Here is a 72,089-nt window from a genome sequence, read left to right on the forward strand (position 1 = left end):
TGCTAGATCCCAGCCACTGGAACTCCCCATGTAGGTCTCTTCATCTGCATGCTCTGGAAGGGCATCAGTCACTGCCATCTAGACATAACTTCAGCCCACAGGATTTGCCATTCCATCCTACCTGGTACTGGCGAACAGAGGCTCTGAGGGCCATTTCAACCAGCTTTGTTTCCAGGGCATTTCTGCTGGCAGTTTGATGAACAACATAATTAGGAGGAAGAGCTTAATAATCTTCAGCCTTGCTCTCTCTAAGGAGCATGTGGTCCAAGAAGCGATGGAAAGAAGGCATGCTGGTATAGGTAGTGAATATCCAGCCTAGTCCACAATTTTGACCACTCAGTGGAGAAAAAGTCTTCCATTTTTCATTAAGTTTTTGGTGCCCTGCTATTTGCTTATTGCTTCATGTAAACACCACACACACACACACACACACACACACACATTTGTTTCTGCCCTTTTTCTTCCTGTCACCTTTTATTTTTTATTACCCTTTTGATATTTTGTTTTACTTTGTTTTTAGGTAAGAATAGAGTTACTTTAGATTAGGTAGAGAGGAGTGAAGGGAAGGGGAGAAAAGTGGGGTAGGACTGATAGTAGAATGAAACAGATAATTACCTTATGTACATATATCATAACATGACTGACAGATGTGATTCTTTAACATGTACAATCAGAAAAATGAGAAATTATACTCCATTTGTGATGATTTATCAAAATGCATAAAATGCATTCTACTGTCATATGTATAACTAATTTGAACAAATTTAAAAAAATTTTTTAAGAGTGTAGTGGTAGTTTTTGTTTGTTTTTGGATTTGGGGGATGGTCTTGTTTATGACCTTCATGTAATATAGCTCTTTTCTGCTTTTTTTCTTCACACATTTTGAATATTTTGACCTTTCTTTTGTTTTCCTACACCATTATATTTTCTTGTAATGAACTATATACTTTAACATGTTTAAAATTTATTTAGTTTAGCCCTTTGGAGAATGGAGGAGAGCAGGTTAGGGGAACCCACGATATTGTAGCAGCTCCTGGAGAATAAATAAAAATAGCAGTTCAGCAGCAACATACTGAGCCTACAGAGTTGAGAAGAACAATTTTATTTGACATTGGTGATTGGAACTCAGGGATAAAAAGCCTGGCTTATGCAAGGGATGAGAACTAGGACCAATTAGGGTCAGATAGAATATTGTGATCCCTGAACCACCTCTCCCAAGCCAAGAAGGGGCTGAGAGATAAATTTATGAGTCAGCACACCTCCCCCAAGCACATAGACTGAAAATTTTGGAAGGAAAGGTGCTTTGACAGAGCTGGTAAGGCAAGGGTAAGGCTGGAAGCAAAAGGATAAGAAAAGATGTTCCATAAAAATTGAGACCAAATGCAAGCAGGAGGTGATCATTTCATGTTCAGCAAATCATATTTCAAGCCAAAATTAATCAGATGATTCAAAGAAGGTCACTTCATACGGTTAAAAAGTACACTCTAATAGGAAGATAATAATGATAATGAATATTTAAGCCCCAGACACAATTATTGTACCAATTTTTAGAAATCAAATGAGTGGAGCTTTCTCTGTTTCCCGTGCCATGACCTGAGCTACTTTCTTCCACCACACAGTTTAACACACCTCAGGCCCAGAGTAATGGAACTGGCTCTCTATGGACTGAGACCTCTGAAACTATAAGACACCCAAATAACCTTTATTATCCTCTAAAATTGTTCTTTTCAGGTCTTTGGTCACAGCAACTAAAAAGCTAACTAAAATACTCAGATCCCAGTTCAATGATACTGGGATACTTTAGCATGCCTCTCTCACCAATATATAGGTCATCCAGGCAAAAATCAGTAGAGAATCTTCAGATCTAAAAAATACTATAAATCAAATGGATGTACCAGATATCTATGCAATATCTCACCCAAGAGCTGAATTCTCTTTCTTTTCAGCTGCTCATGTAATCTTCTCCAAAATAGACCATACTTTAGGACACAAAGAAAGTCTTAGTAAATACAAAAAAATTGACATAATTTCTAGCATCCTTTTAGATCATGATGGAATGAAGCTAGAAATCAACTGCAAGGAAAACTATAAATTGCATAAACACAGAGAATGAACAATACACTTTTGAAAAATGAATGACTATTAGCAGAAATTAAAGGTTACCTTTTTAAAAATCTTAGAATCAAATGAGAGTAGAGATACAGCATACCAAAATCTCTGGGACAAAATGAAGGCAGTTCTAATAGATAAGTTTATAGCTATGAGTACTTATATTAAAAATCAGAAAGATCCCAAATAGCAACTTAATGATGCATACCAAGGTTCTAGAATAACAAACACAAAACATTTCCAAAACCAGTACAAGAAAGGAAATAGTTAAGATAATAACTGAAATTAGAGAATTAAAATAGTATAAAAGATCAGTGAAAAAAAAAGTTGGTCATTGAAAAGATAGATGAGATTGATAAACCTTTAACCAAAATAAAGATAGGAAAGACCCAAATTAATGGAATCAGAGATAAAAAAGAAGATACCAACACAGACATCTCTGAAATCCAGAAGATTATAAAGGATACTTTGAAAATTGCCAAAAGAAATAGAAAATTTAGGAAAAAATGGAAAGATTTCTAGACACATGTTCAACCAAAATTAAACCAAGAAGACCAGAAAAGCCTAAATAGATCAACAATAAGCAATGAGATTGAATTAGAAATAAAAAGTATTTCAACAAAGAAAATCCCCCCCAGAGGGATTCACAGTTGAATTATAATAGACCTTTAAAAAAGACAGGCCAATACCCCTCAAATTATTTTTTGATGGACTTCATCCCAGGGATGCAAGGTTGCTTAAACATCAGGAAATCAATAAATGTAATTCACCATAACAATAGACTTAAAGTCAAGAATCACATGATTATTTCAATAGATGCAGAAAAAACGTTTGATAAAATACAGCACCCCTTCATGCTCAAAACACTAGAAAAAATAGGGATAGTGGGAACGTTCTTTAACATTGTAAAGGCCATCTATGCTAAGTCCATGGTCAATATCATTCTAAATGGTGAAAAACTGAAAGCATTCCCCCTAAAAACTGGAACAAGGCAGGGATGCCCTCTTTCACCACTTCTATTAAATATCGTCCTTGAAACTCTAGCCAGAGCAATTAGACAGACCAAAGAAATTAAAGGGATACAAATAGGAAAAGAAGAACTCAAACTATCCCTATTTGCTGATGATATGATTACATACTTAGAGGAACCAGGAAATTCCACCAGAAAACTTTTAGAACTCATAAGTGAATTCAGTAAAGTAGCGGGATATAAGATCAATGCACATAAATCTAATGCATTTTTATACATAAGTGATGAATCTTTGGAAAGAATAATTAGGAAAACTATCCCATTCACAATAGCATCGAAAAAAATAAAATACTTGGGAATCAATCTCACAAAAGAGGTGAAAGACCTCTACAATGAGAACTATAGAACACTAAAGAAAGAAATTAAAGAAAACCTTAGAAGATGGAAAGATCTCCCATGTTCTTGGATAGGAAGAATTAATATTGTCAAAATGGCCATACTACCAAAAGTGCTATACAGATTCAATGAAATTCCAATTAAAATCCAAGTGACGTACCTTACAGAAATAGAGCAAGCAATTATGAAATTCATCTGGAAGAATAAGAAACCCAGAATAGCTAAAGCAATCCTTAGCAGAAAGAGTGAAGTAGGGAGTATTGCAATACCATGTCTTCAACTCTACTACAAAGCAACAGTAACAAAAACGGCATGGTATTGGTACCAAAATAGAAAGGTAGATCAATGGTACAGAATAGAGGACACGGACACAAACCCAAATAAATACAATTTTCTCATACTAGACAAAGGTGCCAAAAATATGCAATGGAGAAAAGATAGCCTCTTCAACAAATGGTGCTGGGAGAATTGGAAATCCATATGCAACAGAATGAAACTAAACCCATATCACTCACCATGCATGAAACTAAACTCAAAATGGATTAAGGACCTTGGAATCAGACCAGAGACCCTGCAGATTATAGAAGAAAAAGTAGGTCCAGATCTTCAGCATGTCGGCTTAGGACCAGAGTTTTTCAACAGGACTCCCATAGCACAAGAAATAAAAATAAGAATCAATAACTGGGATAGATTCAAACTAAAAAGCTTTCTCTCAGCAAAGGAAACTATCAGTAATGTGAAGAAAGAGCCTACAGAGTGGGAGAAAATCTTTGCCAATCATACTTCAGATAGAGCACTAATCTCCAGAATCTATAAAGAACTCAAAAAACTCTACACCAAGAATGCAAATAATCCAATCGACAAATGGGCTAAGGAATGAATAGACACTTCACAGAAGAAGATCTACAAGCAATCAACAAACATATGGAAAAATGTTCAACATCTCTAGTAATAAGAGAAATGCAAATCAAAATCACCCTAAGATTCCATCTCACTCCAATTAGAATGGCGATTATCAAGAATACAAGCAACAACAGGTGTTGGCGAGGATGTGGGGAGAAAAGTACACTCATACATTGCTGGTGGGGCTGCAAATTAGTGCAGCCACTCTGGAAAGCAGTGTGGAGATTCCTTAGAAAACTTGGAATGGAACCAATATTTGGCCCAGCTATCCTACTCCTTGGCCTATATCCAAAGGACTTAAAATCAGCATACTACAGAGATACAACCCATCAATGTTCATCGCTGCTCAATTCACAATAGCTAGATTGTGGAACCAACCTAGATGTCCTTCAGTTGATGAATGGATAAAGAAACTGTGGTATATATATACAATGGAATATTACTCAGCCATAAAGAATGATAAAATTATGGCATTTGCAGGCAAATGGATGAAATTGGAGAATATCATGTTAAGTGAGATAAGCCAATCTCAGAAAACCAAAGGACGAATGATATCGCTAATAAGTGGATGATAACACATAATGGGGGGTGGGAGGGGTTAGTGTTAGGGTTAGAGTTAGGGTTAGGAGGGGGACAAGAATGGAGGAAGGAAGGACTGTATAGAGGGAAAAGAGGGGTGGGAGGGGTGGGGGAAGGGGGTAAACAATAGAATGAATCAAACAACATTACCCTATGTAAGTTTATGATTACTCAAATGGTATGCCTTTACGCCATGTACAAACAGAGAAACAACATGTATCCCATTTGTTTACAATAAAAAAATTATTTTATGAATTAGAAAAAGGGGAACACTCCAAAATTCATTCTATGGATCCAGTATCACCCCAATACCAATGCCAGATAAGGGCATTTTAAGGAAAGAAAACTACATACCAATATCCATGATAAACACAGATGCCAAAATCCACAACAAAAGATTAAGAATTTGTAAGACAGTAAATCTGATCAAACTGGTCTCATTCCAGGGATATAAGAATGGTTGAACCTACACAAAACAATATCTATAATTTTTCACTTAAATAGAAGTAAGGATAAAAATTATATGACCATCTCATTAGATGCAGAAAAATCTAACACTAATTCATGTTAAAATCCCTGAAGAAATTAGGGGTAGAAGGAACTTACCTGTTGCACTGACTGCAACAATGGAGGTAGGCCAGTTACTCTATCCAAGTGTAACTTTGGTGAACAATGCGAAAAGGATTAGTCTCTGTGCACTGAGATCCGAGGAGAAAAGCTTTATTTGGAAGAAATGGAGTACTTGTCACATAGGAAGCTGCTTCTGTTTTTATTGTGTAAAGCACTGTCTTTTATATGCTTGCAGTTAAGCTAGTCATGTATCTTCAAGGTCAAGCCTTGTGTAAGTAGTTACTAGCCTACTTGGCAGACTAAACAGAAAGTAAAAAACAACCATGTGAACACAGAAGGTGACAGTTTGACAGACACTGAAGAACTGTCTTACAGACCACAGAAGAACATCCTGTCCACAGAACACAGGAAAGAAGGATGAAGCCGTAGTCCCTGAATGATCTGAAAGGCACGTTGGCCTCCTTCCAGGGGACGAGGCCCATGTCTCCCCGTTCCTTATGCTCTATTTCTTGGTTGATCTCTGTTAACATTACAACCTTATGATTTGAGCTTTGTAACTTAGCAAAATTTACAAATTAAACTTTCCAAAGAATCCAAACACCTAACAGAAAGAGTAAAACATGATCAAATTTAACAGTATGTTAACAGGTAACAAATTTTGACCCTTATTAATTAGCAATCCACTTAAAAGATAAATTAAGAACATAAGGGGTTATACATAATTGATTGATAAGAAATTGAGCATTAATGCTCTCAATCAATAAGCCCAGGAAGTCCTCTTTAGGATGATAATTTTCTTAGTCATTAAGTCCAATAAGTCCTTTTGTCGATGTTGGAGCAAAATAGCAATTTGAGTTCATTGTAAATCTCCTTTGTTTGTTGAAAAACTTGTGTTGAGGTGATTCCTCAGAGGGTAAGTGTAGCATAACAGGTAGAAGGGAACTATGGCCCATATTATTGGGACTCAATAAGACATTAATCATCATTAAAAACAACAAATTTCCCCTAAGGTCTATCACATTTAAATAGCAATCTTTTGTACCCTATTCCAGTCGTTTGGGACCATTGTAGCCAGACCTACAGAGAATATAAGGCAATTAATATTAGTAGTTCTATCATTATAGATGACATCATGACCTATTGAGCTCCTTGGTTCCCCACTGAGTGTAACAGGCAGGTTCAGTCTGAATGGGCCTTTGGCTTCAGACCTCCAGGTGGTGAATTTCTCACCATCTGCTGCTCTCTTTTCTTATCCCTGTAACAACAGCAATGAGAGATCCTAATTTTTAATTTAAATAAAATTTTTTGAAATAATAATATTTTTGTGTTTTATTCCTTTTTGTGTTTAATTCCCCTTCCTCCCCCTTCCTTAAGCAAACCTTCTCTTTACTCTCTCAATGATGGCTTGCCTATTGGGGTTATAAAGAATATCAGTAACAAGAATTAGCAACAGTAAAAACATAGGTCTGAAATCATAACACACAAGAAACAAAAATAAAAGCATTATTTTATCAAGGGAAAACTATGAAGTAGAGCTGAATTTAAGTGCTACAGTCCTTAACATTTATAGATAGATAATAACATTACTATGTGTGGGAATGGTTTACAATGTAGCTGAGATTAATAGAACAACCTTAAGAGCAAAGTTTAGGCAACATTTTTACCACATAAAAGACACATATAAAAGTAAAGAACACTAATTTAGCTTAAAACACATTAAAAGTAAAATTTCTGAAATGCAAAGTTGTTTAAAATTGCAACCAAGTCTATAGGATTTAAAACAAATCTTTTGTGCCATGGCAATTTTTATTAAACACCATTTTTTTATATTTAATCATACATTTGTACATTGAGCTTTCTCCTAATTTAAAGCTAATGTATAGTTGGACCAAAAATTTCTGATTCTGGCAGTGTTTCTTGATAGCCATTAGGCACTCATATTTAATTATTGTTTCTGCTTTTACGTACCCAGGAATGGCTATGGGTTCGTTTTAATTGTTTAGCTAGGTGTTTAAGATCAAACTGGTCAAACTGACCCATTCCTGTCTGTTAAGAGTCAGCTGAGTTCCCACAGGGGTCACTCTGGGGAACTTGAGAGCAGCTTCTTAGCTTCTTTAGTGCCATCCACTAGGTAGGGTCTCCTTAATGGGGTGGCTTCCTTTGGAAGCATCCAGGGGTGTCTCCCTTTTATGGTGACCCTCCTCTAGAGCAGGTGCACTGATTGACTTTTCATCCTATAGCAATCTCATCAGTCTCCCTGATCAGGAGGTCATGTGGTCAAGAGTTGTAAAGTGACACCGAGTTCGGATGCTGGCAATGAGCCCGCCCCCCACACAGAGGTCAGAGGTTGGTAACTGAGCCTGTCTGCCTGCCCCCCTACTGCTGAGGGACACTGTGCCTTTTCCGTACTGACTCAGTGCACCCTTGCTCTGGGGCTCCCCAGCTCCTTTGGAGGCTGGTGCAGGCATTTTGAAATATTCCTGAGGGCATGGACATCATCATTGGAAGGGTGGCTCCCTTCCTGAGACACCTACAGGAGACTGGAGGCCCTTTGACAGGTACCTCTATTTACTCACTTATATCCTACACCCTTTCCCCATCCTCTTGTTCACAAATAGAAATATTGTAAATAGTAATTGAACTGATCCTGTTCATTACAATAATGTTAAAGTCTTTATAGGGGCTATCTGGTTCAGGGCTACATTTTCTTTGTATTGGGTGGTATTGGTATTGATCTCCCCTTCAAAGAAGAGGTAGTGGAAAACTGCAGGATCATAATAAACCTACAGGGGGCAAACTTCAGTATCTCTGATCTACACTGCTAGAGGGGAAAATACAGAAACAATATGAAAAAGCAGGGGAAGAAAGTATCCCTAACAAACCAAGATGCTATTGTGATAGACTCCAATGACAGCATGGCAGTAGAAATGACAGAAAAAGAGTTTAGAATCTGCATGATTAAAATATCCATGAAGCAAAAGACAAGATAAGAGAGCAAATGCAGGTAATGCGTGACCATTCCAGTAGACAGTTAAAAGAGAAAATGCAAGAAGCAAAAAAACACTTCAATAAGAGATAGAGATTCTGGAAAAAAAAAATACTTGAAATGAAAGAAATGATAAACCAAATTAAAAACTCAATAAAAGCATCACCAACAGAATAGACCTCATGGAAGACAGAATCTCAGACAATGAAGACAAAATATTCAATCTTGAAAATAAAATTGAACAAACTGAGAAGATGTTAAGAAGTCATGAACGGAAACTCCAATAATTATGGGATATGAAAAGACCAAATTTAAGAATTATTGGGATTGAGGAGGGCACAGAGATACAAACCAAAGGCATGAACAACCTGTTCAATGAATAATATCAGAATATTTCCCAAACCTGAAGAATGAAATGGAAAATTAAATACAAGAGGCTTACAGAACACCAGGTGCACAAAACTACAACAATCCACAACAAGATACGTTACAATGAAAATACCTCACATTCAAAATAAAGATAGGATATTAAAGGCTGCTGGAGAAAAGCATCAGATTACATATGAGGGGAAACAAATACAGATATCAGCAGATTTCTCAGCCCAGACTCTAAAAGCTAGAAGGGCCTGGAACAATGTATTTCAAGCTCTGAAAGAACACAGATGCCAACCGAGAATCCTATACTCAGCAAAACTAACCTTCAGATTTGACAATGAAATAAAATCTTTCCATGATAAACAAAAGTTGAAAGAACTGACAAATAGAAAGCCTGTTCTACAAAACATTCTCAGCAAAATATTTTGTGAGGAGGAAGTGATAAAGAACAATACAAGTCAGCAAAGAGAAGAACTACCCTAAAGGAAAAGCCAATCAAAGGACAAGTAAAAAACCAAAAATAAGCCAAAATGAGCAGGAATACAAATCATATCTCAATAATAACCTTGAATGTCAATGGCCTAAATTTAATAATCAAAAGACATAGACTAGCAGATTGGATTAAAAAGAAAGACTCAACAATATGCTGCCTTCAAGAGACTCATCCCATAGAAAAGACATCCACAGACTAAAGGGGAAAGGATGGGGAAAAACATACCAAGCACATGTTCCCAGTAAAAAAGCAGGGGTCTCCATACTCATATCAGATAAAGTGGAGTTCAAACCTAAGTTAGTCAGAAGGGATAAAGAAGGACATTTCATACTCCTCAAGGGAAGCATAGAACAGCAAGATATAATAATTTAAAATATTAATGCCCCAAACAATGGAGGATCTACCTATATCAAACAAACCCTTCTCAGTTTTAAGAATCAAATAGACCAAAACACATTAATAGTGAAGGAATTTAACGCACCACTCTCACCACTGGATAGATCCTAAAAACAAAAACTGAACAAAGAAATTATAGAAGTAAATAATACAATCAGTAATATACACTTAATGGATATTTACATAGTATTTCATCTGTCATTGAGCAAATATTCTTTCTTCTCAGCAGCTCATGGATCCTTCAGCAAAATAGACTGCAAAAAAGTCATTAGTAAATACAAAAAAATAGAGATCCTATCCTGTATCCTATCAGACGATAGTGGAATGCAATTAGAAATCAATGATAAAATAACAAAAACTACTCATATACCTGGAGACTAAACAATATGCTACTGAATGATGCAATGATAACAGAAGACATCAGGGAAGAAATTAAAAAGTTCTTAGAAGTAAATGAGAACAATGATACAACATATCAAAATCTCTGGGACAGTATGAAAGCAGTCCTAAGAGGAAAATTCATTGCATTGAGCTCATACATTAAAAAACTAAGAAGTCAACAACTAAATGACCTAACATTACACCTCAAAGCCCTAGAAAAAGAAGATCAGATCAACACACATAGTAGAATACAGGAAATAATTAAAATCAGAGCTGAAATCAATGAAATTGAAACAAGAGAATTCAATTCAAAAAATTCACAAAAAAAAGTTGGTTCTTTGAAAAAGCAAACAAAATTGATAAACCCCTAGCAACACTAATGAAGAGAAGGAGAGAAAAAACTCAAATTACTAGAATTTGTGATGAAAATGGAAAGATCGTGACAGACACCATTAAAATACATAGCATATTAGAAGCTACTTTGAAAATCATAACTCCAACAAATAGAAAATATTGAAGACATCAACAAATTTTTAGAGACATATGATCCTCCCAAACTGAATCAGGAAGATGTACACAATTTAAAAGGATGAATTTCAAGCACTGAAATAGAAGAAGCCATCAAAAGCCTGCCAACAAAGAAAAGTCCATGACCAGATGGATTCTCAGCTGAATTCTACAAGACCTTTAAAGAAGTACTGATACCACTACTCCTCAAAGTATTTCAGGAAATAGAAAAAGAGGGAACCCTTCCAAACTCATTCTATGAGGCTAGTATCACTCTGATACCAAAACCAGACAAAGACACATCAAAGAAAGAAAACTTTAGACCAACATCGCTGATGAACATAGATGCAAAATTCCTTAACAAAATACTGGCAAATCGCATACAAAAATATATTAAAAAGGTAGTACACCATGATCAAGTGTGGTTTATCAAAGGGATGCAAGGTTGGTTCAGCATCTGGAAATCAATAAATGTAATGCACCACATCAATAGACTTAAAGTTAAGAATCACATGATTATTTCAATATATGCTGAGAAAGCATTTGATAAAATACAGCACCACTTCAAGCTTAAAAAACTAGAAAAAGTAGGAATAGTAGGAACATATCTCAACATTGTAAAGGCTATCTATGCTAAGCCCACAGCCAACATCATTCTTAATGGAGAAAAACTGAAAGCATTTCCTCTAAAAACTGGAACAAGACAGGGATGCCCTCTTTCACCAATTCTATTCAACACCATCCTTGAAATACTTGCCAGAGCAATTAGACAGACCAAAGAAATTAAAGGGATACGAATAGGAAAAGTAGAAATAAAGCTGTCACTATTTGCTGATGACATCATCCTATATTTAGAAGATTCAAAAAACTCCACTAGAAAACTTCTAGAACTAATAAATGAATTCAGCAAAGTAGCAGGATATAAAATCAATATGCATAAGTCTAATGCATTTCTATTCATAAGTGATGAATCCTCTGAAAAAGAAATTAGGAAAACCCCTCCATTCACAGTAACCTCAAAAAATAAAATAAAATACTTGGGAATTAATCTAACAAAAGAAGTGAAAGACCTCTACAATGAAAACTACAGAACGTTAAATAAAGAAATTGAAGAAAACTTTAGAAGATGAAAAGATTGCCCATGTTCTTGGATAGGCAGAATTAACATTATCAAAATGGCCATTCAACCAAAGGCACTATACAGGTTCAATGCAATTCCAATTAAAATCCCAATGACATTCCTCATAGAAATAGAGAAAGCAATCATGAACTTCATCTGGAAGAACAAGAGACCTTGAATAGCCAGAACAATCCTGAATAGAAAAAGTGAAACAGGAGGTGTCACAATACCAGACATTAAACTATATTACAGAGCAATAGTAACAAAAACAGCATGGTATTGGCACCAAAATAGACAGGCAGACCAATGGTACAGAATAGAAGACACAGAGACAAAAATCACATAAGTACAGTCACCTCATCGTAGACAAAGGAACCAAAAACATGTAATGGAGAAAAGATAGCCTGTTCAACAAATGGTGCTGGCAAAACTGGAAATCCACATGCAGTAAAATGAAATTAAACCTCTACCTCTCACCCTGAGCAAAACTCAACTCAAAATGATCAAAGACATAGGAATTAGACCAGACACCCTGCACCTAATAGAAGACAAAGTAGGCCCGAATATTCATCATGTTGGCTTAGGATTAGACTTCCTCAATAAGACTCCCAAAGCACAAGAAATCAAGACAACAATCAATAAATGGGATGGACTCAAACTAAAGAGCTTTTTCTCAGCAAAGGATACAATCAAGAATGTGAAGAGAGAGCCTACAGAGTGGAAGAAAATCTTTTCCACATGCACTTCAGATATAGCACTTATCTCCAAAATTTTTAAAGCACTTACAAAATTTTACACCAAAATTAAAAGAACCCAATCAATAAATGGGTCAAGGAACTGGACAGACACTTTACAGAAGAAGACATATAGGCAATTAATAAATATATGAAAAGTGTTCAACATCTCTAGTAATTAGAGAACTACAAATTAAAACAACTCTAAGATTTCATCTTATTCCAATTACAATGGCTTTTATTAAGAACACAAACAACAATAGATGTTGGCGTGGATATGGGGGAAAAGGCACACTTTTACATTGCTGGTGGAGTTGCAAATTGGTGCAGCCACTCTGGAAAGCAGTATGGAGAATCCTCAGAAAACTTGGAATGGACCCATATTTTGACCCAGTTATCCCACTCCTTTTTTATACCCAAAGGACCTAAAATCAGCAAACTTCAGTAACACAGCCTCATCAATGTTTATAGCAGCTCAGTTCACAATAGCTAGATTGTTGGACCAGCTAGATGCCCTTCAACAGATGAGTGGATAAAGAAACCCTGGTATATATACACAATAGAATACTATTCAGCCATAAAGAATAATAATATTATGGCATTTGCAAATAAGTGGGTGGAATTGGAGCATATCATGCTAAGTGAAATAACCAAACCCAAAAAACCAAAGACCAAATGTTTTCCCTGATAAAAGTAGGATGATAAGGAGTGGGGTGAGGAATGAGAGATAATGGGGGAACTTTAGAATATGTAGAAGAAAATGAGAGGGAGGGGGGTATGAAAAATGGTGGAATGAGACAGACATCATTACCCTATGTACATGTATGATTACACGAATGATAGAATCTACATTGTGTACAACCATAGAAACGAAATTATGTACCCCATTTGTGTACAATGAATCTAAATGCAGTCTGGAAAAAATTAAAAGCTAAATAAAAATAATGAAAAAAAAAGAAAAAGAAAAAAAAGAGTTGTGAATCTCCTTAGAGAAGTTCCCCTGGGTTTAGGCTGACTCTGAAGGCAAGAACCAAATATTGGTTTTCTTGGTCCCTTTATTTTAATCTTAATCTTTGAGTCTTGGTCTTAAACATCCAGCAAGCCAGTCTCACCAGTCATAAAGTAATAGTACTGGGTTTTAAATTTAATGTCTATAACTATACAGTCATTTACCCCCTTCTCCTTTAATTGGGCTCTGTATTTCCCATCTGTACTTTAGGTGATGGCCTATTATCTCAAATTACTTCAAGTTGTTTTCTCTTGAAGCAGTACTTTTGTAAAACGTTAATCAGGCAACAGTTATAGAGCTTACAAGGAAAATACAAAATGGAATTAATAACAGTAAAAACATATTTAGTGTGTTTAATAGCTATCTTGAATTTTGACCGAATTCTACATTATATCTCCTGTTTGAGATCCCAGTTAATTTTTTTAATAAAAAACATTCTTTTGAATATAACCTTAAATGAGCTAAAGTTTAGCTTATTTTTTGAGCCACTCTAACATGTAGTAAGGTGGGGCTCTTTACAAGTCTAATACAAAATGTTTTAGTTTTGAATCTGATCTTTGCATCCTCTTTAAATATCATTTTACAAAATTTACACATATTGTTTCCTGAGTCTACATGAAGGTTTGTTAACATAATATGATATTTTCATTAACCCTTAGAAATATATTTACTTTTACATCTAAAACATAAATGAAGGAGAGGCTGAGAAAACTGTTAACTTACACTTTTTATGGCAAAATACCTTTATGTTTCATGATATTAATCTTTACACAGATTAGGCTCTCATTATCTTTAGAAATATATTTACTTTTAAAAATTGTCTTTTGTCTCAGTGTAAAAAGTAACAAAATTTTTACACATATCTTATTGATAACAAGTCATTGTAGCACATTAAGTGATAGAATGATAGAATAACTCTAATAAAATTTACTATTTTTATAAGTTTTAAATTAGCTTGACCATTGTTTAAAAGTCTTATACACCTTGGAATTAAAAACATACCTAATATATAATAGTACTATTACCTTGATATTCTTAAATAAACTAAGTCTAGTTTTTAAAGAAAAATTTAGACTCTAACATAGTACAATATTTTAACACTTGTTTAACCATAATTGTACAAACCCTAATTTTCTTAAGACCAATTGTTCTAAAGAATAAAGCTTAATAGACAGTATTAGGAGCAAATGAGTATTAAGAAATCTTTGATGGTTCACATATGGATTAAATTTTTTGTTTATATCAGTACATTAATATTTAAATGGGCTATTTGGTTTTGTTGTTAACATTTTTACATATTCTGGATATTAGTCCCCTATGTAGGGCAGGTGGCAAAGATTCTCTCTCATTCTGTAGGCTCACTCTTCATGCTTTTAATTGTTTCCTTTGTTGTGCAGAATCTTTTTAACTTGACACCATCCCACATACTGATTCTTCATTTTATTTATTGGGTTTTTAGAATTCTTGTTAAGGAAATTGATGGCTATGCCAGTATATTGGGGTATTGAGCCTACATTTTCTTCAAGCAGTTGCAGAGTTCCTGGTCTAATTCCTAGGTCTTTGTGCACTTTGATTTGACTTTTGTGCAGGGTGAGAGATAGGGATCAAGTTTCATTCTTCCATATATGGATATCCAGTTTTCACAGCAACATTTGTAAGAGGTTATATTTCTTCAACATGATTTTTGGCACCTTAGTCAAGCATTAGTTGCCTTTAGTTATGTTCGTTTGCTCCCTGGGTCTTCTATTCTATTTCATTGGTCTTCAAGTATGCTTTGGTGTAAATACCATGCTCTTTTTGTTACTAGAGTTTTGTAGTATAATTTGTGGGCCATTATTGTGATACCTCAAATGTTGCTTTTGTTGTTCAGAATTGTTTTGGCTATTCAGGGTTTTTTTAAATTGCAAATAAATTTTAGGAATGACTTTTTCTAGTTCTGTCAACAAAGTCATTGGTATTTTGATGGGGATTGCATTCAATCTATATAACGCTTTTGGTAGCATGACCATTTTGATAATATAATCCTGCCTATCTAAGAACATGAAAAGTCTTTCTATATTCTCAGGACTTCATCAATTTCTTTCTTCAGTGTTCTACAGTTTTTATTGTAGAGATCTTTCACTTCCTTGGTAAGTTTTTTTCCTAGATTTTTTTTAAGGTAATTGTGAATAGAATAAGTTTTTAAATTTCTTTTTTGGAAGATTCATTATGGGAATACAGTAAAGTCATTGTTTATGTATGTTGATCTTGTATCCTGATACTTTGCTAAATTTATTTATCAACTCTAGGAGTATTTTGGAGGAGTTTGGAGTCTTCTAAATATAGGAATATGTCATCAGCAGAGGTAATTTGACTTGTTATTTTTCTATTTGTATTCCTTTGATTTTCTTTTCTTACTGGATTGCTGGGAACAGGGTTTTAAGGACAATGTTGAATAAGAGTAGTGGGAGTAAACATCCTTATCTTTTTCCTTATTTTAGAGAAAATGCTTTCAGTTTTTCTCTATTCAGTATGTTGACCTTGGTTTTGTCATAGCCTTTACCACATTGAGTTAAGTTACTTCTATCTCTAGTTTTTTTAAAAAATGTTTTAAACTTGAATGGGTGTTGAACATTGTCAAATTGTTTTTCTGTATTTATTTATAAAATCATGAGATTCTTTAATTTATTTATGTGATGAATTACATTTATTGATTTGTATATGTTGAACCAAACTTACATCCCTGTGATGAGACCTATTTGATCATGATGCATTCACTTTATAATGTGTTTTTGAATACAGTTTGTGAATATTTTATTAAGAATTTTTTAAATCTATGTTGATCAGGGATATCTGAAGTTTTCTTTCCTTGATGTGTCTTTGTCTGGTTTTGATATCAACCAGCTTCATAGTATGATTTTTTCAGTGTCCCCTCCTTTTCTATTTCATGGAATAATTTGAGGAGGATTGACATCAGTTCTTTAGAAGTCTGGTAGAATTCAACTGAGAAGTCATCTGGTCCTAGGATTTTCTTTGATGGAAGAACTTTAATAGCTGCTTAAATTTCATTACTTGATATTGGTCTGTTTATGTGTTCTGTATCTTGTGTGATTTTATTTGAGTAGGTCATATGTCTCTAGGAATTTGTCAAGATCTTCAAAAAAATTATAGGTTATTGGAGTATAAATTTTCAAAATAGTTTCTAATGATCCTCTGGATTGCAGGAGTATCTATGGTGATATCACCTTTTCATTTCTAATTTTGTTAATTTGGGACTTCTCTTTCCTTTTGTTGGTTCTGCTAGTTTGGCTAAGGATCTATCAATCTTGTTTATCTTTTCATAAAATCAACTCTTTTTTATTGACCATTTGTATTGTTTTTTACTCTCAATTTAATTGATTTCAATTCTGATTTTAATTATTGCCTGTCTTCTATGGATATTGGTTTTACCTATTTTTCTTTTTAATATGCCTTTAGTTTTTTTAATGTAGGAGCTTAGTGCTATAAACTCTTAGAATTGCCTACTTACTGTCCCAGAGATTTTGATATATTGTATCTATTCTCATTTGTTTCCAAGAATTTGTTTTATTTTTTCCCTGTTTTCTTTATGTTTGATATCTCATTTAAAAGTGTATTATTTAATCTACAGGGGGTAGAATTTTTTCTTTTTTTTTTCTTGCCATTGATTTCTAATTTTATTCTGATAAATTACAAGAAATTATCCCTTTTTCTTTCATTTGTTAAGATTTGTTTTGTGCCCCAAAATATGATCTGTTTCAGAGACTATACTTGTGCACTGAGAAGAAAGTGAATTTAGTTGTCAATGAATAAAATCTTTTATAGATGTCTGTTAGGTTCATTTGATTAATAGTGCTTTTTAAATCTGAAAAATCTACTTAGTTTATGTCCAAATGGCATATGTCCAAATGAAAGCAGTGTATTGAAATCTCCCAGTATTATTGTATCAGAGTCTGTTTGATTCTTTATATTGAGAAGAGTTTGTTCTATGTACATAGATGCACCATTGCTTGAGGAATAGGTATTTATAATCATTATATCTTGTTATTGGATAATTCCCTTAATTAGTATGAAATGACCTTCTTTGCCACCTCTGATTAAATTTGGCTTGTTGTCTACTTTGTATGATATGAGAGTGGCTACTCTTGCTTGCCTTCATTTTCCATTTGCATGGTATGTTTTTTCCCATCTTTACACCTTTGGTCTGTGGATGTCTTTGCCTATAAAGTGAGACTCTTGTAAGCAAAATATGTTTCAGTCTGTTTTTTAAATTCTATCTGTAAATATATGTCTTTGTTTTAATATGGAATGCTTCACAAATTTGTGTGTCATCCTTGAGCAGGGATCATACTAATCTTCTCTGTATCATTCCAACTTTAGTATATGTGCTGCTGAAGCAAGCAAAATCTTGGTCTTTTAATAGAAGAGTTTAGACCATTTCCATTCAATGTTATTATGGAGAGATGATTTTTATTTCTTGCCATTTAGATGCATTTCTAATTCTTAATTCAGAGTTTATAGTCCTTTTATTGATGGCTCTTCTAAAGTAATTAATCCCTGTAATTCTTTTCATTTTTCTTTTTTAAAAATTTTTTACATGAAATATTTCATGGACTATGTTTTCTTAGTGCAGGCTTAGTTGTTATGGATTCTTTCTGTTTCTGCTTATCATGGAAGGTTTTATTTCTATTTAAATTTTGAAGAATAATTTTACTGGATAATAATCTTGATTGGCATGTTTTCTTTCAGGGCCTGGTATATATTATTCCAAACCCTCCTGGTTTTTAGAGTTTAAAAATCAGATTGAATTTACCTCAAAATGTGCCCTTCAATTTTTCTGTTGTGGTTTTAAAAATTCTATCTTTATTTTGTATATTAGGCATTTTCATTATAATGTGTCTTGAAAAGAATATTTCTTAGTATTTTTTTAGTTGTAAATGGACACAATACCTTTATTTTATTTATTTATTTTTATGTGGTGCTGAGGGTCAAATCCAGTGCCTCACAGATGCCATTCAGTGCTCTACCAATGAGCTACAACTCCAGCCCAAGAGAATATTTTTTTTATCTTGCCTATTTAGAGTTCTATATGCCTCTTATATTTAGATTTTCATCTCATTTCTAACAGTTTTCTAATATTATTTTTCTTGAAAATATAGTCCCTGGAAAGTTTTCTGATATTGTTTCATTGAAAATATTGTGTATTCTTTAGTCCATATTTCAGATCCTTTTTCTACCCTGAAGGTTCTTAAATTTGTTCTTTTAATGTTTTCCCAGATTTTTGACTATTTGGATCACCAAATATCTTAACACCTTTTATTTATCATTGACTTTATTATCAAATTTACATACTTTGACTTCAAGGTCTGAAGATGAAACTTCAAAGTGGTGTGATCTATTGGTGATGTTTTCATTGACTTTTTAATTTGAATTATTATTTCATTTCTAGGATTTCTGTTAGGTTCTTTTTCAGAATCTCCATCTCTTTATTGAAATGATCTTTTACTTCTTGTATATTCTCTGTAAGTTTATTCCTTACATCTTCTTCTAGTTCATTGAATAATTTAACTATAAACTTTATAAATTCTTTCTCTGACATTTCCTCCACTGTGTTATCAATGGGGTCAGTTGTTGAAGTGTTGTGGACTGTTTGGGGTGGTTTATTCCCTTTCTTTTTCATACTATTTGAGAGTCTACCCCTCTGTAGGGGTGATTATCATTTCTTCTTTTATGGAAAGGACTATTTAGTTATCATCATTCTCATAAAAGCCTGGGACTGGGTAAATATCCAGATATTGATACTTTCACCGTAGGTGTGTTCTCTGCTGTTCCCAGTATCAGTGTCACTTTGAGAGAAGACACTGAACCCTATTTGCTACAATCACATTGGAGTAAAGCCATGTATTATTTGACCTTATTGAAATAACAAAACTTTGTTGATAATGTTCTTCACAGTTCCTCTATTCCAGGTATAAACTCATAGTAAATTTCTGGAATAGTGTGAAAAATTGGTTATTAAGTAAGAGCAAAATTGCCATAGCAATTTTACATAGGACTAAAGAGGAGATTAAAGAACAAGCAAAAGAGAGAGAAAAAAGAAAGAAAGAAAGAAAGAAAGAAAGAAAGAAAGAAAGAAAGAAAGAAAGAAAGAAAGAAAACATAGAAAAGAATAATGCACACTAAGGTGAAAAAAAAGATTGATTTTGGTGGGGGGGATATGATTCAGTAGCAATTAATGTAAGAGAGAAAAGAGGGAGGATCAAGTGTAAACCTGAGCTAAGAAAACAAAGATGGAATGATCCCAATTAATACTTTAACACATCAGAAGATATCCAAGATGGAGAGCTAGATGGAAGCTACAGTCCCTTCTACATTCACTGTGTTTCTGGATTCAAGCAGAGGAAATAGTCTTTCTCTGCAAGACAGCCCTTGCTGCCCACTGATACTCTGCTGTTTGCCCTCCACTTATCTGCCACAATAGCCAGCCACTTGCCAGCATATCACACATCTTTTGAGTGCAGATCACTTGCTGGCTGCCACTGACTGCCCACTGCTTGCCCATTTGCCCATTTTTTGTGTGCCTTTTACCTGTCCATTACCCACTGCCCAACATCCACCAGCCCATCATACCCTGTTTGTCCACAGACCACCTACAGACAACTTACAGATCGCCCACTGCCCACTGCTTCCTGGAAGTCCATTGTCAAGGTACCTGGAGGTTTGAATACACATGGCCACCACCATCTTTGGACAATGTCCTGAGCCTGGGAGTCCAAAGCCAAGGGGCCTGCAGGTTTGCCACTGCCACCACTGCCATCTCAGGCCACAGTTGCCTCAGTCTGGGGACACCGGTCAGAGCTTGGAGATATATTGTTGTGGTACCTGCAGGTTTGGTTGCACATGAGCTCTTCCTGCTGAATGTGGCTAGTGGCTGCCATCTGGCTATCTCTTTGCAGGGTCAATCCTTTGTGTGAATGCAATCATGGTGATCTCTCTGCAAGATGGAACTGCACTGAGATTTGGGACTACAGCAAGTCAGAGCCTGGGGAATCTGAGGCCCAGACTCCTCGAATTTCATCTGGGTCTATGTGGGCCAGTCTTGGCCTGACAAGCCTGTAGAAAGCTGGAGACTAGGAGCAGTTCCTCGGGGTGTTTGAGAAACTGGATAAAACTGGACTTTCTCCAACTCAGTGAGTCCTGAAGTGCATGGAGATGTAAGGGGCCAGCTACAACACATGGGAAACCTGGAAGAGGATGTGAGGGCATTTTGCTCTCAGCTCACCCAGACAACTGGTCCGGCACCCATCAGACTGGAGCTACCATCAAACTTCAGACATCTCCACCTATCAGCAGAGAAGGGAGGCTGAGAAAATTTTTGAAACCCAATGAAAGCAATCATTCAGTATTCCATTGAGACTTTCTTTTTTTACCCCTTATCTTTCACATCCCTACCATCTTTGAATCTAGTTATTTTTCATGTATCAATTTATTGAGGAATGGTATGTCTAAATAGTATATTACAGTATTGTGTATTCCTATATTTTCACTTTAAAAAATTCTGTATATATTTTTTCTCTCACTTATCTGTCTCCCTTGATTAAGAGACAACCTCTATTAATTCCTCCTTCACTCTCACTATTAATTTTTACCTCTATCTTCTCTTTCTCCCTCATAAACACCACATCATACACTACTTCTGTTCTCTCTTTGTCCATCATTTGGAATGGTAAATCCTTTTAGCAAACTTACTGCTTATATTGGAGGTGATAATTGAACACATCATTTCTGTTTATTGCAACAAAAGTTTAGACACCATAATAGGAGCTATTTGGTTTAAGGTTTTATATAGTTTGTATTGGGTACTGTTAATAATGGCCTCTCCTTTAAAGGTGAGGTATTGGAAGCCTTTAGGGACACTTTAAGACTACAGGGTAGAAACTTTACTGCCTCAGATCCGCACAGTTTGATGGAAATCCCTAGACAACACAATTGAAGAAATGTCAGAGAAGGAGATCAGAAGGTACTTAGTTAGACTGATCTTCCAAATAAATGATGCTATCAGACAGAAAATACAGGAAGTGAATAACCTCAATAAAGAAGCAGAGATTATTAAAAAGGAGTCAAAGAGAAATGCTCAAAGTGAAGGAAAAAAAAAACAAATTAAAAATTCAATGGAAAGTATCACCAACAGACTAGACCACTTGGAAGACGGAACCTGAGACAATGAAGACAAAATATATACTCTTGAAAATAAAGTTGACCACACAAAGAAGATGGTAAGAAACTATGAACAGAACTTTCAAGGAATATGGGATAACATGAAAAGTCCAAATTTAAGATTTATCAAAATAGACAAAGGTATGTAGATACAAACCAAAGGAATGCACAATTTTTTCAATGACATAATATCAGAAAACTTAGTAAATCTAAAGAATGAAATGAAAAATCAACTACAAGAGGCTTACAAGACTCCAAATGTGCAGAATTACAGCATACCCACACCAAGGCACATTATGATGACAATGAATAAAATGCAGAATAAAGATAGAATTTTAAGCATTTTAAGAGAAAAATATCAAATTACTAAGGGGGAAACCAATTTGGATTTCAGTTGACTTTTCAACCCAGACCCTCATGCCAGGAGGTCCTAGAACAACAAATATCAAGCCCTGAAAGAAAGTGGATGCCAACCAAGAATTTTATATCCAGTATTTTTTTTAAATAGAAGCTACTCCAATACCTGGAGACTAAACAACATGCTATTATTGAGTGACAAATGGATAGCAGAAGAAATCAGGGATGAAATTAAAAAATACTTAGAAGTAAATGAGAACACCAATACAACATATCAAAATCTCTGGGACACTGTGAAGGCAGTGCTAAGAGGAAAATTCATTGCATTTAAATCATTCACCAAAAGAATAAAAAGTAAAAAATAAATGACCTAACATTACATCCCATGAAGGAAAAAAACTTTAGACCAATATCCCTGATGAACATAGATGCTAAAATTCTCAGCAAAATTCTGGCAAATTGTATACAAAAATATATTAAAAAGATAGTGCACTAGGATCAAGTAGGGTTCATCCCAGGGATGCAAGTTTGGTTCAACATACAGAAATCAATATATGTAATTCATCACATCAATAGACTTAAAGACAAGAATCATATAATCATCTCAATAGATGCAGAAAAAGCATCTGACAAAACACAGCATCGCTTCATGTTAAAAACAATGGAAAAAAGGAATAGTAGGAAACCTTAACATTGTAAAAGCTATCTATGCTAAGCCCAAGACCAGCATCATTCTAAATGGAGAAAACCTGAAAGCATTATCCCTAAAAACTGGAACAAGATAGGGATGCCCTCTTTCACCAGTTCTATTCAACATAATCCTTAACACTCTAGCCAGAGCAATCAGATGAAAGAATTTGAAGGGGTATGAATAGGAAAAGGAGAACTCAAACTATCACTATATTTTGAAGAATGAAAAACTTCCACCAGAAAATTTCTAAAACTAATAAATGAATTCAGCAAAGTAGTAAAATAAAAAATCAATTCCCTTAAATAAAATGCATTTCTATACATCAGTGATGAATTCATTGCAATAGAAATTAGGAAAACTACCCCTTTCACAATAGCCTCAAATGCACACACACACACACACACACACAACCCTAGGACTCAATCTGTCAAAAGAAGTGAATGACCTCTGCCATGAAAACTATGAAGCACTAAAGAAAGAAATTCAAGAAGACTATAGAAGATGGAAAGATCTCCAATGCTCTTGGATAGGCAGAATTAATAATGTAAAAATGGCCATACTACCAAAAGTATTTTACAGATTTAATACAATTTTATTAAAATTCCAATGACATTCTTCAAAGAACTAGAAAAAGCAATCATGGAATTTATTTGGAAAAATAAGAGACCCAGAATAGCCAATCCTTAGCATGAAAAGTGAAGCTAGAGGCATCACAATACCAGAACTTAAACTATACTACAGAGCAATAGTAACAAAAATGGCATGGTATTGGCACCAAAATACACATGCAGACCAATAGTATAGAATAGAAGACACAGAGAAAAACCCACATAAATACAGTTATAATAGACAAAGGTGCCATACATACATTGGAGAAAAGATAGCCTCTTCAACAAATGGTTCTGGGAAAACTGTAAATCCATATGTAAAAATTGAACCTCTATCTCTCACTCTCCACAAAAATCAACTCAAAGTGAATCAAAGACTTAAGCACTAGAACAGAGACTCTGGACTCAATAGAAGAAAAGGTAGGACCTGATTTCTTTAATAAGACTCCTAAAGCACAAGAAGTAAATCAAGAATCTATAAATGGGATGGATTTAAACTAAAATGCTTCTTAGCAAAAGAAAAAATCAATAATGTAAAGAGATACCCTACAGAATGGGAGAAAATCTTTACCACATGCACCTCAGAGAGAGCATTAATCTCCAGGATGTATAAAGAACTCAAAAACCTTAACACCAAAAAACAAATAAGCCAATCGATAAATGGGCTAAGGAGTCAAACAGAAACTTCGCAGAAGAAGAAATATAATCAAACCACAAATATTGAAAAAAATGTTCGTCATCTCTAACAATTAGGAAAATTCAAATCAAAACTAAGATTTCATCTCACTCCAGTCACAATGGCAATTTTCAAGAAAATAAGCAATGGTAAGTGTTGGTGAGGATGTGGGAAAAAAACGTACCCTCATACGTTGCTGGTGGGAATATAAATCGGTGCAACCACTCTGGAAAGCAGTATAGACATTCCTTAGAAAACTTGGAATGGACCCACCATTTAACCCAGTTATCCCACTCCTTGGTTTATACCCAAAGGATTTAAAATCTGCATACTACAGCAATACAGCTACCTCAATGTTTATAGCAATTCTACTCACAATAGCTAGACTATGGAATCTACCTAGATGCCCTTCAACAGATAAATGAATACAGAAAATGTGGTACATATACACAATAGAGTATTACTTTGCCTTAAAGAAGAATGAAATTATGGCATTTGCAGATAAATGGATGGAGCTGGAGAATATCATGTTAAGCAAAATAAGCCAAACTCAAAGAACCAAAGGCTGAATGTTTTCTCTGACAAGCAAATGCTGATCCATGATGGGAAGGGGGTAGGAAAAATGAAGGAACTCTGAATTGTGCAGAGGGGATTGAAGGGAGGGGAGGCCATGTAGGGGTGGGAAGGACGGTGGAATGAGATGGACATTATTACCCTACATGCATGTATGATTACACTACTGGTGTGACCCTGCACCATGTACAGTCAGAAAAAATGAGAAGTTGTGCTCCATTTGTGTACAGTGTGTCAAAATGCATTCTACTTTCATGTATAATGAATTAGAACAAATTTAATTTTTTTTTAACCAGAAGAAATATAATTCAATGGATTAAGGGCAAAATATCAAATACTTGAGTAATGACTATCAAATACAAATGAAGAGTCATATATATCAAAGTTGATTTTGGAGCCATCACAAGGTGAAGAAATTTCTTATTGAGCCTTTGTTTGGATTCCATCAGGATTTGAAATATTTTGAAAACATTTATCACTCTACAACTTCAAAAGCTTCTAGAGGTATTAGGGCAAAGAAACCACTCTCCTACTAGACTTCCCACCAGATGGTTCTCATTTGTCAGCTCAGGGACTTGAGGCTGAATGCTTGGAAGATGTAATGCTGTGTCTGTTGACTGTTTCTATTTTGTGCATGAACTCAGGATGCAGGGCTCTGGGTTGTTGCTCTGTCTCTCAAGGGTCACTGAACACACACTTCCCTCCATAGGATCCTCTTCAAGTGACATAGAGACTAATGCTGCCTACAAGTGCATGACATGTGGTTGTGGGCTCTCTGTGTGTTTCTGTGATGCAGAAGCATACCTCCTGATACAGATTGATAGGGTACTGTCTCTGTCACTGGGTAAAGAGGTTCAGTTTGCCTGGGTTCTAGCTTCCACTGCCCAAGGTTGAGAACCATGGGTGCTGCTTCTCTCCACCTCCTGGGATAGAGACAGCTGTCACACCTGTGTCAAAGCTCCAATTGGTTGCAGTCATGAATCATGGGCACCTTCCTTCTTTGCTGCCAGGGACAAAGACTGCCTTTCCACCTGGTTCTAAGCTCTTTCTTCTTGCTTCCATGAATCACAAGTGATAGCTCTCTCTCTACTCAGGTTCCATCAGAGGATGTGTAGAGGATGTGTAGAGTTCTAGACTAGAACTTCCCAAGGCAGGTCTCTGTATTCATTGAAGAAGAGGATGTATCAGCAACCTTTATGGCTACTATAAATCCCTATACAATTTTCTTGCAGATGGGTTTTGAGATATACTACTGCAGGGGTAACTCCCTCTGGTTATATTTCTTACTATCTTAATTGAGGAAATGCCTTTAATTGGGGGCTGACAAGGTGTGGGCTGACAAGGTGTGGACTTCGCAAAATGGTTGCCATCTGTTCACAACTTTGGCTAAACCGCTTGATTTCCTTCAATGACCCTACTACTTCTATCATGTTTTAATTTGGTCTGCTTTTCTTTCCAGCAGTATTTAAGGGAGTGAGATTATGCACTTTTCCTCTTTTTCTTTCTCACTCTATTACTTTCCTCTTTTTCTTTCTCTATTACTGCCCCTCCCTAAATGCTAGGTTCAGGATTAAGGAACTCTGTTCTTATTTTCTGCTCTGGTAACCAAACTTCAAGTATCTTGAGGTTTCGCACTGTCTAATATGTGGTCTTAGAGCATTTATTCTGTCACTCACCTCTCCAGTAAACCGTTCCTTCACTGCCTTCTTTCTGTTCTTTGGAGGGATTGAGGATTGCTGCCTAACTCCACTCTCTCATTTTCAATCTTTTCTTGATTATCTCAAATTATCAAACCCCAGACTATAAACTTTCCATGGGATTCTATTTATTAAATAGGGTATCCTCTGTGCTTTTATTTTCTCTTAGCATGTGGTAACCTTCTATTGTTTTTATTTGATGCTTGCTACCACATTGGTCGGAAATGAGGGTTTTTCATGGTCCTATTTAGCTCAAACCTAGGCAAGTCTTGCGTACTTACATCTCAGATGTGAGGACTTCTCAATCATATTAGTTTTCTCCATTGGAGTTAGCTCTAACAGTCAAGGTCCAGTACAGTTTTGCAACCCTCCCACAGGGTTAGAGGAATTTTTTTCTTTTTTTTTTGATTTAACAATGGGTTCTCAGTTGCCTCTGCTGGATGATATAGTTTGCTGCCCTCTGCCTGCATCTTAGTACATTTGTCCCATAAAGGACAAAGATCTTGTTGTACTTTTGCCTCTCCTGCTGATAGGTTCCTCCACTTTTCCTGGTTTGCATAAGAAGTTTGCATCCTACCTCCAATCATTTTTATGACTATCAAGTAAGGTTCACAGAGAAGTGCTCACAGGTGGTTCATAGTGAAGTTCTCACAGGTGGTTGCAAACACGTTTTGTGTCCACACAATCTAAAATTATTCTCTCATACTCATACTTGGCCTTTTATATTTATTAAAATTTTAGTTTTTTTTTTTTGAGGTTATTGTGAATGGAGTTGTTTTCCTAATTTCTCTTTCAGAGGATTCATCACTTATGAATAGAAATGTATTAGATTTATGCATATTGATTGTATATCTTGCTACTGTGCTGAATTCATTTATTAGTTCTAGAAGTTTTCTAGTGGAGTTTTTTGGATCCTCTAAATATAGAATCATGTCATCCACAAATATTGACAACTTGAGTTCCTCTTTTCCTATTCATATTCCTTTAATTTCTTTAGTCTGCCTAATTGCTCTGGCTAGAGTTTCGAGGACAATGTTGAATAGAAGTGGTGAAAGAGGACATCCCTGTCTTGTTCTGTTTTTAAAGGGAATGCTTTCAGTTTTTCTCCATTTAGAATGATATTGGCCATGGGCTGAGCATAGATAGCCTTTACAATGTTGAGATATCTTCCTACTATATCTATTTTTTCTAGTGTTTTGAGCATGAAGGGGTGCTGTATTTTATCGAACACTTTCTCAGCATCTATTGAAATAATCATGTGATTCTTAACTTTAAGTCTATCGATGTGATGAATTACATTTATTGATTTCTGTATGTTGAACCAACCTTGCATCTCTGGGATAAACACCACTTGATCATGGCGCACTACCTGTTTAATATATTTTTTGTATGTGATTTGCCAGTATTTTGTTAAGGAATTTTGCATCTATGTTCATCAGGGATATTGGTCTAAAGTATTTTTTCCTTGATGAGTCTTTGTCTGGTTTTGGTATCAGAGTGTTACTAACCTCAGAGAATGAGTTTGGAAGGGTTCCCTCCTTTTCTATTTCCTGGAATACTTTGAGGAGTATTGGTATTCTTCTTTAAAGGTCTTGTGGAATTCAGCTAAGAATCCATCTGGTCCTGGACTTTTCTTTGTTGGTAGGCTTTTGACGGCTTCTTCTATTTCAATGCTTGAAATTGATCCTTTTAAATTGTGTACATCTTCCTGATTCAGTTTGGGAGGATCATATGTCTCTAAAAATTTGTCAATGTCTTTGATATTTTCTATTTTGCTGGAGTATAGATTTTCAAAGTAGCTTCTAATTATGCTATGTATTTCAATGGTGTCTGTCATGATTGTTCCTTTTTCAGCTCAAGTTCTAGTAATTTCAGTTTTCTCTTTCCTTCTCTTCATTAGTGTGGCTAAGGGTTTATCAATTTTGTTTACTTTTTCAAAAAACCAACTTTTTGTTTTATCAATTTTTGAATTGTTTCTCTTTTCCAATTTCATTGATTTCAGTTCCAATTTCAATTATTTAATTATTTCCTGTCTTCTACTATTTTTGGTGTTGATCTGTTCTTCTTTTTCTAGGGCTTTGAGGTGTAATGTTAGGTCATTTAGTTGTTAACTTTGTATTTTTTTAATGTATAAACTCAATGCAATGAACTGTCCTTGTAGTACAGCTTTCAGGGTGTTCAGGGATTTTGATATGTTGTGTCATTTTTCTTGTTTACCTCTAAGAACTTTTTTAATTCCTCCCTGATGTCTTATGTTACCAATGCATCATTAAATAGCATATTGTTTAGTCTCCAGGTGTAGGAGTAGTTTTTGTTTTTTATTTTATCATTGATTTCTAATTGCATTCCATTATGACCTGATAGAATACAAGGTAATATCTCTGTACTTTTTAATTTATTAATGGCTTCTTTGTGGCATAGCATATGGTCTATATTGAATCCATGAGCTGCTGAGAAGAAAGTATATTTGCACAATGATGAATGAAATACTCAGTACATGTCTGTTAAGTCTATATCATTGATTCTGTTATTTAGTTCTATAATTTCTTTGTTTAGTTTTTATTTGGAGGACCTATCCAGTGGTGAGAGTGGTATGTTAAAGTCATCCACTATTATTGTGTTTGGTATATTTGATTCTTAAAATTGAGAAGGGTTTGGCATGGATGTGGGGAAAAAGGCACACTTTTACATTGCTGGTGGAGTTGCAAATTGGTGCAGCCACTCTGGAAAGCAGTGTTGAGAATCCTCAGAAAACTTGGAATGGACCCACCTTTTGACCCTGTTATCCCACTCCTCAGCTTATACCCAAAGAACTTAAAATTAGCATAGTACAGTAATGCAGCCACAACAATGTTTATAGCAGCTCAATTCACAATAACTAGATTGTGGAATCAGCCTAGATGCCCTTCAACAGATGAATGGATAAAGAAACTGTGGTATAAAGACACATGGGATATTATTCAGCCATAAAGAAGAATAATACGGCATCTGCAGATAAGTGGATGGAATTGAAGAATATCATGGTAAGTGAAATAAACCAATCCCAAAAGACCAAAGGACGATTGTTTTCCCTGATAATTGGATGATGATGTATAGTGGGGGTGAGGGAGTGGGGGGTGAGAGAAGAATAGAGAGGGAAATGAGAGGGAGAGGGGTATGAAAGATGGTGGAATGAGACAGACGCAATTACCCTTTGTACATGTATGATTACAGGAATTGTATGAATCTACATCATGTACAACCATAGAAATGAAATGATGTATCCCATTTGTGTACAATGATTCAATATGCAGTCTGCAAAAATAAAGAAAGAAAGAAATAAGAAAAAAATTGTAGCTGAGTCTTCTCTCAAGTTTGTATGGTGACTTCTCTTCTATCTGTGTTTTGCCCACATGTGTCAGTGCTTTTATCTCATCTCTTTTCGGAAATTCCAGGCTGCATGCTTCCCTGAAAACTTTTCAGAGATGAAGACAAGTTGTAATTTTGATGTTTATTCAACTTTTCCATGTTCTTAAGTTTATGTCTACACTTCAACCATTGTGTCAAAAGTCAGAATTCATGGCATTGTATTTGAATGAGTGAAAAATGTTAAACTTGAATGATGTTTTATCCCTCAGATTTTTCTTTTATGATTTTTGTCTTTTATGACTTATCTGAAAAATCTTTTGAAGAAACCTACTTTATTGGGTTCTCCCATCTCTGACTAGGTAAACATTAACTTATATAATAATGGAGATAACAACACATGAAATCACCTTGCAAGAAGAAACATGTGTTTCCATAACACTACATTCTGACACACATAACTAGAGTATAAATATATTCAGAGAACATCAGAGCAAACAGAATTTTTAATTAATTGTAGTTGAGAAAACACTATTACACTCCCTCTCATAATTTTTCCTATTATACAAGCCCTGAAACATCTTAAGGGCAAGTAAAAAAATTCTATTAACTATAGAAAGGTAGCTTTCAACCTAAGTAGTACAATGCAATCATCTAGGGGAACTTTTTAAAATACCAATGGCATTTCTCACAACAGAGTAGTTATGTTATGTTTCATAGATGATTTTAAAGTCAATTGACCAGGCATATAATCTTATAAGGAAGGATACCAAAAGTGCCTGGTAAACAGATGAGGTAGAAAATGGATATAAGTTACAACTATTTCATAGAAAAAGAAATTAAAATGAAGTTAAGACTTTTAAATGAAGATCAATCCCAGGAATTCCTCAGAGTTAATGCCTCTAGAAGAGCAGAAAAACTTCTGGATTCTGTCTCAAGATGTTTCCTTTTAAATGTTTTAGTCACAGAATGGAGTAACAATGTTGGTTCTGTTCACACTCTCTCTCCAGATTCCCTGTGCTTATCTTCACCCCCATTCTTGACTATATGCTGAGAAACAACTTAAATACATTCCCAGTCTCTTGAGAAAAGCTAGGAGGGGGTTTTCCCCAAATATCTGGAGATGAGATTCAGGAACTGTGTTAGGCAACTTTCTATCACTGTGACTACCATACCTGACAAGGATAATTTAGAGAAGGAAAAGTTTATGTGGGGCTCATTGTTTCAGAGGTTCTTTTCATAGTCAGCTGACTCCATTGCTCTGGACCTGAGATGAGGCAGAACATCATAATGGAAACAGATGGTGGAGGAAAGTTATGTAGCTCATGTTAGATGGGAAGCAGAGAGAGAGAAGGAGAAGCCAGGCAGACAAGAAATAATCCCCAAGGTATCCACTTCTTCCAATGATGGCCCACCTATCTTTAGTTACTACCCAATACAGTAGTCCTTTTAAATTATCAATCCATCAAATGAATCAATCCACTGAGTAAGTTAGAAATGCTCATAAATTGAATTTCACCTCTTAAAATTCTTGCATTAATACAGAAACTTTGGAGGGATGCCTCATATGCAAATCACAACAGGAACTAAGATAAATGATAAGTTTTAGGGATTCTGAATCCACTGGAGTCTCATTCCATAGCCATGGTCATCAGTAGATGACCTGCCCTTTTATATATTTTACCAAACTTAAGTATACATATATGTACATACGCTTAAGTATATATCAGATGTATTTCTAAACTTTGCATCCTTCATAATTTTATTTTTTGTCTCTCTCTCTGCAGCTCACCTCTCATTATTCCCTCTCATCTTCTCTCCCATTCTGGCCACACTTAACTACCTGAAGTGTTTTGTATTCACCATCTTCTTTTATTTCTACAAAGTTAAGGCACTTCCCTAGCCTAAAAAACTTACTCTACTCCTTCACTTACTTACTGTACTTAACTGGGTTTACTGTTCACTTTACTGCAAGACTGTTCTCAGCCATTATCAGCTCTCCAAAACCTTTCTTAAGTGCCTAATCTGAATTTCAGGCCTCTCATTTGTGCTTCCACAGCTTCATTCCTTTCCTATGTGCAGGTACAGCATTCAAAATCAATTTATCACAGTCCTTTAATTCAGCACTATCATATGACTGATTTATATGTATTTAAATCAGATTTTGTTTTATGTCATCCCAGCATGATGCAAGTCACGTTGGTACTAGAGCAATGCCGGGTGTAATCACTGGGCTGAACAGAGTTCCGACAGGTTGATACAGTCAGTCATTCCCTGGGAATTTCCCCTGCAAAGGGACTTAAGTATCAGGATAGCAAAATCATATGCCCAAAGTTTGACAGCAGGAGAAGGACTTTGGCAGTTTATTTACCTGGTCCCCATCTGACTCTGGAACATCTCGACTTGACTGCAGAAAAACTGCTGAAACGCTGTCAGACATTCAGTTGACTTAACTGGACTTCTTTCTGTAGGACCAACAGAAAACTGACTGAGGATTACAGTCTCAAGTAAGTGAGGGGTTTTAGTAGGGTTTAGGATCATGGTTCTCTCTTCTTGGATATTCTTTACTTATTCTATTCTTTCTTCTTGTGCCTTCTCTGAGGGCTCCAGTCTTTAATTTCTATGAACTTGACTGAACTATATATGAAGAATAGTGAGATCTGAGAGTTCAGAAGGATGTAATGCACTGAGCAGTCTTATCCACCTGAGGGGGAAAACATTTTCTGAATTTTTAATGAATCAATTGAATGTAGTTTCATGCCATAGCAAATATTGGACTCAATTTCTGGAGATGACTTGATAATAAGTAAAGAAAATAGTGTTACTATTCATATTATTCTTTAGCCACAGAATAGTGAGACTGGTTTTCATTGCAATATTCTTACAACCAGAATACCTCTTCTGCAGTGTAGCTTGTTGTGATTAACAAAAACAGAATGAGAAAGGAAAATCTCATGGTGAAATGTTCATGATGAGTTTTTAAAATATTATATGTGTTTTTTTATCACTTTCTGATATAAGCTAGCACAGAAAAAAATACTGCATGTCCTCAATCTTATGTGGAATTTTAAAAAGTCGATTTTATACAAGTAGATAGCAGATTAGTGGTCATGAGAGTCTACACAAGGAAAGTGAAATGGGAAGAGAGGAAGGTCAGATAATAGGTACGCAAATACACTTAGATAGAAGGAATAATTCCTAGTGTTCCACAGTACTGTAGGGTCACTACATTTTATAACAACTCATATATTTTTCTAAAGAACTAGGAGAGAGGAGTTTGAATGTTCCCAAAGCAAAGAAAGACCAAATATTTAATGAGAACAAAATGTTAACTTCCCAGATTTGAGCAATGCACATTGAATTATCACACTGTACCCCATAAATATGTACAGTTATTAGATGTCAATTTTAAAAATTTTAAAGAAAATTGAAAATTTTTTGACTCAAAATATTACATGAAAGTCTTCATTAAAATATTTTAATTCAGTTATTCTCAATAGTGAAGAATGATATGTTGAAAACACTTTGATTTTCCTTAAAATAAACACAAAACAAAAGGAGGGTGGGTTGAGCATTGTTTCTATGGATCATACTGAGTTATACACATGCTCCTCTTCTTTGTGATCTGATTCACTTTTCTGGCAGGTTGAATGTGATTTGTATTACCTTTTATAGTCTTTAATTGACGTAATTGTTTTTTGTTTGAACATTTGAAAATTTCTTTAGTAAAATAATCATACATACAAGGTATACTTTTAAAAATTTTAAGTGTACTGTTCTGTAACATTAAGTGCACTCACATTATACAATTATCACCACCATCCAACTCTAGAACTCTTCTGCCTTCCCAAATTGAAACTCTACTCATTAAACACTAACTACCCATGTTCAAGTGCTTTTTTAGCACTCATCTATATAGTGAGAAACGTACCTGATCAAGATTATTATTTGAGTGAAATTGAAAATTTTGGGTTCCATATAACAATGTTCCAAAGAACAATGATTTCTATAGCAAGATCACTCCTGTTATCCACTAATTCCAATATCCATATTTAGCTTTTTCTTTTTTTTTTATTAGAATTAAAATTAAAATTTCAGAGAAGTGAGGAGTGGATGTGCATACACAAAGATGTTCAGCATAGTAACTTTTGTCTATTAGCAAAAGTTCTGTCCACAGTCTAGTCTTATCCTTCAGCTGGGTAATAAGCTTGCATAATTACCATGGGGAAGCTCCAATTCTATAAGATACCTTATCCTGATGAATAATATTAATTTGATTACATTTCCTGCCTGAAACCTAGACTGTCATAACCAGTGCTACACATGTAAAGTATCTGCAGAGAAAACATGGGAAAAATTTATGATTCATAAATATAGAACATAGATGTTACAAACTCTGTTGATCACAAACATTTATTTAAGGTAATTATACCGCATGCCTCCATTACCTGCTCTATGTTCTTCTTGCCTTCAATCAGCATCTCGGCTAGATGAGATTCTTAACCTAATTGTTCAAATCTTTATTTCTGTAATCCGAACCTTTGGTTTATCTACTTTTATTGGGTAGCTTCATGTCTCTACAGGCCAAGAATATTGGTCAAGTCATCTGTGACCCCTGGATCTGTCTCTCCAGCCCTCCAGAGACTCACTTTTCTGACTGTTGGTTCATTGATGTGAGAAGCTCCAAATGGTTAGCAGGGAATCTCAGTTTCCAATTCACTGGATTCATAACTATGTCCTATGTTGAAAAGTTTCCTCTGTGAGATCCTAGTGAAAGACCCTCCGTCCCCCTGTCCAAGGAAGATCACGCAAAGACACTGGCTGCAATAGCAAGAGGCTGTTTATGGATACACAGGCACCTGCGGGTGCTCAGCAAAACCTCAGCCAGAGCTTCGGTGAACTGGCACACCGGGCTTTGGGGTACAGGGTTTTTATAGGGTGAAGGGGCAGGTTTTGTGCGCGTGGTAAGCAGCAGGTTTCTTATCTTCAGGTTACCTCCCTTTCCCGCTGAGACCGCTGCAGCCAACATTTCAATGCAGGCTTCAGCAAGGCCAGGCAAGGGGGAGGGAGGATCACCCAGGGCTTTTTAGCCCTTTTTCTTAGCAGCCCAGAAGTTTAAAACAGACACCCTTTCTTCTTTCTTTTTTTCCTTATGCCTCGGGAAAAAGACACAATTGTTGCTTGGTATTTTATGGTTCCCGCTTATCAGTTCCTGATTGTGCAGGCACTCCCTAGGACCCGATGATCTATGCTTTTCTCCAACCGCCCTATTCTTTTTCAATCTATTTATCAGTTTAAAGACCTCCGGGGAGGTTGTGCAGCCTCCCCTGTGTCATGGGTTTAAGACATGGAGCTGGGGCCTTTCATTTCCCCCCTTTTTCTTTATCATGGATAGAATCTTATATCCATTCGTTTATCCTGCCTCAGTTATCAGTTTGCTTAATCATTTGGTACTGTTGAGTGAGGACCATAGTCTGGATTGTTTAAAGGGAATAATACAGACTTCTCCCGGCAGGGAGAAGGGGCCATGGCTGATATTCTAAAAGTTCCAAGAAGTGAGCGCACCCTACATCTTTTATAGGTTAGAGTTTCTTTTGTTCTTCAGTTTTTTTTTGTTTTTTTTTTTTTACTTTTTTCTCCTTCCTGCCTACGTGACTAGGCCTGGTTTTGCATTAAGTGAGAAACCATGGGCAGGGGGGTGGGCAAGGTGATTTAGGCAGGTAAGGGCCTAGGGGGCATTAATTAGCATCTCCTTGCTTGCAGTCCTTGATAAAGGCAGGTAAATTTGGTAATCAATGGGCTCCGGAGATCCTTGACATTCCATTCTTTCAGAGGCAGTCTCCAACTTCCAAAGGCAGATGGCTTCATGGCTTCATTTCCTCGAATTGACCCAATTTTTTATTTTTACACTAACTACCTGTCCTTAATTCTGGCTTCATTCCCCCCTTTAGCTATAGGAACTCCCAACTGCTTTAAGGAAAAGGGGGCGCCGATCGTTCTGGCTGCTTCGAAGCTGAAAGGGGTCAGCGAGGGGCAAGCAGTTTGGAGTTTCTTTTTTTTTAAAATTGGGTCAATCAAGGGGTCCAAGGTAGAAGACTGGTTGGGGAAGAGCAGGTTGTAAAGTCATCTGGGGGTGGGTGCTTCTTTGATAGGAGAACAAAAAGACATGAGTACTCAAATGAGATTAGTACAAAGTAAATGTTGCAGCATCTGGAACATGCCACTGAGTATCATGAAAATGACAGAAGTTAATCTCTTACCAGGAGGTGGAAGAACTGAGAAATTGTTCCCATTAACTAGGCCTAGCAAAGGCTGGAGAGGACAAGGTCTTTATTTGGGAACTTTGACATTGTCCAGGTTATCAGGAATGTAAACACAACATTTAACTCTTAATGTTATAGATGTTCCAAAAATATAGTTAAGCTACTTAATGTTATTTGATTTTTGTAAAATATCCCTTTATTGGTATAACCTGTGTTTAGTAGAGATCTCTATACTTCTGTTACTTAGGGATAGATAATCATACGAGCAAACATAGATTAAGTCTACCTGTGTAGCTTAGGAAGGTCTGCAGGCCTTAAACTGACTAAAAACTTCTGACTCTGGCAGTTTCTCTTGATAGTTTTCAGGCACATTTGCTGAAGAATCTTTCTTTCATTTGTAGCTCCCAGTTTTATTCTAGTGGGCTAATACAAGTGTACATCTTAAGTTACATTTAACTATTATTTCTTTTAAATGCCCAAGAATGGTTATATTTTGGTTTTAACTGTTTTGCTGGGTGTTCAAGATCAAGTTGGTCAAATTGACCTGGTTCCTGTCTTGTTAAAGAGTCAGCTGAGTTCCCACAGGGGCCACTTGTAGAGAACTTAAGGGCAGCTTCTTAGCTCCATCAGTGCCATTGGTTAGGCAGGGTCTCCTTGATGAGGTGACTTCCTTTGGAAGCATTAAGGGATGTTTCCCTTTTTCCATGACCCTCCTCTGCAGCAGATGCACTGAGCGATTTTTTTTATCCTCTAGTCTCAACAATCTCCTTGATCAGGAGGTTGTGTGACCCAGAGTTGCAGCGCTCCTTAGAGAAGTCCTCTTGTTCGTGGGTTCAGGCTGACTGAGGGTAAAAGATCCAAATACTGGCCTATCTTGTCTTCTGTATTTAATTCCAATCTCTAAGTTTGATCTTAATCATCCAGCAAGCCAGTTTCACCAGTCATAAAGTAAGAGTACTGGGCTTTAACTTTAATGTCCATAACTTTACAGTTATTTACTCTTTTATTTAACTGGAGTCTACATTAGTTCTGGAAGTTACCACTATCTGTTCTGGTATCTGCTACCACTATCTGTTAGGTGATGGCTTATTATTACAAGTTACCTAGGTTGCGTGTTCTTGAAGCAGCTACTTCTGCAAAACATTAATAGGTAACAGCTTTACAAAATGAAATTAGTAAGAGTAAAAATATATTCTGCTTGTATAATAGCTATCTTGAATTTTGACTGAGAACCACATTATATTTCCTATTTGAGATCATAGTAATTTTACAACAAAAACCAATCTTGTGATTATAACTTTAAATAAGCTGAAGTTTGACTTATTTTGGAGTCACTCTAACATGCAGTAAGGTGGGAGGCAGAGCCTTATCTCAGGTAAGGCGTGACTCTTTACAGATCTTAAGTAAAATGTTCTAATCCTAAAAGTAATTTTTGCCCCTTTTGTCATGACCAGCATGACCAAATTTTCAAGTTCAGTGAGGGTCAAAGGAGTATTAGAAAATAAAGGTTTATAAACACAGATTTTGAAGATTAAGCTGAGATCAGATGGAGCTCTGTTCTCTGATGGAAATGTAGATCTAAAGAGTTATGTTAAGTTAAAGACTATGTAAGCATTATTCTTTGTTTTCAGGAGAGTTACAGAGACTAGACCATCTACATAACTTTTTCCCACAACTGCAAAGTGCAATGTTAGGAACTCTGTGTAGCTCTCAAAGAAGTCCACTGTCCAATGTTACTGTAAGGTGGGCAGGAACTAGAGAAGGGAACTGATGAAACACTGGTTATCTAGCAAAACAATTTCTTTTTGCCCAAGAGCTGTGTGTTTGATATCAATGTAAGAGCTGATAGGACTCCTGTACAGAGCCTCCCCAGGGAGGCTACCGCCACAGCAGTGAGGCATCTTGTGCTCCTACACAGGAACACTTTCAGGCACCAGGCATGCTACAGTCATGAAGTCAGGGACCCCAATCTTAGTCATTGTTGTCCCATTTTTGTTATAATGCATTATACTCTTTCTTAAATGTCATTTTAAGAAGTTTATATATATTGATTTCTGAGTCCATATAAACATTAGTTAACACAGTCTAACATTATATCCAAAACAGGAATCAATCAAAGAAAGGCTGAGAGAGTTTTTTAACTTTTCTTTTGTGTAGCAAAATGCTTTTACCTTCTACAATATGAACTTTTAAACAAATCAGGCTGTCACTAACTCTTAGATATATATTTACATTTAAATTTTTATCTCAGTGAAATAAGTAACCAATTTTACATATACCTTACTGATAATATGTCCCATAATAGAACATTAAATGATAGAAATAAATCCCCAATTAAAATTTACTCTTTATAAGTTTAAGATTACCATTACAGACAAGTTTAATCTGGAGAATAGCAGCTTGATAAATTTCCTGCTTTAAAAACTTGTATACCTGGAAAATATGAACACATTTAATATACAACTAGAAACCATTGCACAATTACCTTGACACTTTTTTTTTTACCAAATTTAGGTTTTTTAAGAAAAATGTAAACTCTGTAACACAGTACAATACTCTAACAGTTGTTTAACCATAATTGTATACACCCCAATTTTTAAGACTAATTGTTCTAAAGAATAAAACTTAATAGACACAAAGTTAAGAGTAAATTAGTGTTTCTAAGAAATCCTTGCCATTTTACCATGTCATTTTACCATATAGATTAAACTTTGGTTTATATTAGAACATTAGTATTTCACCTTAGGAAAAACCGTAAATAGCTTTAGCTGTTTTACATACATACAACCAACTTAGTTTTACACAAACTTGTTGAAACTTGACCTTTACTTACACAGACTTTCTTAGCACTTACTTAGACCCTCATGTATTTCATCACACAAGCATTTTCTTACCCAGAAACATTTCCTTTTTCCTTTTACTAAATATATTTCCATACTCAGACCTTTCTATTTTTTTTTTCCTATCTGTTGACCCCTTTTTGTTCACATTCTGAAACAACTCTAACTGAAACACAGTGAAAGGGTAGATGGTAACTCTAAATCCAAATCTAAGAGCTCCTTGGAGCTTTGCAGAACTGGAGGGGGAGCAGGAGGAAGTGGTAAGGGAACAGATGGAACACTCACCCTCCGAGTTGAGGTTTTATCTGTTAGAACATAACTTTTAATAACCTTGTTTTTAGTTTAGTGATGACACAAAGCAAGTTTAAACCCTTTTTATTTACCAACCTATGAAAACACCAATAATGTTTAAGTATGATACCCCATGGAATTTGAGGAGTTAAGAGTACTTGATGTTATTTAACAATGAGCATTTTAATTTTGCAAATTAATCAGATGTCACCAACAAACACATTTGAGTAATCCCATACATGTTAACTCTAATTTACTTATTCTGTAAAAACCAAGAAAGCAGGTAGGTGTCCTGAACAGTATTTGCTGTTTCTTTCCTGTTGAAGAAAAGCCCTAGGAACAATTGATATTAGACATTTTATTAACATCAATATTTTATTTGCTTGACCACCTAGAGACTTGTGAGTTATTTTTAAAGACATTTTACTTTTATTAGTTTACCCAATTTGAATTGAACCTTTAAATCATGTGAATTAAAAGTATCTGGATCCATTTTTAAATTTTAATTTTAAGAGCGCTCAGTTTTGATACAGACAAAACATGACATTAGTACGACATACAAATAACACAAAATTAAAAGGCCTTGTAACTTTATAGGTGAATCTCCATTGCAATGTAACAGATGTTCAAGAACTCTAGTTGAATAAAATAGAACTGATCAAAAAAATCATGAGCTCAAAAAAATATAGAATTAAAAAAACAAGAGTCCTGGAAAAATGATACAGCCATTAATTACTTCAGTAAAGCACCATAAAATTCACTTTTGCTGGAGTTTAGGTAAGGCTCTTTTTACCTTTTTTTTCCTTGGGTTTGAGACCGGTCTGCTACTGAGCCTTTAGGCTTCTTTTATTTACATTTTAATGTAAGCCTTGACTGAGATCTGGAAGGATCTAACAGGTTTTAATAGAAATTTTGTGCCTAAGGCACTTTAACCATTTCATCAGGACAGGTTGGACGTCAAAGAAAATTATGAGACCTTATATTCTATTACTTTTGAGAATAAAGCTACTTTGCTAAGTTCCTCACTGAGATATGCCATTGGTTATTGAGTTGCCTATGGCTGTCTATCCAGGATTTATTTCCCCCTTTGTGACAAACAGGTTAAATCTTGCTTCATAGGTAAGCTGAGGACAGGAGCTTGAAGTAAGATCCCTTCCTGGGGCAGAATACTGTTCTATGGTGGCTATTTCCTGTAGTTGAACCTGTTGATGACGTAATTAAGCTTTATTTATTTATTTATTTATTTTTTTAGATCTTTTAATTCCTATTAGCTAAGAAGTTTAGGAGTTCTGTAATGGCCTTTTGATATTCCTCCTGGTTGGAGGCACATAAAGGATGTACTTTACTTACTGGAGAACAATCACAGAATGTTTTATCTCTGAATTTTGTTAATTCCTTAGCTAAGGTTTGTCCAGAACACGTGAGGACCATTTAAATCCTGAGGCAATACTGTCTAGGTTAGTTAAGATACAGTATCTGGTTCCTCAAAGGCAAACAAATTGCCATTCAGAGTCTAGCATAGACAGGAAAAGTCATCTTTTAAATCTAACTTAGTAAACCAAGCTGCAGTTGGAATCCAAGATAAAAGTGTATGAATTAAGAACTACAGGGTGGGGGAAATTACTGCTTCATTATTTTAAGGTCTTGGACTAGGCAGTTTGCTTTTTAACTCCTAAAATGGGCAAATTGCATGGACTACTGCAAGGCATTACTGCTTTCCTCCTGCCACTATAAACTCCTAATTATGAAAAGCGATGACAAAAGTAAAAAGTGTGCCTTTTACCTATCTTCTTGCCCTGTAGACTAAAGGAATCTCCGGAGGGTGAGGGGACACCTATTGGTTGTTAGGCGTATAACGCCCTTTGCTTGGAGGGTCTCATGGGAGGGGTTTTTAAATGCCTCCCTCTTGCAGCTTAAAGAGAACACTGTGAGCACATTTAAGCACAGGAACAGTAATGGGGAGACTTTAGTGTCTAGACTAGTGAAGGCTAACTGTGCGAACAAAGGGAACCCGGGCATTTTCATATTATCCCAGGCCTTCATCCCACAGCTTGAATTCCTAATGTCTGACCGGCAAGGGAAGGGGAGCATCCAGGAGGGAGTGGATTTGCGGGAGTGTTGTGCACTGTATGGCCCATACTGAGGCAAAGGTGATTGGCGCTTTCCCTCAGTGCCATTGTCTACCGATCATCCTGGATACCCTTCAGGGCTGTTGGGAGGGGGGCGTGGGAGAGAGAAGCTTACTTACCTTGGCGTAAATCTTTCCCTGGCATCTCCACCAAGATGAAAGACCCTCCTTTGGGCCAGCCTACGTTGAAGGTTGGCCATTCAGAGGTGCAGAGGGTTACCCACTTCTTCTTTCTGACCTCGACCAACAAGTTGCTGGCACGGTTTTGGATGTTTTGCCAATGGTCGAGGGTGAGACTCAGGGGGGTTACCATGGATTGCCCCATTTCAGTCCCGCTAGCAGAAAGGAAGTTAAGGAACAGGCACAAGAGAACAAAGACAAGACAACAGATCACAAATCACAAACGCTGCGCGTCTTCGGCACAAACCAAAAGTACCAAACCGAAAGTATCAAGTGGTGTCGGAGAGTGTAAGTCCCTCCGGCCAAAAAACAAATCCTGAAGAATCAGGTACTAGGTCCCCTGGGACGTCTCCCAGGGTGGCAGGGGAGAAGTCTGAGTTCGTCAACTCCTTCTCGGGCTGCCCAAAGTACAAAGTGACCACGCGTGATCATACTAACGCTGCGCTCAAGAGATGTGGAAACAGACATGCAGAGATTCAAGAAATATGACAACATGACAAGGAGCTCGAGCTGGCCAGCTTACCTCCCAGTAGTTCTTCCAGAAGTTCCTCGGGCAGGGATTCGGGGCAGCAAGAACACAAATCTCGGTGAAACCTCCAAATGAAAGACCCTCCGTCCCCCTGTCCAAGGAAGATCACGCAAAGACACTGGCTGCAATAGCAAGAGGCTGTTTATGGATACACAGGCACCTGCGGGTGCTCAGCAAAACCTCAGCCAGAGCTTCGGTGAACTGGCACACCGGGCTTTGGGGTACAGGGTTTTTATAGGGTGAAGGGGCAGGTTTTGTGCGCGTGGTAAGCAGCAGGTTTCTTATCTTCAGGTTACCTCCCTTTCCCGCTGAGACCGCTGCAGCCAACATTTCAATGCAGGCTTCAGCAAGGCCAGGCAAGGGGGAGGGAGGATCACCCAGGGCTTTTTAGCCCTTTTTCTTAGCAGCCCAGAAGTTTAAAACAGACACCCTTTCTTCTTTCTTTTTTTCCTTATGCCTCGGGAAAAAGACACAATTGTTGCTTGGTATTTTATGGTTCCCGCTTATCAGTTCCTGATTGTGCAGGCACTCCCTAGGACCCGATGATCTATGCTTTTCTCCAACCGCCCTATTCTTTTTCAATCTATTTATCAGTTTAAAGACCTCCGGGGAGGTTGTGCAGCCTCCCCTGTGTCATGGGTTTAAGACATGGAGCTGGGGCCTTTCACTAGGACCTTCAAACATACTGAGGAAAAGATTAAAAGAGGGGAAGCAAACATTTTCAAGTCGGTTATAAGGCCATATGAGAGGATCATACCCAGTATTTACTCCTGGGTTTCCAAGACCACGCATTCTGCTCCAGAGATGGCACAATTGGTTAGTCACTAGTTTAAGGCAGATCTCACATGTCTTAGGGCTAGATTTTCTCAGGTTCTATCAAATTTACTATATCTAGACCATAGATACATGGTAAGACTAGTGAATCCCATGGTCCTTAGCACATTGGTATACTTCCTTTGTTGTAAAATGAATTTCCTGGTCAGAGACAATATTGCATGAGATCAAAGAAAAGGGGGGAATGAAGTTGGGTTTAGGGAGGGGGGCAGGAATGGAGGAAGGAAGGACTGTATAGATGGAGGGGAAGGGTGGGAGGGGTGGGGGGGAAGGGAAAAAATGGCAGAATGAATCAAACAAAATTACCCTATGTAAATTTATGATTACACAAATGGTATGCCTTTACGCCATGTACAGACAGAGAAACAACATGTATCCCATTTGTTTACAATAAAAAAAAAGGCATTTTGTATGTGTGTGAATATCTGTGCATGATGAATTGCTCCCAACTAGGAACCCAGATTCAATGATAAGTATCTTCCCCTTAAGTATAAATTAATGTCTCCTCTATGATGAATGCCACCAACTAACCAGCAATGTCCTGGAACTAATAAGCTAAACACTCAGCAGGGGTGATAGCTAAATAATCCTCACTACAAGGAAATCTTTGCTGTTAATTCCATGCATGGCTCGGTCCATGTGTACCCGAATGCCCTTGTCCCATGTCTCAGGGTCTCAAACTGCATTAGAGTATCCTTAAGTTAGTTTAAGAAACTTTGTGAATGGAGTATTTAATTATTGCTTTAATTTTACCACCCTTAAAATTAGACCTTGAATTCAATCTTCATCTTCATCTCTTGTGACTAGGGAGAAGATGAGCTCTTTGAGATCTGTGATGTAGATCCCCTAGTTCACCAAATACTTTCTCAGCTGTGTATTCATAGCTTTTAGTTTTCCGTTTTCTTCATGTTCATCTTCTAGGACAGTCAAAAATAGGTAGAGAACTACATAATCTTTACAATTACTTTTTGGTCATAGCAACCAAGCTATTTCCTTTCCTTTCCTGTGCCTTCTTCACCTGCATTTGATTCATATAATTTGAGTAGATTTGGTGTCATGACATGCTATAGATTGCTCTTTTTTCATACCTTCCAGCGTGGAGGTTAGCTGTGATCTTTAATGCATGAGTAACCCAATTTCAGAAGTACATATTGGGGATCACTTTCAGTTCCTGTTATCAGCCAGAGACCCAGCAAGAAACAGATGACATGCTTAAGTTTGATAAGTATTAAATAAAGAGTATATTTACAACTCTGCAAACAATGTGTAGAGGAATTTGGAGGAGCAAAACAGGATCCCTGAGCTAACATAAAGAGATTGTGGCTGCCCCCGGGCCTGAAGGAATAAAGGCAGTAAGCAGTAACTAAAATATATGGACAGAGAGAGCTACAGGGTAGGTTTTGTTTGTTTTCTTGGGCATACAGCTCACACACCAACCCAGCAAGAAAGGAGTTAAGAGAGCAAATACTCCAAAGTCATTGTCTTTCATTCCTATAATCTCCTGCTTGTTACTCTGCTTGCTAAACCTCACCAAAAACCATTGGAAGGAGACCCAATCATTGAAATCTTCAGCATTCCACTTTGTGAGAGACAGAGAAGAGTGGAGAAAAGTGGAGATTGGATCTGGAGAAGCAAGCAGGTGACACTCAGCCCAGCTAATATATGCTAGTCACACTGCAGGATCCTGCAGTATATTTTGAATGAGAAGATGTAATTCCTATATGCAAACACTTAAAAATGTATAGCAAAGTCATGTACCTTAACAAGTGCAGCACAGTATGAAGGGTGTTCATAATAAAATAGGATAAATTTTAAAAATTGCATAGAAATCTAAAATTGACCCATTCGAAATTCAATTGCTTTTCTTCCCAGGTGTCTCATCATGGCTAATGACATAATTTATCCACCCAGTTACAAATCCTAGAAGCTCAGGAGTCATGTGAAAATAAATCTTTGCCATTCCCTCCATTCAGAGACTGATTTAGTCCTAGGGGTTGTACAGTTGTTCTCTCTCTTATTTTGTGATCTTTTATTCCTTCCCCAATACCACCTTCTTGGGATAAAATACTCATTTTGTTTGCCATGTGGTGTTATTGCCTCCATTTCTTTCTTAGCCTTCAAAATCACACTTCAAATATGTAAATATGGATATGTTGTGCTATTCTTCATCAATATCGAGAGACAACATTTTTTGAGCATTTTTGTGCTCCACTTTAAAAAAATCTAAATGCCTATATTTAATAAATTCAATTCTATGAAATATATATCATCTCTTTTCCAGAGAGTAAACTGAGACACAGAAGTTATGTAAATAACCCAAGGAGGCTGTTAAGTAGTAAAACCAGGGTGTACATTTGGTTCCAAAGACCTCACTTTTCACCTCTCTTAAACACTACTAGATTTCAACAATACTAAAAACAATGAGAAAATGAGTACTTTACACTCCTTGTGTTTTTTTATACTATTTATACTTTTTAGTATAACACTTGTCAGATACTATTTTGACCACTTTAGGTATTCTAACTCCATGAATACCAATAATAAATGAATTGATAAAGAAATTATTATCCCCTGTGTACAGCTGAGAAATAGAGACACAGTTTCAGTAACTTGCCTAAGTTCACACAGCTAAATGGAAGACCAGGATTTCAACTTAGGTAGTTCTTTCCTAGGAGCCTGCTTTTAACCACTATGCATATAACTGCTTAACCTGTTTTAATTCCCTTGCCTAGAGGATGAAACTTAAATAAAACTTAAATTCATCAACCTGACACATGGAGCCTTCATAATTTGTTCTCTGCCTCACTCATCAATCTTACTAGGTTTTGCTCAAGTCCTCTTGCTCGGTAAGTTTTCATTATATTGAACCATTGCCTTCGTGCTTCATGAGAAAGTCCCTCACTCTTCACAAGGTAGCATCACCTCAGTAGCAAAAAATTCATATGCTGTAAATAAAAGTAAACCAGTATCTCTCACCCTGCATAAAACTCAACTCAAAATGGATCAAGGACTTAGGAATTAGACCAGAGAACTGCACCTACTAGAAGACAAAGTAGGCCCAATTATTCATCATATTGGCTTAGGATCAGACTTGTTGTGGAAGTCTGATCACAGTCTCTGTGAACTGTGCTGCAGAGGGAAGGTATCTCCCAGTCTATAAGAGCTGCCCACATACACAGAATGGTATTTTCACATCATTGTTGCCATCCAGCTATTTTTCCTCTTCTCTGTAATATGAGCACCTCAGGAACTGTTTTTTCTTTGTTTGTCAGTTTGTTTTTGAGGTACAAATAGACAACTATCACATTTATCTATTGAGTTAAAAATCAAAATACTATGCAAATGAAAGCCTCCACATTTGACTGAGGGAACCAATTTCATTTTCCTCTTTGTTCTTTACTGACAACATGTGTCCACAAATCTGTCTCTAATTATGAGTTCTCTATGCACAGGAAATTTAGATGATTTACTACACTTGCAGGTTATAGCCCCTTCTGAAATAGCCATGCGGTTCATCCCATAATAATAAGGCTAAATCTCTGCCTTCAAACTTTTCTGTGTAAGTAAATGTGACTAAATGTGACAAATGTTTGAAGTATAGAGGCTTCAGAGATCAGAATATATTCCGTAGATCGGTCGCTTTGGAAAAGCAATCATTCCATGAAGTTTACAAAACCAGAAGACAAATGAAATCTAGCCTAGGAAGAAGTAATCCTTTAATAGGAAAGAAACTTCTGTCTGGACCTGATTTAGTCAATAAAAATTTCTGTACACTAAATATTACAAGGGAAAAGTAATTTGTGGTTTATCTTAACTGGGTGTCCTAATTTTTACCCAGCAACTTTACTTGAACATTAATTACTACAGAAAGATGTGGAGATGTTTGAATTCTGCAACTTCTTACTCCTGCTAGCACTGTTTTTGAACTTGTCTTATTCCTTATCACAGGTATAATGGAAACTTCAAGGGTACTTCTCTGCAGACACTTTCTTGTCCTGTACCTCCTCCAGATGGTTACACCAAGTTCAGGTATGATCTTTCACTCAACTTTATGAGGATTAGCAGATGAAGTTTTCCAGGAAAAACAAGGAACACACTGTTTTTCTTTTACAATTGATCCCAACTTTTAATATGTAGTAATGAAATGAAGATGGGTACCATAGGATATAGCTTATGTTTAAGAACACTCATTCCTTATGAGCAATCCTTCTTTACTCAGATTTGTGCTAGATTCCAGAAAGAAAAAACAAATTAAGAAGAACATATACTTGTCCTTGAGAACTCAAGATTGATGCTGAGGAGATATGATTTATGTATCACTTTTACAGAGATGAAGTAAGGCAAGATGTGGATCCATATTGGAATCCCTGTGAATTACCAACAGAGTGTGGAATAAGATGAGGAAAGATGAGATAGGCTTGTATGTTAGATGATAAAAATCTTACTCATCCAAATTTAGGTAGGATCTTTTGCTAATAAAAATAATAACTGCCACAGACATCCATGAATCTGCATTTTGAGCATAACTTTGAGTGAGTTATAAGAAATATTCCCTATCTTGAAGACACTGACAAATTTCTAGAGACACATGCTCCTCTCAAACTGAATCAGGAAGACATACACAATTTAAAAAGAACAATTTCAAGCACTGAAATAGAAGAAGCCATCAAAAGTCTACCAACAAAGAAAAGCCCAGGACTGGATGGATTTGCAGCCAAATTCTACAAGACCTTTAAAGAAGAACTAATACCAATACACCTCAAAGTATTCCAGGAAATAAGAAAGAAGGAAACCCTTCCAAATTCATTCTCTAAGGTTAGTATCACTCTGATACCAAAACCAGACAAAGACTCATCAAGGAAAAAAACTTTAGACCAATATCCCATAGACGCAAAAATCCTTAGCAAAATACTGGCAAATCGCATACAAAAAATACATTAAAAAGGTAGTGCACCATGATCAAGTTGTGTTTATCCCAGGGATGCAAGGTTGGCTCAATATCCAGAAATTAATAAATATAATTCATTACATCAATAGTCTTAAAGTTAAGAATCATATGATTATTTCAATAGATGCTGAGAAGGTGTTTGATAAAATAGAGCACCCCTTAATGCTTAAAAAAACTAGAAAAAATAGGAATTAGGAACATACTTCAACATTTTAAAGGCTATCTATGCTAAACCCATGGCCCCAATCATTCTAAATGGAGAAAAACTGAAAGCATTCCCTCTAAAAACTGGAATAAGACAGGGATGCCCTCTTTCACCACTTCTATTCAACATCGTCCATGAAACACTAGCCAGAGTAATTAGACAGACCAAAGAAATTAAAGGGATACAAATAGGAAAAGAAGAACTTAAGTTGTCACTATTTGCTGATGACGTGATCATATATTTAGAAGATCCAAAAAACTCCACTAGAAAACTTATAGAACTAATAATTTAACTCAGCAAAGTATCAGGATATAAAATCAATACACATAAATCTAATGCATTTCTATTCATAAGTGATGAATTCTCTGAAAGAGAAATTAGGAAAACCATTCCATTCACAATAGTATCAAAAAAAAATACTTGGGAATTAATCTAACAAAAGAGGTGAAAGACGTCTACAATGAAAAGTACAGAACACTAAAGAAAGAAATTGAAGAAAACCTTAGAAGATGAAAAGATCGCCTATGTTCTGGGATAGGCAGAATTAATAATATCTAAATGGTCGTACTACCAAAAGTGCTATGCAGACTCAATGCAATTCCAATTAAAATCCCAATGACATTTCTCATAGAAATAAAGCAATCATAAACTTCATCTGGAAGAACAAGAGACCTCAAATAGTCAAAACAATTCTGAGTAGAAAAAGTGAAGCAGGAGGTATCACAATACCAGACCTTAAACTGTACTACAGAGCAATAGTAACAAACACAGCATTGTATTGGCAGCAAAGTGGACAGGCAGACCAATAGTGCAGAACAGAAGACACAGACAAAACCACATAAATACAGTCACCTCATACTAGACCAAAAGAGCCAAAAACTTACAATGGAGAAAAGATAGCCTGTTCAACAAATGGTGCTGGCAAAACTGGAAATTCATATGCTGTAAATAAAAGTAAACCAGTATCTCTCACCCTGCATAAAACTCAACTCAAAATGGATCAAGGACTTAGGAATTAGACCAGAGAACTGCACCTACTAGAAGACAAAGTAGGCCCAATTATTCATCATATTGGCTTAGGATCAGACTTCCACAACAAGACTCCCAAAGCACAAGAAATCAAAGCAAGAATCAATAAATGGGATGGACTCAAACTAAAAAGATTAATCTCAGCAAAGGATACAATCAATACTGTAAAAAGAAAGCCTACAGAGTAGGAAAAAATCTTTTCCACACACATGTCAGATAGAGCACTTATCTCCAAAATTTATAAAGAACTTATAAACTTTACACCCAAAATACAAAGAACCCAATCAATAAATGGGCCAAGGAACTGAACAGACACTTTACAGAAGAAGACATACAGGCACTTAATAAATATATGAAAAAGTGTTCAACATCTCTAGTAATTAGAGAAATGCATATTAAAACAACTCTAAGATTTTATCTTACTCCAATTAAAATGGTTATTTTCAAGAACACAAATAGTAATAGGTGTTGGCATGGATGTGGGGAAAAAGGCACACTTTTACATTGCTGGTGGAGTTGCAAATTGGTGCAGCCACTCTGGAAAGCAGTGTTGAGAATCCTCAGAAAACTTGGAATGGACTCATCTTTTGACCCAGTTGTCCCACTCCTCAGTTTATACCCAAAGGACTTAAAATCAGCAAACTACAGTAACACAGTCACATCAATGTTTATAGCAGCTTAGTTCACAATAGCTAGATTGTGGAACCAACTTAGATGCTTTCAGCAAATGAATGGATAAAGAAACTGTAGTATATAGACACAATGGGATATTATTCAGTCATAAAGAATAATAATATTATTGCATTTGCAAATAAATGGATGGAACTGGAGAATATCATGGTAATTGAAATAAGCCAATCCCAAAAAACCAAAGGCTGAATATTTTCCCTGATAAGTGGAGAATGATATATAATGGGGGTGGGGGTGGGAAGTGAGAGAAGAATGGAGGAACTTTATATTATGCAGAAGGCAATGAGAGGGAGGGGGGATATGAAAAATGGTGGAATGAGACAGACATCATCATCCTGTGTACATGTATGATTACACAAATGGTATGAATCTACATTGTGTACAATGAATCAAAAGGCAGTCTGTAAAAAATTTAAAAAAATAAATAAATAATTTAAAAAGAAAGAAATATTCCCTATGAGTAGAACTCATGACCAAAATTTATGTTATTTATTATTATTCTAAAAATATTATTATTAAATAGTTGCCAATATACATTTCTACATACAGAGTATGTGAGTGTGTCACGTAGATGTTACAAGTTTTTTCTTTTTCAAACGTATAGGTGAAAACTAGAATCTTACAGTAATCTTAGTTTCTTATTAAATTTGAAGTTAAGTATCTTTCCAAAAAGTTTTGTATTTCTTTTTCTCTGAACTGGCTGTTTATGTCCTAACCCCTTATTTCCTTTGTATTTTTGGTGTTTCCTTTGTTGTTTTTTAAGAACTCTTAAATAGTAAGAGTTAACTTTTGAGCTATTTTATCTGTTCTACATATTCCAACAGATTTGTAATTCACTGGACTTTTTAATTATATTTTGGATATGTAGAATATTTTTGCTTTGATGTTTTATTATATTTTTTTTTTGTAGATTAAAAAATCCCCCCCAAATTGTAATTTATTTTGTCCTCCACTTTCTCATAATTGACTTTTATATTTGTAACCCGTTTTATTTTTGAAAGCACTTTCAGGTTTATTAAGTAAATATTGTGCAGAAAGTGTAGAGAGACTCCATATAATCTTGCTTCCTCATTTCCATCTCCCACTCCAGACACACAGTTTCCCTTACATTAGCATCTTTCCTTAGTATGGTGCATTTATTATAATTGAGTCAGTATTAATAGATTATTATTATGTAAATTTCAAGTTTAGATAGAGTTTATTCTTGTAAAGTTCTTTGGGTATTAACAACTTGTTACATAAATGAGTCAAAGATAGCCCCTATATATTGATACCATGTTTCTTACTTCTTCAAAACTGAAACCCATTAATCCAAATGTCCACCAATGCTAAGGTCAAAATTTTACACATCCAATTGTTTTAAATATTTCCCAAAACAAGGAAATTTTTAACCATTTAATGCCTTTCTGCTTTGTATGTCCTGTGAAACTTACCCAACATCTATTTGCTAGCTATAGATAAGATAAACTCTGTAAATATAAAAGCCTCAAGCATAACTGGTCAAGATGGTACACTATTGTAATCCTGCTGACTTAGGAGGCTGAGCTAGGGGGATTGCAAATTTTAGCCCAGCCTTAACACTTAGTGTGATCCTATTTCAAAATAAAATAAAAAGGACTGGAGAATATAACTCAGTGGTGAAATGCCTCTAGGTTTAGTTCCCAGTACTGCAAAAATAAAAAATAAAAATTCCAAATGGCTGATACCCTCAGAGCTCTCTAAACACATGAGCCTCCTCTCCTCTCCCTTCCTGGATGTGGTGCTCTGTGCCCCTGCAAGGTCTCATACTGTGAAGACTGCCTCTTTTGCAACCAAATGTTGACCAAAAATGAAGTTTATTGTATGCTACTGCCACATCATGGTTTTATCTTTTTCCATGATCAGCCTCTGAAATTCTCAAATTTATTCTATAAGTGCATAATATCATGTATCCACCATTACAATATCAGTCAGAATAATTTTGCCATCCAAAAAAAGTCATATATTCTCAATGAACATAAAACTCAACATGTTGACATTCTTATGCTGCATAATTCAGTAGATTCTTTTTTCATGGTGTCCAGGTGCTGTGTTTGCTTAGAAATAGTTTTTCAGAGCACAATATAAGACTGTAACAACAATTTTTGGTTCATTTTGTATTTTCAAGTTAATTCATGAAAAATGATTATTATAGGATTGAGATAGAAAGCCAACATTATTAAATAAAAACAACAGTTGTCCTATCCACTGATTAATCCAACTCTCTTCAATGATCCCAAAAGTTGTTTTTGTCATAAACCAAATTCCCTGTGTATATGGATTTCTAAATTCTATTACATTGAGCACTCTTCTCATGGATTAATATCAAATTTCATAAACAAACCTTGTTCATATTTATGGAATAAACTTCAATATCTTATAGATATATTCCATGCTCCCTAATTATTTTAAAATAGTTTTTATATAAATATTGAGTTTGGGGAACCAAGATGGTGGAGTTTAAAGCAGGCTACAGATTCCAGCCCCTTCATAGTTTGGAATCAAAGTAGTGAGAGAACATCTACTCAGCAAGTGTATTATTAATTTTACATTCTATAATATCTAATTTTACAATCTGTTATAGATTACTATTCCCCTTTCCATGTTTAGATGGATGGAGCTAGAGTAGACAATATTTTCAATAAGTTTTTAATAGTTTACTAGTATATGGTTTTCTCTCAAATGATCATAGTAACTTGTAATTATTATTTTCTCTCAAAGTAGTGCTGGGGATTTATCATAGAACTGTGAATATGTTAAATAGTTACTTTTATGCTGAGATTTACCCCAATTCCAGGACACATGTTAAAGATAAAACAACTCACTAAAAATACTCTCACTTAACAGTGGAAAATATATCTATATCAGCAGATATATAAATCACAACATAGAAATAAAGGAATGTAACATGTGTCTAAACTTTATAACCTCTCAATACCTGAACCTATAGATAATAAAGTGGAGGAAATACCAGAAACATAACTCAAAAAGTTAATTATGAAATGATCAAGCATCAAAGAATTAACTAAGGGAGAAGATATAAGACATAAAAGAGCATATCAATAAAGAGTCAGAGAATCTTAAAAGGAACCATACAGAAATCTTAGAAACAAAAGATTCAATCAAATAAAATACTCAGCGGATAGTCTTGCCAATGAACTAGACCAAAAAGAAAAAAGAATATGAGAGCTTGAGGACAGGGTGAGTAAATAACAACACTCAGCGGATAATTTTTAAAAAACTATAAACATAACATACAAAAGCTCTGTGACATAATCAAAAGGCAAACTTAGGACTCAAATTTTGAGGAAGGACAAAAGATAAAGACAAATGGTGTAGAAAGCTTATTCAGTAAAATAATAGAAGAAAAATTCTCAAATCTTAAAAAAGAGATGGACATTCAGGTGCTGGAGTTATTTGGAACTCAAAATAGACAAAGCTGAAGAATCTCTCCATGACATATTATATTTAAAATGCCAAAAAATAAAAAATAATTTTAAGAGGTTCAAAGAGATGTGGCAAGTCATAATAAAGGAAAGCTTATTAGAATAGTAGCATATTTCACAGCAGAAACTGAAGGACAGGAGAGTGTGGAATGACATATTTCAAGCCCTGAAAGAACATATCTGTCTATCTAAATTTCTGTGTCAGTAAACTATACTTATCCAAGATAAGCATAAACAAGTAACTTATGATCACTATTCCAGCAATTCAGAAGATACTTAAATTAATCAATCCTAAAATGAAAATAACCAATAAATCAGGTGAAAGAATAAATCTCACTAGAAGAATAAATAAGCAACTGAGAATTAGGAATCATTCAAATAACGAACTAAAAATTACAGGAAGTAGCACATACTTTTCTATAATAACGCTAACTGTAAATGATCTTAATTCTCCAATTAAAAGTCATGGACTGGAATGTTGGATTAAGAAGCAAGACCCAACTATATGTTATCTCCAAGAAACACACCTCATGAAGACATCCAGTGACTGAAAAGTGAAAGGATGAAAAATCATATTTCATTTAAATTGAATCCAAAAACAAGCAAGAGTTGCTACTCTCCTAGCAGACAAAACAGACTTCATGGTAAGTCAAAAAAGACAAAGAAGGTCACTTTGTTTTGGTAAAGAGAACAATCCAACATGAAGATATAATTATTTTAAATATTTATGCCCCAAGTGTCAATGCATCCAATTTCATAAAACAAACATTACTTTATATAAAGAAACTAACAGTTTATAATTTAATAACAGTATCGGACTTTAATATATGATTTTCAATAACAGATCATTTACACAAAAATCAAGAAAGACGCGTCAGATTTCAACTAAAATTTTACTCAATTGGATTTAACAGAAATCAGGACTATTTCATCAAAAAATCTGAATATACTTTCTTTTCATCCACTTATAAAACTTTCTCCAAAACCATTCATATATTATTCCAAAGAGCAAATCTTAGCAATTTCAAAAGAAATTAATCTCTAATTTGCAACCCCACCAGCAATGTATGAGTGTACCTTTTTCCCCACATCCTCGCCAACACCTATTGTTGCTTGTGTTCTTGATAATCGCCATTCTAATTGGGGCAAGATGGAATCATAGGGTAGTTTTGATTTGCATTTCTCTTTTTACTAGAGATGTTAAACATTTTTTCATATATCTGTTGATTGCTTGTACAGCTTCTTCTGTGAAGTGTCTGCTCATTTCCTTAGCCCATTTGATGATTGGGTTATTTGTATTCTTGTTGTAAAGTTTTTTGAGTTCTTTATAGATTCTGGAAATTAGTGCTCTATCTGAAGTATGTGTGGCAAAGATTTTCATCCACTCTGTAGGCTCTCTCTTTACATTGCTGATAGTTTGCTTTGCTGAGAAAAAGCTTTTTAGTTTGAATCTATCCCAATTATTGATTTCTGTTTTTATTTCTTGTGCTTTGGGAGTCATGTTAAGGAAATCTGGTCCTAAATGAACATGTTGAAGATTTGGACCTACTTTTTCTTCTATAAGGTGCAGTGTCTCTGGTCTGATTCCAAGATCCTTCATCCATTTTGAGATGAGTTTTATGCAGGGTGAGAGATAGGGGTTTAGTTTCATTCTGCTGCATATGGATTTCCAGTTTCCCCAGCACCATTTTTTGAACAGGCTATTTTTTCTCCATTGTATGTTTTTGGCACCTTTGTCTAGTATGAGAAAACTGTATTTATTTGGATTTGTCTCTGTGTCCTCTCTTCTGTACCATTGATCTACCTGTCTATTTTGTTGCCAGTACCATGCCATTTTTTGTTACTATTTCTCTGTAGTATAGTTCAAGTTCTGGTGTTGTGATACCCACTGCTTCACTCTTCCTGCTAAGGATTGCTTTAGCTATTCTAGGTCTCTTATTTTCCCAAATGAATTTCATTATTACTTGCTCATACATTGCTGGTGGGGTTGAAAACTAGTGCAGCCACTCTGGAAAGCAGTGTGGAGATCACTTAGAAAACTTGGAATGGAACCAACATTTGGCCCAGTTATCTCACTCCTTGGCCTATACCCAAAGGACTTAAAATCAGCATGCAGCCACATCAATGTTAATAGCTGCTCAATTCACAATAGCTAGATTGTGGAACCAACCTAGATGCCCTTCAATTGATGAATGGATAAAGAAACTATGGTATATATACACAATGGAATATTACTCAGTCATAAAGAAGAATAAAATTATGGCATTTGCAGGCAAATGGATGAAATTGGAGAATATCATGCTAAGTGAGACAAGCCAATCCCCAAAAATCAAAGACTGAATGATCTCTGATAAGTGAATGATGATACATAATGGGGGGGTGGGAAGGAGGCAAGAATGGAGGAAGGATGAATAGTAAAGAGTAAAAGGAGGGATGGGAGGAGTGGGGGGAAGGAAAAACAACAGAATGAGACAAACATCATTACCCTATGTACATGTATGATTACACAAATGGTATGACTCGACAGAACCAGCTCCGAGTCCCAGAGTCAGCAGTGAGCTCTGGCCCGCAGGCAGCTTCAGGGACAGGGACAGGGCAGCCAGGGACTTCCCCAAGCAGCCCTGCTCCCTCCGATGGCAGGCACCTTTCAAGGCTAGCTTCTCGGAGCAGACCGCCCAGTGAGAGCCTTTCTACACTAAGCCAGTCACAAGTCCCAAAGCCAGTGGAGAGCTCCGGCCCGCAGACAGCCTCTGGGACCAGGGCAAGGCAGCCAGAGACTTCTCCAGGCAGCCCTGCTCCCTCCGGCCGCAGGCCCTTTCCACGGGGCGATTCAAGATGGCAGACTGCATCTCCTGTCGCTCCAGAACCCAGATTCAAGAAGGGGAGGCATTGAGAGACTCAGACTAAAATAGAGCCACAGGGTGAGTCTCCCCCACCAGATGAAGCTTGGCCTGGACGGCAGGCCCGGATAGGGGCAGCGTCTCAGAGCAGGGCAGGACAGCTAGAGTCTTCCCCAGATAGCCCTGCTCCCTCTGGCGGTGGGCTTCTTTCACACAACCAGCTTCTTGGAGCAGGCCCCCCAGTGAGAGACTTTCTGCACAGAAACAGCTCCAAGTCCCGGTGCCAGCGGCAAGTTCCGGCCCGCAGGCAGCTTCAGGGACCAGGACAGGGCAGCCAGGGACTTCCCCAAGCAGCCCTGCTCCCTCCAGCAGCAGGCTTCTTTCACGGCCAGCTTCTCAGAGCAGGCCTCCCAGTGAGAGTCTTTCTGCACAGAGCCAGTTCCAAGTCCTGGAACCAGTAGCGGGCTAGGGGCGCTTTCTTCAGAAGCACTGCATTATCAAGTTCCTCCAAGACGTCAGGCTACTGAAGGCTGGGAGGTGATACACTGGAAATCTACAGGGACACTACAAGACAATAGAGGAAATCTGTAATATTTCAGAGTCCCACTGATATCTGACCAATATGAGAAAACAAGGGAAGAAAATGTCCCAAACAAACCTAGATACTATATCAGTAAAACCCAATGACAGCACAGCAGAAGAAATGTCAGAAAGAGAGTTCAGAATGTACATAATTAAAACAATCAGGGAAGCAAACAAGGAAATGAAAGAGCAAATGCAGGCATTAAATGATCGCACCAATCAACAGTTAAAAGACCAAATACGGGAAGCAAGAGATAATTTCAATAAAGAGTTAGAGATACTGAAAAAAACAAACAAACAAACAAACAGAAATCCTTGAAATGAAGGAAACAATAAACCAAGTTAAAAAATCCATAGAAAGCATAACCAATAGGACAGAACGCCTGGAGACAGAACCTCAGACATTGGAGAAAAAATATTTAATCTTGAAAACAAAGTTGACCAAACAGAGAAGATGGTAAGAAATCATGAACAGAATCTACAAGAATTATGGAATATCATGAAAAGGCCAAATTTAAGAATTATTGGGATTGAGGAAGGCTTAGAGAAACAAACCAAAGGAATGAACAATACTTTCAATTAAATAATATCAGAAAACTTCCCAAATCTGAAGAATGAAATGGAAAACCAAGTACAAGAGGCTTATAGGACTTCAAATATACAAAATTACAACAGACCCACACCAGGGCACATTATAATGAAAATACCTAACTTACAAAATAAAGACGGAATTTTAAAGGCCGCAAGAGAAAAGAATCAACTGACATTCAGGGGGAAAGCAATAAGAATATTAGCAGATTTTTCAATCTAAAAGCTAGAAGGGCCTGGAACAATATTTACCAAGTCCTGAAAGAAAACGGATGCCAACCAAGAATCTTATACCCAGCAAAACTTACATTCAGATTTGACGACAAAATAAGATCCTTCCATGATAAACTAAAGTGAAGGAATTTACAAAAAGAAAGCTAGCATTACACAACATTCTCAGCAAAATATTCCATGAGGCAAAGATGAAAAACAACAATGCAAATCAGCAATGGGAGGAACTAGGTAAAGGAATAGCCAAATAAAGGAGAAACCAAATCATGTCAAAAAACAAAAATGAATCAAATGACTGGGAATACAAATCATATCACAATAATAACCCTGAATGTTAATGGCCTAAATTCATCAATCAAAAGACATAGACTGGCAGATTGGATTAAAAAGAAAAATCCAACAATATGTTGCCTGCGAGAGACTCGTCTCATAGAAAGAGATACCCATAGACTAAAGGTGAAAGGATGGGAAAAAACATACCATGCACATGGACACAGCAAAAAAGCTGGAGTATCCATCCTCATTTCAGATAATGTGGACTTCAAGCCAAAATTAGTCAGAGGTATAAAGAAGGACATTACATACTGCTTGAGGGAAGCATAAATCAGCAAGACATAACAATCATAAATATCTATGCCCCGAACAGTGGCTCATCCACGTACATCAAACAAATCCTTCTAAATTCCAGAAATCAAATAGACCACAACATAATAATACTAGGCAATGTTAACACACCTGTCTCACCACTGGACAGATCTTCCAAACAAAAATTGAACAAAGAAACCATAGATCTCAATAACACTATCAATAATTTAGACTTAATGGACATATATAGAATATACCATCCAACAAAGAAGAAGGAATACACTTTCTTCTCAGCACCACATGGATCCATCTCTAAAATAGAGCATATATTATGCCACAAAGCTACTGTTAGCAAATACAAGAAGATAGAGATACTACCTTGTACTCTATCAGATCATAATGGATTGAAACTAGAAATAAATGACAGAATAAAAAACAGAAACTTCTCCAATACCTGGAGATTAAATAATACACTATTATGTGAGGAATAGATCACAAAAGACATTAAGAGGGAAATAAAAAAATTCTTAGAAGTAAACGAAAACAAAGACACATCATATCAAAATCTCTGGGACACTATGAAAGCAGTTTATAGAGGAAAATTTATTTCATGGGGCACATTCAACAAAAGAAGTAGAAATCAATAAATAAATGACTTAACACTACAGCTCAAAGCCCTAGAAAAAGAAGAACAAACCAACACCAAAAGTACTAGAAGACTGGAAATAGTTAAAATCAGAGCCGGAATCAATGAAATTGAAAGAAAGAAAACAATCGGAAAAATTAACAAAATAAACAGTTGGTTCTTTGAAAAAATAAACAAAATTGATAAACCCTTAGCCACACTAACAAAGAGAAAGAGGGAGAAAACTCAAATTACTAAAATTCGGAATGAACAAGGAAATATCACAACAGACACGAGTGAAATACAAAACATAATTAGAAGCTATTTTGAAAATCTATACTCCAACAAAACAGAAAACCTTGAAGACATCAACAAGTTTCTAGAGAGATATGAATTGCCTAAACTAAACCATGAGGATATACACAACTAAAATAAAGCAATTTCAAGCAATGAAATAGAAGAGATCATCAAAAGCCTACCAACAAAGAAAAGTCCAGGACCAGATGGGTTCTCAGCCGAGTTCTACAAAACCTTTAAAGAAAAGCTCATTTCAATACTCCTCAAAGTTTTCCATGAAATAGAAGGAGGGAACCCTCCCAAACTCATTCTATGAAGCCAATATCACCCTGATATCTAAACCAGACAGAGACACATCGAGGAAAGAAAATTTCAGACCAATATCCTTAATGAACATCGACGCAAAAATTCTAAACAAAATTTTAGCAAATCGCATACAAAAATATATTAAAAGATAGTGCACCATGATCAGGTGGGTTTCATCCCAGGGATGCAAGGTTGGTTCAACATTTGGAAATCAATAAATGTCATTCACCATATCAACAGACTTAAAGTTAAGAATCACATGATTATTTCAATAGATGCAGAAAAAGCATTCCATAAAATACAGCATCCCTTCATGTTCAAAACATTAGAAAAAATTGGGGTAGTGGGAACATTCCTTAACATTGTAAAGGCCATCTACGCTAAGCCCATGGCCAAAACCATTCTAAATGGTGAAAAACTGAAAGAATTCCCCCTAAAAATTGGAACAAGGCAGGGATGCCCTCTTTCACCACTTCTATTCAATATCGTCCTTGAAACTCTAGCCAGAGCAATTAGACAAACCAAAGAAATTAAAGGTATACAAATAGGAAAAGAAGAACTCAAACTATCCCTTTTCACTGATGACATGATTATATATTTAGAGAAACGTGGAAATTCAACCAGGAAACTTTTAGAACTCATAAGTAAATTGAGAAAAGTAGCAGGTTACAAGATCAATGCTCATAAATCCAATGCATTTTTATACATAAGTGATGACTCCTCAGAAAGAGAAGTTAGGAAAACTACCCCATTCACAATAGCATCGAAAAAAATAAAATACTTGGAATCAATCTCACAAAAGAGGTGAAAGACCTCTACAATGAGAACTACAGAACACTAAAGAAAGAAATTAAAGAAAACCTTAGAAAATGGAAAGATCTCCCATGTTCTTGGATAGGCAGAATTAATATTATCAAAATGGACATACTACCTAAGGTGCTATACAGATTCAATGAAATTCCAATTAAAATCCCAATGATGTACCTTACAGAAATAGAGCAAGAAATTATGAAATTCATCTGGAAGAATAAGAAACCCACAATAGCTAAAGCAATCCTCAGTAGAAAGAGCAAAGCAGGGGGTATCACAATACCATGTCTTCAACTCTATTACAAAGCAATAGTAACAAAAACGGCATGGTATTGGTACCAAAATAGACAGGTAGATCAATGGTACAGAATAGAGGACATGAACACAAACCCAAATAAATACAATTTTCTCATACTAGACAAAGGGGCCAAAAATATGCAATGGAGAAAAGATAGCCTCTCAACAAATGGTGCTGGGAAAACTGGAAAACCATATGCAACAGAATGAAACTAAACCCCTATCTCTCACACTGCACAAAACTCAACTCAAAATGGATCAAGGACCTCAGAATCAGATGTGAGACCCTGCAGATTATAAAAGAAAAAGTAGCTCCAAATCTTCAACTGTTGGCTTAGGATCAGAGTTCCTTAACAGGGATCCCATAGCAGAAGAAATAAAAGCAAGAATCAACAAGTGGGATAGATTCAAACTAACAAGCTTTCTCTCAGCAAAGGAAACTATTAGTACTGTGAAGAGAGAGCCTACAGAGTGGGAGAATATCTTTGCCACTCATACTTCAGATAGAGCGCTGATTTCTAGAATCTATAAAGAACACAAAAAAAAATCTACAACAAGAATACAAATAATCCAATCAACAAATGGGCTAAGGAAATGAACAGACACTTCACAGAAGAAGATCTATAAGCAATCAACAGATATATAAAAAAATGTTCAACATCTCTAGTAATAAGAAAATGCAAACCAAAACTACCCTACAATTCCATCTCACCCCAATTAGAATGGCAATTATCAAGAACACAAGCAACAAGAGGTGTTGGCGAGGATGTGGGGGAATAGGTACAGTCATACATTGCTGGTGGAGTTGCAAATTAGTGCAGCCACTCTGGAAAGTTGTATGGAGATGCCTCAGAAATCTTGGAATGGAACCACCATTTGACCCAGCTATCCCACTCCTTGACCTATACCCAAAGGACTTAAAATCAGCGTACGGGGCTCCAGGTGGCTGCTCAGAGGAGGGGCCGATAGCCAGGTGATTAGGTGCAGAGAAGGGTCCCAGGACCCAGGAGGCTTCTTGGTAAAAGAGGTGAACAGAGACAAGCTGAGGGGCGGAGCGAAAGTTCCAGGACTGCGGGCAACTTCTCTGAGGAGGGGAAGCCTAAGGAGACTTGTCGGCAAAGGGTGAGGCTCCCATGCTCAGGAGGTAGGTCGGGGCCCCTGGGAATGTTGCAGAGGAAGGCAGCCCAGACCAGGCGGTAGTTGTGAATTGAGGGGAACCTCTAGGAGGGGAACTGACCAGCGAGACATCCCCATCGGGTGAGTCTTCCCTGCCAGGTGAGGTTTCCCCACGAGGACGGTAAAATGAGAGACACAAGCCCAAACAGGCCTTGCCTCAGCCCGCAGCCTAGTTCCCCTTTGGATGACCATGGTCAACAAGTGGAGGCACCTCTGCCAACTAGCAGGTAATATACCCCACCTAAAGGCCACCACCCCTAGAGAGGCAGCTTCTTTGTGGAGCACCACATTATCAACTTCCTCCAAGACTTCAGGCTACTGAAGGCTAAGAGAGGATATACTTGAAATCTTCAGGGACATTATAACTCAATAGAGGAAATCTGCAACATCTCAGCGATCCACTGATACCTAAACATTATGAGAAAACAAGGGAAGAAAATGCCCCAAACAAATCTAGATGTTACATCAACAAAATCCAATGACAGCATGGCAGAAGAAATGACAGAAAGGGAGTTCATAATGTACATAATTAAAATGATCAGGGAAGCAAACGATGAGATGAAAGAACAAATGCAGGCATTGAATGATGAGATGAAAGAGCAAAGGCAGGCATTGAATGATCGCACCAATCGGCAGTTAAAAGAGCAAATACAGGAAACATAAGATCATTTCAATAAAGAGTTAGAGATATGAAAAAAAAAACCAAACAGAAATCCTTGAAAGGAAGGAAACAATAAACCAAATTAAGAACTCCATAGAAAGCACAAACAATAGGATAGAACACCTGGAAGACAGAACCTCAGATATTGAGGAAAAAATATTTAACCTTGAAAACAAAGTTGATCAAACAGAGAAGACGGTAAGAAATCATGAAAAGAATCTCCAAGAACTATGGGATATCATGAAAAGGTCATTTTAAGAATTATTGTGATTGAGGAACGTTTAAAGAAACAAACCAAAGGAATGAACAATCTATTCAATGAAATAATATCAGAAAATTTCCCAAATCTGAAGAATGAAATGGAAAACCAAGTCCAAGAGGCTTATAGAACTCTAAATACACAAAATTACAACAGATCCACACCAAGGCACATTATAATGAAAATACCTAACATACAAAATAAAGACAGAATTTTAAAGGCTGTGAGAGAAAAGAACCAAATTACATTCAGGGGAAAACCAATATGGATATCAGCAGATTTTTCAATCCAGACCCTAAAAGCTAGAAGGGCCTGGAAAAACATTTACCAAGCCCTGAAAGAAAATGGATGCCAACCAAGAAGCTTATACCCAGCAAAACTTACCTTCAAATTTGATAATGAAATAAAATCCTTCCGAGAAAAACAAAAGCTAAAAGAATTTACAAAAAGAAAGCCAGCATTAGGAACATTCTCAGCAAAATATTCCATGAGGAAGAAATGAAAAACAAAGAAGCAAATCAGCAAAGGGAGGAATTTTCCTAAAGGAATTGTCAAATAAAGGAGGAACCAAGTCGTGTCAAAATAAATAAATAAATAAATAAAATTTTTAAAAAATGAACCAAATGACCGGGAATACAAATCATATCTCAATAATAACCCTGAATGTTAATGGCCTGAACTCATCAATCAAAAGACATAGACTGGCAGATTGGATTAAAAAGAAAGATCCAACATATGTTGCCTGCAAGAGACTCACCTCATAGAAAGAGATACCCATAGACTAAAGGTGAAAGGATGGGGAAAAACATACCATACACATGGACTCAGCAAAAAAGCTGGAATATCCATCCTCATTTCAGATAATGTGGACTTCAAGCCAAACTTAGTCAGAAGGGATAAAGAAGGACATTTCATACTGCTTAAGGGAAGCATAAATCGCAAAGACATAACAATCATAAACATCTATGCTCCAAACAGTGGCTCATCCATGTATGTCAAACAAACCTTTCTCAATTTCAGAAACCAAATTGACCATAACACAATAATACTAGGTGATTTTAACACGCCTGTCTCACCACTGGATACATCTTCCAAACAAAAATTGAACCAAGAAACCATAGATCTCAATAATACAATCAATAATTTAGAGTTAACAGACATTTATAGAATATACCATCCAACAGAGAAGAACAAATACACTTTCTTCTCAGCAGCACATGGATCCTTCTCTAAAATATACCATATATTATGCCACAAAGCTAATGTTAGCAAATACAAGAAGATAGAGACACTACCTTGTATTCTATCAGATCATAATGGATTGAAGTTAGAAATAAATGAAAGAGTAAAAAACAAAAAATACTCCAACACCTGAAGATTAAACAATATGCTATTATATGATGAATGGATAACAGAAGATATTAGGAAGGAAATTTAAAAATTCTTAGAGGTAAATGAGAACAAAGACACATCATATCAAAATCTCTGGGACACTATGAAAGCAGTACTTAGAGGAAAATTTATTTCATGAAGCGCATTCAAAAAAGAAGTAAAACTCAACAAATAAATGACCTAACACTACAGCTCAAAGTCCTAGAAAAAGAGGAACAGACCAACACCAAAAGTAGTAGAAGACAGGAAATAGTTAAACTTAGAGCTGAAATCAATGAAATTGAAACAAAAGAAACAATATAAAAAATTGACAAAATAAATAGTTGATTCTTCGGAAAAATAAACAAAATTGATAAACCTTTAGCCACACTAACAAAGAGAAGACGAGAGAAAACCCAAATCACTAAAAGTCGGGATGAACAAGGAAATATCACAACAGACACGACTGAAATACAAAACATAATTAGAAGCTATTTTGAAAATCTATACTCCAAAAAAATAGAAAATTTCGAAGACATCAACAGTTTTCTAGAGACATATGAATTGCCTAAACTGAACAAGGAGAACTTACACAATTTAAATAGACAAATTTCAAGTAATGAAATAGAAGAAGTCATCAAAAGCCTACCAACAAAGAAAAGTCCAGGACCAGATGGGTTCTCAGCCGAGTTCTACAAAACCTTTAAAGAAGAGTTCATACCAATACTTTCCAATGTATTCCATGAAATAGAAGAGGAGGGAACCCTCCCAAACTCATTCTATGGAGCCAATATCACCCTGATACCTAAACCAGACAGAGACACATCAAGGAAAGAAAATTTCAGACCAATATACTTAATGAACATCGACACAAAAATTCTCAACAAAATTTTAGCAAATCGCATACAAATACATATTGAAAAGATAGTGCACCATGATCAAGTGGGTTTTATCACAGGGATGCAAGGTTGCTTCAACTTCAGGAGATCAATAAATGTAATTCACCATATCAATAGACTTAAAGTCAAGAATCACATGATTTTTTCAATAGACGCAGTAAAAGCATTTGATAAAACACAGCACCCCTTCATGCTCAAAACACTAGAAAAAATAGGGATAGTGAGAACATTCCTTAACATTGTAAAGGTCATCTATGCTAAGCCCATGGCTAATACCATTCTAAATGGTGAAAAACTGAAAGCATCCCCCCTAAAAACTGGAACAAGGCAGGGATGCCCTCTTTCACCACTTCTATTCAATATCGTCCTTGAAACTCTAGCCAGAGCAATTAGACAGACCAAAGAAATTAAAGGGATATGAATAGGAAAAGAAGAACTCAAACTATCCCTATTTGCTGATGATATGATTACATACTTAGAGGAACCAGGAAATTCCACCAGAAAACTTTTAGAACTCATAAGTGAATTCAGTAAAGTAGCAGGATATAAGATCAATGCACATAAATCTAATGCATTTTTATACATAAGTGATGAATCTTTGGAAAGAATAATTAGGAAACTACCCCATTCACAATAGCCTCGAAAAAAAATAAAATACTTGGAATCAATCTCACAAAAGAGGTGAAAGACCTCTACAATGAGAACTACAGAACACTAAAGAAAGAAATTAAAGAAAACCTTAGAAGATGGAAAGATCTCCCATGTTCTTGGATAGGAAGAATTAATATTGTCAAAATGGCCATACTACCTAAAGTGCTATACAGATTCAATGAAATTCCAATTAAAATCCCAATGATGTACCTTACAGAAATAGAGCAAGCAATTATGAAATTCATCTGGAAGAATAACAAATCCAGAATAGCTAAAGCAATCCTTAGCAGAAAGAGCGAAGCAGGGGGGATCGCAATACCAGATCTTCAACTCACTACTAAGCAATAGTAACAAAAACAGCATGGTATTGGTACCAAAATAGACAGGTAGATCAATGGTACAGAATAGAGAACACGGACACAAACCCAAATAAGTACAATTTTCTCATACTAGACAAAGGTACCAAAAATATGCAATGGATAAAAGATAGCCTCTTCAACAAATGGTGCTGGGAGAATTGTAAATCCATATGCAACAGAATGCAACTAAACCCATATCCCTTACCGTGCACGAAACTAAACTCAAAATGGATTAAGGACCTCAGAATCAGACCAGAGACCCTGCAGATTATAGAAGAAAAAGTAGGTCCAGATCTTCAACATGTCGGCTTAGAACCAGACTTCCTCAACAGGACTCCCATAGCACAATAAATAAATGCAAGAATCAATAACTGGGATAGATTCAAACTAACAAGCTTTCTTTCAGCAAAGGAAACTATCAGTAATGTGAAGAAAGAGCCTACAGAGTGGGAGAAAATCTTTGCCAATCATACTTCAGATAGAGCACTAATCTCCAGAATCTATAAAGAACTCAAAAAACTCTACACCAAGAATGCAAATAACCCAATCGACAAATGGACTAAGGAAATGAACAGACACTTCACAGAAGAAGATCTACAAGCAATCAACAAACATATGGAAAAATGTTCAACATCTCTAGTAATAATAGAAATGCAAATCAAAACCACCCTAAGATTCCATCTCACCCCAATTAGATTAGCGATTATCAGGAATACAAGCAACAACAGGTGTTGGCGAGGATGTGGGAAGAAATGTACATTCATACATTGCTGGTGGGGCTGCAAATTAGTGCAGCCACTCTGGATAGCTGCATGGTGATTCCTTAGAAAGCTTGGAATGGAACCACCATTTGACCCAGCTATCCCACTCCTTGGCCTATACCCAAAGGACTTCAAATCAGCATACTACAGATATACAGCCACATCAATGTTCATAGCTGCTCAATTCACAATAGCCAGATTGTGGAACCAACCTAGATGCCCTTCAATTGATGGATGGATAAAGAAACTGTGGTATATATATACAACGGAATATTACTCAGCCATAAAGAATGATAAAATTATGGCATTTGCAGGCAAATGGAAGAAACTGGAGAATATCATGCTAAGTGGGATAAGCCAATCTCAAAAAACCAAAGGAGGAATGATCTCACTGATAAGTGGATGATGGCACATAATAGGGGATGGGAGGGGTTAGTGTTAGGGTTAGAGTTAGGGTTAAGGAGGGTGGTAAGAATGGAGGAAGGAAGGACTGTATAGAGGGAAAAGAGGGGTGGGAGGGGTGGGGGGAAGGTAAAAAAATAACAGAATGCATCAAACAACATTACCCTATGTAAATTTATGATTACACAAATGGTATGCCTTGACTCCATGTACAAATAGAGAAACAACATGTATCCCATTTTTTTACAATAAAAAATAAATAAATAAAGATAAAAATAAAAGAGAATAATGATATTAAAAAAAATGATATGACTCTACTTCATGTACAACCAGATAAACAAGTTGTACCCCATTTGTTTACAATGAATCAAAATAAATTCTAAAAAAAGTAATTAATATCTAGCATCTTTTCAGATCAGAGTGAAATGTAATTAGAAATCAACAGTAAGAAAAACACACAAATTATACAAATATATGGAGCATGAACAATGTACTTTTGAATGATAAGTGGATCATTGATGAAATCATGGGGGTTGATTTAAAAATTCTTAGAATCAAAAATTGAAGTACAACATACCAGCATTTGTGGGATACAGCAAAGGCAGTTTAAAGAGGCAAGTGTATTGCTATAATTGCCTAATTAAAAAATCAGAGAAATCTCAAACAACTCAATGATGCATCTCAAGATCATACAAAACCAGAACAATCCAATCCAAAAATAGTAAGTGAAAAGAAATCATAAACATCAGAGCTGAAATTGATGAAATAGAAGTAATAGAATAATACAAAGGATCAATGAGATCAAGAAGTGTTTTTTTTAAAAGTAAATAAGTTTGATAAAACTTAGACAAACTAACTAAAAAAAAGAGATACTTGCAAACCAAATTCAACCATACATTAAAAAGTAGGTACACTGGGATCAATTTGGTTTCATTCCACAAGTTCAAGGATGGTTTGATATACACAAATTGATAAATTTCATGCAGCACATAAATAAAATCTGTGGGGGGAGCCCACACAATCATCTCAAAAGATGCATAAGAACATTTTACAAAATTCAACATCCCTTCATGATAAAATCCCTGAAGATAGAAGGAACACAAACTGACAGTTGCTCAAAACACTAAAGCTTATATATGACAAATGTAAAGCCAATATCATACTGAATGGAAAAAACTGAAAGCATTTCCTCAAAAACCAGGAATGAGATAAATATATGTCTACTCTCACTACTCTTATTTAATATATTACTTGAAATTTGATCTAGAGCAATTAGGCAAGAGAAAGAAGACACAATAGTGAAGGAAGAAATCAAGTTATCCCTATTTCAGATAATACAATTGTATACTTCAAAGACCCTAAAGATTTCATCAAATGACTTCTAAAACTGATCAACAAATTCAGAAAAGTAGCAGGATACAAAGTCAATGCACACAAATCAATTGGTTTTCTTTTTATTTGTTCTTTTTAGATATATATGACAATAGAGTATATTTGGACATATGATAAATACATGGGGTATAATTTATTCTAGTTAGGATCCCATTCTTGTGGTTGTACATGATGTAGAGTTGCACGGGTCGTGTATTCATAGATGAATAGGAAAGTTATGTCCAGTTCATTCTACTTGATTTTCTATATACCAATAATGAATCTTCTGAGAAAAAAATAGAAAGCAATTTCATCTTCAATAGCTTAATAAAACCCAGAAATGAATCTAACACAGCATGTGAAAAACCTCTAAACAGAAAATTTGAGGAAGCGAAAACTGGATCAGACATTAGAAGATGGAAAGACATCCCATATTCTGGAAAGGTAGAATTATTTTTAATATAGCCATATTACCAAAAGTTATCTACAGATTCCATGCAATCCTCATCAGAATACCAATATTATTCTTCATAGAATTAGGAAAAACAATCCTAAAATTCAAATGACCCATAATAGCCAAAGCAATCCTGAGCAAGAAGAGTAAAGCTGAAGGCATCACAATACAAACAACTCAATCAATAAATCAATACACACACACACACACACACACACACACACACACACCCCAGTCTTATCAAATGTAATGAAGAACTAAATTGTATCATTTTCAGGCAAATCAAAGGAACTAAAGAGCATCACATTAAGCAAAATGAGCCAGATTCCAGGAAGAAGGATGTGGATACCATGTATTTTCTCTCATAGGAAGTTGGTGAATAAAAAAGGGGGGAAAAAAGAACATAAAAGTCATGAAAGTAGAAGGGACATAAATATAAGTAGGGTACAGGAAGGGAATTGGAATGAAGGGGGAAGGAAAGTTAAGAGGTGGTATTGGGGAGTGAACTTGACCAAATTGTTACAGGCATGTACCAGCATGCCTCAGTGAACCTCACCAATCTGTAATTACGTACAAGTAAAAGAATGGAAAGAAGAAGTTTATAGACATCTTTCCCTTCTTTTAAAAGAGTTAAGAGATTTTAACTTTGGTGACCTCCAGCTACTACACTGAGCTATACTTTCTATATATACCAGCATGCCTCAGTGAACCTCACCAATCTGTAATTACGTACAAGTAAAAGAATGGAAAGAAGAAGTTTATAGACATCTTTCCCTTCTTTTAAAAGAGTTAAGAGATTTTAACTTTGGTGACCTCCAGCTACTACACTGAGCTATACTTTCTGCATTGTTGGTTTTAATAGAAAATGTTCTAATCTCTTTAAATGTGACTTCAATAATTTTTTCTTGCCTTTAAGTTTCCTGTAAGGTTGTTATAAACCAGAAAACTTATTAAAATAATAATAATTACATATTCTTATTTTTTAGACTGAGCTAATTATTTAAAGAATTTAGAGAACAGCACATGATAAACACTGAATATGTGTATCATTATGAAATATAGATTTAAAATTTATTTTAATACACATTTCATTTAACCATTGCAACAGCTTTGAAATGTACCTTTTAAAAACTTGGTCAACCTTGTATTTATTTTTCTAAATCATGTATACTTTGTATAATATTCAAATCAGAGGCAGCATACATATCTCTTCCAACTTTTATCATTTTTTGTTGTAAACATTCAAAGTCACTTCTGGTTTTTCTGAAATCTGTTGTACATTATCCTTATTTATAGTTACCCTCCTGTGACTTAATTTCTTAACATACTATAACAATGCCCATGAACAAAATTTCCCCAATCTCTCCCTCCCCAGCCTCTGGAACACATTAATATTTTTACCATTTTCTTTATTGTCTCTTTTTGGTTATACATAATGATAGGATTCATTTTGACAAAATTTAAAAAACATGGAATATAATTTGTTTGAATTCAATCCCCAATAATTCCTCTTTCCCTACTTTCCTCCCTCTACCTGTTCCCTTCCCTCTCTGTGCTCTAGGGATCTTTCTGCCATTTGCTTTGAGATCTGTTTTCGTTTTGGTTGGAATCTTGTGGATATACATACTGGTGAGATTAATTATGACATATTCATGTAGGTACATAGAAAAGTGAGGTAAGATTAATTCCTCTTCTTATATAAGCTCCAGGAATGGAGCACACTTGTAATCCCAGCAATTTGGGAAGCTAAGGCAGAAGGATCACAAGTTCAAGGCCAGCTTGGGCAATTTAGCAAGACCCTGTGTCAAAATAAAAAAAAAAATTTAAATGAGAGAGACTGAGTTCAATTCCTAGTAGAGAAAAAGAAGAAGAAAGGAGGAGGAGCAGGAGGAAGAAGCTAGTATACATCTAGTTAGATATTAAAACCAGTAGAAAATGATATAAAATGATTTAACCCTTCATCATTATTATTTTAGTGGATATAAGTCACTCTATTTATGATTATTTTGTTAATGTGCATTTAAAGCACAAACAAAATAATCAGTATTTTAGAAATGTAAGAATTTAATGGTTTAAGAAAAAATTATTAACTTCTTTAGCAATGCTCACATATTTAAAATTATCCTCAAAAATTCATTATATAAGCTGGGCGCAGTGGCACACACCTGTAATCCCAGCACCTTGGGAGGTTGAGGCAGGAGGATGGTAAGTTCGAAGCCAGCCTCAGCAACTTAGTGAGGCTCTAAGCAACTTAGTGAGACTCTGTCTCAATATAAAAAATGAAAAGGACTGAGGATGTAGCTCAGTGGTTAAGTGGTTATCGCTGATAACAACAACAACAACAAAAATCATTATATAAGCATGTAATAATTTGGGATTAAACAATCAATACCTAATGTAGCACTCCTTTCCATACACAAAATAATTTTTGATATTTAAAATATAAATTGATATATTTATATTAAAATATAAATATGATAAAATATAAATATGAATTGATCTTTCACACATTGGTACTTGAGACTGTTTAACCCCCAAAGGGTGAGAAAAATCTAAATTGACTTGGCCATCTTGACTAAGTGGCAATATAATAGAAGGGATTGAGAGAGGTAAGATGGGCATTAGGTAGGGGAAGTAGAGAGTACCAAGAGAACAACTATTTTCATTCTCCCTTCAATGAGTGGTAAAGAGGACCAAAAAGAAAGTCTAAAAGTTCCCCTGTTTCAACATTTCATTCCAGTCAGGGATGAAATATCAACTTTGAGAGTTTCTGAGTTTCTAGTCTGAAAGAACATGTGTTGTAGCCAAGTTGCATCAAAAAGGGAAGACAAAAAATGAAATGTCTTACCAAGGACACATGGAGGAGCAGGTGGTAGTACTTTAGGAAGTCTTTGGTAATTCCCAAAACAGTTGAGAGCATTCCATTGTAAAAGAATATAGAGAATAAGAGAAATAAAATTAAATGCAATGTCCCAGGTAATGTCTTAAAATTTTTCAAAACTTTAATTTTTCAGAATTTAAAGACAAGAATTATCCAATTCAAGAAGCCTCATGAAGATTAACCAGAAAACAATAATATATTCATACACAGATTTATTATCGTTAAAGTGCAGGAAATATTCAAAGAAATCTGAGAAAAAGGTTTAAAATAGATGAAGTAATAGAATGAAAGAAGAAACAGTTATTAGACTTTTTCTTAACAAAAAATACAAACTTTAGCAGCATGGAAACATTTTCATATTTCCTAAGGTAAACAATTTGATGAACTTCTATCCAGTCTAGTGTGAAATTAAGATGTCTTCAGGGCAAAGAAATTACCCTTAGTAATAATGTGTGTGTGTGTGTGTGTGTGTGTGTGTGTGTTGTTTCCCTTCCCAGAACAATTCATGGTGAAAGCCTTAAAGGGGCCAATCTTGGCCCCCTTTGGTGGACAAGTTGAGCTCAGTTGCCAGTTGTCTCCACCACAGAGTGCGC

The 72,089-nt window shown here is 35.8% G+C and overlaps 1 long non-coding RNA gene, 1 other non-coding gene and 1 pseudogene across 2 annotated transcripts; 2 read left to right on the plus strand and 1 right to left on the minus strand.

The window, feature by feature from the left end:
* Positions 1-17,822: 17,822 nt before the first annotated feature.
* LOC124968306 (U6 spliceosomal RNA) lies at positions 17,823-17,925 on the minus strand. The gene has a single exon (XR_007105667.1). It is a non-coding gene; the product is annotated as a U6 spliceosomal RNA (small nuclear RNA).
* Positions 17,926-31,976: 14,051 nt separating this feature from the next.
* On the plus strand, positions 31,977-46,852 carry LOC124964506 (uncharacterized). Its single transcript, XR_007104984.1, has 2 exons — positions 31,977-32,196; positions 46,703-46,852. It is a non-coding gene; the product is annotated as an uncharacterized LOC124964506 (long non-coding RNA).
* A 25,092-nt stretch (positions 46,853-71,944) lies between these two features.
* Positions 71,945-72,089, plus strand: part of LOC124963250 (putative selection and upkeep of intraepithelial T-cells protein 1 homolog) — a 19,629-nt pseudogene continuing 19,484 nt past the window's right edge.

This window comes from Sciurus carolinensis, chromosome 1 (assembly GCF_902686445.1).
Source record: "Sciurus carolinensis chromosome 1, mSciCar1.2, whole genome shotgun sequence".
Classification (NCBI taxonomy): Eukaryota; Metazoa; Chordata; class Mammalia; order Rodentia; family Sciuridae; genus Sciurus; species Sciurus carolinensis.